This window comes from Paramisgurnus dabryanus, chromosome 19 (genome assembly GCF_030506205.2).
Source record: "Paramisgurnus dabryanus chromosome 19, PD_genome_1.1, whole genome shotgun sequence".
Lineage (NCBI taxonomy): Eukaryota > Metazoa > Chordata > Actinopteri > Cypriniformes > Cobitidae > Paramisgurnus > Paramisgurnus dabryanus.
The window spans coordinates 12,147,941-12,220,029 of NC_133355.1; the positions used below are offsets into that span (position 1 = coordinate 12,147,941).

The 72,089-nt window shown below is 36.2% G+C and overlaps 4 protein-coding genes and 1 long non-coding RNA gene across 11 annotated transcripts; 3 read left to right on the forward strand and 2 right to left on the reverse strand.

The window, feature by feature from the left end:
* Positions 1-2,998: 2,998 nt before the first annotated feature.
* Positions 2,999-4,204, reverse strand: npvf (neuropeptide VF precursor). The gene is made up of 3 exons (XM_065282266.1): positions 4,070-4,204; positions 3,539-3,897; positions 2,999-3,188 (listed from the first exon to the last, which is right to left on the reverse strand). Exons 1-3 carry the CDS (start codon positions 4,202-4,204, stop codon positions 3,104-3,106), a joined length of 579 nt encoding a protein of 192 aa, XP_065138338.1. The 3' UTR covers positions 2,999-3,103.
* Positions 4,205-29,979: 25,775 nt separating this feature from the next.
* Positions 29,980-37,449, forward strand: nfe2l3 (nfe2 like bZIP transcription factor 3). The gene is made up of 4 exons (XM_065289300.2): positions 29,980-30,999; positions 32,131-32,238; positions 32,674-32,760; positions 35,040-37,449. The coding sequence occupies exons 1-4, from the start codon at positions 30,490-30,492 to the stop codon at positions 36,246-36,248; spliced, it is 1,914 nt and encodes a 637-aa protein (XP_065145372.1). The 5' UTR covers positions 29,980-30,489; the 3' UTR covers positions 36,249-37,449.
* Positions 37,450-38,534: 1,085 nt separating this feature from the next.
* On the forward strand, positions 38,535-41,653 carry cbx3a (chromobox homolog 3a (HP1 gamma homolog, Drosophila)). Of its 4 annotated transcripts, none has more exons than XM_065289325.1 (5): positions 38,535-38,674; positions 39,877-40,016; positions 40,196-40,367; positions 40,699-40,793; positions 41,095-41,653. In XM_065289325.1, exons 2-5 carry the CDS (start codon positions 39,883-39,885, stop codon positions 41,219-41,221), a joined length of 528 nt encoding a protein of 175 aa, XP_065145397.1. In that variant the 5' UTR covers positions 38,535-38,674; positions 39,877-39,882; the 3' UTR covers positions 41,222-41,653. The 4 variants fall into 4 exon arrangements, with proteins under 4 accessions (XP_065145397.1, XP_065145380.1, XP_065145389.1 ...); XM_065289308.2 differs by having other exon boundaries at positions 38,538-38,768; XM_065289317.2 differs by lacking the exon at positions 38,535-38,674 and adding an exon at positions 38,844-39,175.
* Positions 41,654-44,838: 3,185 nt separating this feature from the next.
* On the forward strand, positions 44,839-50,968 carry snx10a (sorting nexin 10a). 4 transcript variants are annotated; one of them, XM_065289370.1, is made up of 8 exons: positions 44,839-44,990; positions 45,763-45,799; positions 46,526-46,612; positions 46,983-47,083; positions 47,225-47,323; positions 47,837-48,052; positions 50,060-50,082; positions 50,332-50,498. In XM_065289370.1, the coding sequence occupies exons 2-8, from the start codon at positions 45,776-45,778 to the stop codon at positions 50,361-50,363; spliced, it is 582 nt and encodes a 193-aa protein (XP_065145442.1). In that variant the 5' UTR covers positions 44,839-44,990; positions 45,763-45,775; the 3' UTR covers positions 50,364-50,498. The 4 variants fall into 4 exon arrangements, with proteins under 4 accessions (XP_065145442.1, XP_065145414.1, XP_065145433.1 ...); XM_065289342.1 differs by lacking the exon at positions 50,060-50,082 and having other exon boundaries at positions 50,332-50,968; XM_065289361.1 differs by lacking the exon at positions 50,060-50,082 and having other exon boundaries at positions 47,270-47,323; positions 50,332-50,968.
* Positions 50,969-52,742: 1,774 nt separating this feature from the next.
* Positions 52,743-53,427, reverse strand: LOC135772216 (uncharacterized). Its single transcript, XR_010543221.1, has 3 exons — positions 53,370-53,427; positions 52,878-53,066; positions 52,743-52,780 (listed from the first exon to the last, which is right to left on the reverse strand). It is a non-coding gene; the product is annotated as an uncharacterized lncRNA (long non-coding RNA).
* Between the last annotated feature and the right edge of the window lie 18,662 nt (positions 53,428-72,089).

Consider the following 72,089-nt stretch of genomic DNA (forward strand, 5'->3'; position numbering starts at 1 on the left):
CCCATCTCTTATGCAGTGCACACAAGTTTTTTTTCTAGCCCATAAGGCTCGGTCCAGTTTTTAAACCCAGCAGAGACTTGAAGGCAAGAAGAGCTCAAACATTAATATGTAATGCTTTTTGATCACATTACATTAGAACACTATTCATAAAACATCTGCTGCTAGGCTTTGTGTCCAGTGAAAGACAAATAATAATGAAAGTTTTTCTTTATTGCAAGGACCGCAGAAGATTAAAAAAATGTAATACATTCATCCTCCATTCACCTCACACTGCTATCATTTATGTATGTTGCTAGACAAATCTACTCTTTTGCATGTCGTCCCAGTGTTGCCCTAACAACAAAGGTTTTCACTTGTTGCCAACACCCTCTGACACTGAAAAGGGATTCCTCCCATGAGAGGAATGCACCAAACCACGGAGCTTTTAAAAGCGAGTCAAATAGACAGATTCACAAGGCACTGTATAGTGGTTGCTGTTTGGTATAAGTGAAGTTATGTCATGTTAGCTCTAGGAAAAGTCTCAAAGTCTGTCAGCACAGAGTAGTTTTTGTAAGCCTATGTTTACACTGTGTTAAGCTAGTGCAACATACAGAATATGTGTAAGGTGCTTTCTCTGGTACGGCTAAAATAAATCTATAGAAGCAGTCATTTCTGCAATGCATTTTTGCCTATTTGAATACTTCACATTATTTATTATTCTATTGTTGAAAAATTGTAAACCCTTAAATGTAGGCTTACTTCTCTAGTTAGAGAGCTTCTCAGGTTTAGATTAATCTTTCCCACATAAGACAGTAGACACATAAGACACATTAAACAGTCTGTAATCTGAAACTACACTACATATCTGAGCTAGACACATCTAAACCAGAGATGTTTTAACTAGAGTACTTCCTAACAAATCCGAGCAAATTTACTCTTCCGAAATGGCCCCACCTGCTGGTTGTTTCTCGGAATTGCACAAGCTATTGTGTGCAGCAGCCACAGGCGAGCATCATGCAAATTTGGAATTGACTTTGTATATAAATGTAGGCCACTATAAAACCAACTTGCTTATGTAAGGCATATGACGAATAATAATAATTAAAATAAAACACTGCACCTTTAGTGCTAGAACGTCCCAACAAAACATCTAAACAGTATAACACCTAAAGTGTTTAAAAGCCTAATAATGACATTTAATTAATTTAATTTAATTAAGTGGTTAAAATACATGGACAAACATAATAAATTGTAATTGTATTATTGCGCTACAGGGCTAAGTTTAAATAACACGTCTTTTTAAATTGCAGTTTAATAAGACTGATTGCATTTTAGATTAGATATTATTTATGTTGTAATAGATGAGCCACTGGTTCTTCTGTGGCTTTCAAAATATTCGCATTTAGCAAACTTTCAAAACGCATGCGGTGCATCAGCGACGTAGCGAAAGCACCCTGCTTTACATTTATGGAAAATAGTGGCATCTTATAAGCTTATAGTTATAAGTTGTAAAACAACACTTAATCAAAAAGAGAGGTTGTAAATATAAGAAAGGTTATACATATAAATAGTGTTATCCGTGTTAAATCTCTTAAAAATATGAACAAACCTTGAACAGGCGTTAAAGTAACCATGAATATCAACTGTGACTACCGAGACGACAGCGACATCTGGTGATGAGTTGGAGAATTGTTAGACGCAGAGTTATATTATGTGAAGAAACCTACTCTTTGTTAGCTGCTATATAAAAATATTTTACGTTCATGTGAACCTTTGTATTCTTTATCATGGATGCCTTTATAGTTAAAGTGCGTGTTTATAAAGAATTTGTATTTTTTTCTGTTATGATGGATGTTTAGGATGTGTTGCAGTATTTGTCAAATGCCTTGTTGCCCTTGTCACACAATCATTCGTTCATTAGCAACCCTAAAAGTCTAAGTTCATTGGTCAGCTGGTTGGCTCTCTTGTTTTTGGCCCTGGAGCAATTGTGTTAGGAAGCTACATATGTGTAATTTTCTTTGCTTTCATGGTGGTATAATAATTTGTTAGATTGTTAGAGGCACTCGCTGAATCACTTATACAGTTTCACATACATGGCTCCTAGACTTAGAAACGCTGACTCAACTAAAAATAACTTGCACTAATATATCTTAAAATATCCCAATGCTATTGATTTGTAGATACATACAAAGATACATACCTGTAATGTCTAAGGCATATATAAGATGCTGAAAATTCTTAATTTAACTAAGGCCTAGTCCTGGCTTTAGCTAAGCTTCGTCTATGAAACCAAGTCATAATGGGGTGGTTTCCCGGACAGAATTTATCCTAGTCCCAGATTAAAATGTACATTTGAGCTGTTTTAATTTCAAAACACCTTGCACTGATATATTAGTACTATTGTTTGGTTTCAAGATGCATACCAGTATTGTTTTTTGTAAAGTTTTTTGTAAACTATTTAAAGAGGACATTTAACAGAACTTTTTTAAGATGTCAAATAAATCTTTGCTGTCCCCAAAGTATGTTTATGAAATTCTTCTGAAATTTATTATATCATGTTAAAATGGCCACTTTGTAGGTGTGAGGAAAAATGTGCCGTTTTTGGGAGTGTCCTTTTAAATGCAAATGAGCTGATCACTGCACTAAATAGCAGTGCCGTGGTTGGATATTGCAGATTAAGGGGTATTATCCCCATTCTGACATCACAAGGGGAGCCAAATTTCAATTACCTATTTTTTCCACATGGTTGAAGAGAATGGTTTACCAAAACTAAGTTACTGGGTTGTTCTTTGTCACATTTTCTAGGTTGATAGAAGCACTGGGGACACAATAATAGCACTTAAACATGTAAAAATGTGAGATTTTCATGATATGTCCCCTTTAAATGTCCTAAATTAACTAAGGCCTAGTTCTGGATTAATCTAAACCCTGTCTGGGAAACCGCCCCAATGTAGTCACCAGCATAATTTATAGCATTTTGTATTAGTCAATAATCAGAATACACATCATCTTCATAATTTACTTTACTCGGACAATTTACAATCAAGCAAATACATATGCTAATACATAAAAATAATAGGAAGTAAATAAAAGAGGATAAACTGCTGTTATTTTGTATGCTGTTTTAGTCTAATGCAGTATATTCTGTGCTCTTTACAGTCTCCTCTGAGTCTTCTACTGTTTCAAACATGTAGTCATTGACTTGAGTCCTGCGAGAGAAATAAAGATAATAATCCATCTTTTTCCAAGTCCATATGCACTTCTATTGTCTATTGTGATTATTTAGCCAAGCATGGAAACACACAAAACAAACAAGAACATCAAGGACACTTTTTGTAATAGTAAATATTAAAGTTCTACAGTTATGTTAATCATTTCAATATTATTAATACAGAATAGGCCTATTAACAAAGTGTCCTGTAGGCTAATTACAGAATACGACGATTTATAGGCTACAGATCAATATAGGCTACTAAATATTAAAGTAGCCTATACCAGTCTTTATCATGTGGGACTTATTCGATTAATTTAATGAAACAGTTTGTTTCAAACCGTTTACCTGTCTTTTGGAGATGACAGTTCAGCTGTACGTGCGTTCACGGGGTCAATAGTAAATGTGTTCCGTCTCCCGAACCTTTGCGGCAATGTCGCTGAGGGTCCAGTGCTTGAGCGCGCACATATAGTGCACGAGCGGCCGAACCGCTGTGGCAGGTTAATGATGTTGGACTTGGGCGCCCGGTCACTTGAGCTCGCCTGGCCATCCCGCCCGAAGCGCATCGGCAGGGTCGCGTACTTATAAGATTGTGACACAATTGGGTGAAGTCGGACGATGGTGGGAGAGCTCACGCGACCACTGGTTGGGGCAACATTGAGAGTAAAGTCCTCTATATCCAGACTGCGTGGAATCTCTTGAGTATTCTTTAAAAACAAAAAAGCAGAAGTAGACAAAGTATATAAACTTTTAACTTGAATAAAACATGATAAAACATTGCTTAGATTGTAAGGCATGCACATCTTTGATACACCATAACTTCCCACCTACTAAGTAAAGGAAACATCTGAAAAGAGACCGTAAAGAGATTTGACTTACCCTTGGAAACTCTCCCCATGTAAATCTATGTGGACCACTGTTACTTGGAAGTGGCCATTTAAGAGCTGTAACCTCTCTCAGCATTAGACTGCTAAGGATGCCAAAGGCTAATGAAAAGAGAATGCAGTATGACATCTTACAATCTTTCACCAAAGTCCTCGCGCATCACAGGGTTTTTATACATCTAGACATGTGCTAATAAACATACCCACAATGACATTCCATATAGGCTGCTGCACTCACAGTATTTCATATTTAATATATTAACAAACAGAGCACCCACCTTTATTCATTCACTAATGAACTTCTTGAGTGTTTCGTAGCAACAGAAGGACACAACCACCTGACAAAGAATCCAATGTGCTTACCAATCATGCCTTTTCAGTTTCTTTACATTGTCTATGATATGACGATATGGAGATTATTTTTTAAAGTGGACTTCCTTACATATCAATAAAACATTTGCTTTTAGTATTGTAATGTTCAAAATAACATGTTAACTAATGTGAACAAACAGATCCTTACTGTTAAGTGATGGCAACGATTTTGGCCTAGCTGTGGTGGCTGATCTTTGAAGCTTCATTCACTCTAAAAAATGCTGGGATACTTTCAACGCAGCCTTGGGTCAAAAATGGACAAACCCAGCTATTGGGGTAATTTAAACCAGAAAAAGTGTATACTTGACCCAACAATGGGTTAAAGCAGAATTTGGGTTTGAAATTTTGTTTGGGTTTGTCCCTTTTTGACCCACAATGAAAATAACCCAGCATTTTTTTGAAATGTGTTGAAATATTGGTGTTTAAAGTCTTAAAGGTGCCATAGAATGTAAAGCTTTATTTACCTAGGCATAGATGAATAATATGAGGTCTCTACATGGTAATGACATGTCGTGACCCTGAAACGCGTTTGTTTCCTCATTCTTATGTATACTTTGTGCACGCAAAAAACAGGCAATCTCAACTTAACACCGACTGTGATTTAACAGACTGATCTCACGGAAAGTCGTGTTAGGGGTTGTCCACACCAAAACTTTTAAACGCGGCTGAAAACGCCGAATGCCAGCTGTTTTTCAGCCAGCTTTATTCAGCTTATCGCTTCGGTTGCTCTCATATGTCAGCTGTGAGACGGTTGGTTGCTGTGATACTTGTCCCGCCCCTCCTCAACGGTGATTGGACGGCTACGTGAGAACTGACATTGACGAGCGGAGCTTTTCATCCAAAGTTAAACTCTCGGCACTCAGTGCTGAGCGCGGAAAAACCTCCGGGCGGCGGTTTTCAGAGCGGAATAAAACCGCTAGCTGCTGGCTTATTTGAAAAACGTTGAGCTTCCATTGGAATCAATTGAAAACATGCCCTAGCCGCAGGCGTCAAAGCTTTGGTGTGTCCAGCACCTTATAGTCACGAAAAATTTGATTAATTTATTTATGTCCATGGCACGAAATTCAGCTTTGTTTCATGCCTTGAGCACGAATGTCTTTTTTGTGTCACTCACACAAATTTCTATAAATAGTTTTTTTGTGTCTGTGGCACAATTTTCTTTTTGCGTTTCATTTTATATATTGATTTTTCCCATTTTTTTTTCCATTGTCACGTGGGGTTGGGGTTGGAATCACTTTCTGTTACATTTTTAGGCATCCAAAAAAAAGAAAGTCGTGCCACAGACATGAAAAACTATAGAAATTCATGCTGAGTGATGCGTAAAAGACATTCGTGCTCAAGGCACAAAAAAGCTGAATTTCGTACCATGGACACAAGAAAATTAATAAAAGAGCAGAGCCAATCAGAGCCAAACATTATTATTCATGAGTCATGACACTTCCAAATAGGGCAAAAATAGACGATTTTATTCAAAGGACAAATCCTAGGGTTGTAAATAAACAAGTAAAACGTTTCTTTTTTTTGCATACGTTACAAATCTTCTTTGTAAATATCAAAGAACAATTTAACATATTATTCCAATGCATTCTTTGGCACCTTTAAACCAAAAAGAAATTATTATAATAACAACTTAATGTTTTTTCTTTATCTCATGACATTAAAAAACAACAGTAAACACACAGTACTGTCACATATGATTTTTTTCACTCTGTATAACTAATCCATAATGTGCAGTCACATGCTAAATAGTACACTTTTTAAAAATTAAAGTTCTTTGCTGTAAGTGCATTAGAAAAACCATCACATAAACTTTTAGTCAAAGGTTCCCTTTCTTTTACCTTTTCATAGTCTGTAGATTATTTTCAGCTTGCAAAAAAAACATTTTGTGCAACATAAAGATACTGTGGATGTTAAAGGTTCTTTATGGAACCGTGCAGAATGACACATAACATTTTCAAACCTTCACTTCAAATTAGCTGAAAAAGCATTCCATGCTACAATAGTTTAAATCAATTCATTGTGAAGCAAGACCCCAGTTACCACTCAAACATTCAGTTTGAAGTAAATGAGCACAGTATGACGTTTCCTCTAGTGAAAGATGTGTGACAAATGACTTAAATAAGATGTTGACATGCATAAAATATCTAAATGAAGTGCGCTGATTAACAGTCTGGTATTTTATTCCATCAAAGAGTATTTTTTAATTGCACTTGCATGCATAACATACCGTGGAGTGGGGATGGGCTGTTTATAATTCAGCAAAAAAATCTATATTAAACAAATCATTTATTAAAATGTATCTATAAAAAATAACATATCACAATTACAAAATATAATTCCAGAGTACTGTGTATGAAGTGTTATGGTTGCCAGCACATAAAATGAAATGTAAGATATTTACATAGCTTGTAATTGTTTGGCAGGTGTTCCTGGGTCAATTAAGCTATTTCACAAAATTGTCACTTTCCTATGTATATGCAAATCACAAACATTATCTAATGGTTTGTGTGAATTTTTAAATATATATATATATATATATATATATATATATATATAAAAGGTTTAAATGTATGTTTCATATTAGGCTTTTCCAAACTGGGGTTCGGAAAATAAGATGATTTAAAACAATTAATTATTAATTAAATGAAATCATAAAATGTAAATAAATAATTTTAGAATTAAAATATATAAATAAAACACATACTAACAAAAATATATATTTTATTTGTTTAATCCGCAGGTCATGTGATCATTACATAACACTAAAATATATCAGAAAACTTAAAACTCATGCAAAATGGACAGATACGGTTTATGTACAACCAATAAAATAAAATTAACAGACGAACTTCCATTAACAATTAATAATAACAATAACGATGTAAAATTTTACTGATAAAAACTTATTAAAACTTGGATAAAGAACAAATGTTTTGAGGTGAAACATGCAAATGTGTTATTTAATTATTTATGCATTTTGGCATATGCTTTTATCCAACTTATTAAAATATTTACCTAAAATCTCAGGGGGCACTTCAAGTAAATAATTTAAGTCAAGTGGGTTCGGCTAACAAAATAGTAAAAAAAACTATATAATAAGAAATGAATATGACACTTGACGCTGATATTTTGAAATTTAACCTTTTTAAGAATTGTAACTTCATATCTTTCCCACCAGGGGGCAGTAAAATATTAAAACACCAACGATGTCTCGAATTCTCATATAAAAATTTTAAGGTAAATTAAGTTCAAATGTTAACCTGAGGACATGAAAAAATAGTCAAATTATTCAAGCGTTCAGTTTATCTGTAATACTCCCACCTTTGGTGTCTGGACTCTTATTCAAATTTATTTACGTCCGACTCTTTGAAAAATGTATTATGTGAAACATACTGTTAACATTTGTAAGCCTTTTGTTTAGATACATTAATTTACAGTTAATTACAACCTCATCTTTTCACTATTGCAAAATTGCATTGCCTTTTAACCCTGTCAGCTCCAAATGATCAAACACATGAAACCCAACTACACACACTCAGACAAGAAGGGCAGACTTTAGGGTCATCCAATCTGATGTCTGTAGAAGTCAGCATGTTTCAACCAATCAGGAACTGAGCAGAAAGCTCTGGCGAAGGATCGGGATCCATTAAAATGACCCGTAATGACAGACAAGGGATGTGTTTAAGCATGCTACTATTTATGTACATACTTTATCTAACACGTGCATCTGTAGCTTTTAACTATTTTTAAATCTCACCAATGACAGAGTAGTACAATGGGAACATAAAATTAGAAAGGATGTCATAAAGAGAATGTGTATGGGGAATAGAGAGGAAGAGGCGGAGTAAAAGCACAGAAGAAGGCTCCGCCCCACACAGGGTCTTGAACTTTGATCTCTTGTGTCCTCTCTCTGCAGATATCTAAAATGTGGTTGGCGATGATGGGGTCGGAAGTGGGCATGATGGTCACTCAGAGAAAAGTGCAGTCAGTGTGGAGGGGTGAGTGACCTTTAACCTCTCTTCGAAACTATGACCCCTGCACTTAGCCTGAGGTGGAATGGCCCACGGTTTAAACTGGACCTCTAAATAGTCTCGTCAGCAGTCCTTCCTGTCTGTCTGTCTTAGCTCTTAAATCTCATTCAATAAAAATAATTTAAAATTAATTTATCATGATAACATTAAATGGGCATACACGCAAAATGACCAGGGTTAATTCAACTCTAACAGAGATAAAATCAACTCCAAAAATTTGCACATATTGTCCATATAATTAGCCATATGTGACCCACCATGGGAAATCCATACTAAAGTTTCATAATTTAATGATGAGATAATCTGAATCTTTAACATTGCATCATCAGTCAAGATGATTTTATGTAGAAAACGGTAAAATTACAAATATGCACTACAAAATTTTGTGGATTCGACTCCCACATACTGATAAAATACATTGAATACAATGTAAAACGCTTTGGATAAAAGTGTCTGCTAAATGCATGAATAAAAATGCTTTATTTTGGAGACAGCTGTTCATCCCTTTCTAAATTTTTTCGCATATTGTTTCTTTTCTTTTTATGGATCTCATAAACCATTACACCATCCAAGTGATTGTGTTTTTACAGTAACCTCAAGTAGGATGACCTCACTGCTCCCTAATTAGATCTCACAGTGGTTTTTGTTAGATTGGAGACACAAAGTAGCCATGAACTTGATGTGTAATTAAAGCCCACGTGGAGTGATGAGAGAGAGGACAGAAGAGACTTTGTGATGAAAGAAAAAATTGTGATGAAAGAAAAAGAATTTAAATGAAGCATTTGAGTGGATTTATTGTGTTTTCTGTTTTATTTGTTTCATTGAAATACATTTGGATCTTGGAGAACTGTACATAAGTAATGCATTTAAGCGCAGCTGATTTTATAAGTACTTTGAGATTCAGAATCTGCATGTTTTAATGTATATAAAGGTTTATTGTAGTAAAAATAAATAGTCAAATATTGAGTCCTGATGCTTTGAACTTTTAATTGCTTCATGGGTGTCAAGATTATCACTCTTTTTACAGCCATAACATACAAATAGGTCACAGTTTTTGCAAGTTTCTGCAAGCCACATACCTGAATGATGTGGATATATTATAAATATTTACAAAAGTTTCAATGAAGATAAAAAAGAAAAAGTGTGAATAGAAATAAATGATCGATACTTTCTTCCCTTCATACTATGTGAACCCCCCTCCTGAACACAAAGCAATCAGTGTTATTATTACATTTCATTTCTGACAGCCAGATTTTCCATCATCAACTATGTATATACAACATAAACCCACACGCAGACATCCATAGACTAGTACCTATGCTGACCTCTAAATCAAATCCCATGGATCCCTGTAGAGGAATGTGTTTGCTTGGGCTGTGCAGTCAACTGACTACAGCCTTTCCCCGCTGTGTGGAGTGATAACATCAAGGTGTTGAAAGGTACAATCTCAACTCTTGGCACCTGCCAAATGCTCCAGTGGAAACCGCTCAACTACTGTGTTGAAATTGATTGGGACTGAATGAAGACAGGGCACCGATTGAAAACACAACTGGGACAAAAACTTTAATGCTGATTGGCATTTCAGAGAAGCTCAAACAAATAAAACTCAGTGAAAGAAAACATTCCCTTGATTTTAATTATGTGGATGAATTGAATCTCTTCAAGCAACACCAGAATCAAACAATACGCAGATGCGAAAAGGGTGTGAACCGACCCGAGCCCCGTCTGTAAAAAAAAAACAGCCCGAGCCCGGCCCAAATGGGCTTAGCCTGTCGGGCCCCATCGGGCCCCAACGGGCTTGCAGGGCTCTAATATTTTCCCCATAAAATTGGGAGTTTTCCAAAGCCGGATTAAAATTGCTTGGGTTTCTTATGTCACAAACATTTAACCAATCATATCATGGATCATTAGTTCGAGCTATAGATCTGTATGGATGCCACAAAGACTCTGTCTTAAAATGATCACAGCACCGTTGCTTCAGCTCTGCTTCTGTGATGTTGCGTGATTGCTTTAATCTGCTAACATCAGTGCTAAAATTAATGTTGCAAACGCACAGTTCACGTGTGCATTTTAGCATACAATTTAGCATCTATTTACATATATATGAAGAATTTGGTTCCTAAAACGAGATAACTTAGTTTTTTTCATAAATCTTGTTTTTTGATTGTGCATTCCAGTTACAGTTTTTCTGATTTGCTAAAACACATTTTTTGAAACCATCACTCATTTTTTCAAAACCTTAAACACAAATCCCAATTTCAAACAAAATTTACAGAACCCCTGATTCTTCCAGCAAAATCAAACAATTCCTTCAAAACCATTTCACTTGTACTCAAGATCAAACTAAGCTTTCAAATCATACACACATAAGTCTATAATATAAAACAATACAAAGCATCCATTAGACACTACCTTAAAAAATGGAAAACACAACATCCAGTACATCTGCTTACAGAAAAATACATGTTTATTGTACATAACAACACACTTGACAAATGTTTTCGTGTTATGTTTTATATGCTCTATGTGTGGTTTTTATGTATTTACAGTTTTTCTGAATTGCTAAAACACTAAACCCCAATCTCTAAACCAAATTCATAGTGGATTGAACCCATTTGTCAAATCATGCACTCTTTTTGCAAAATTCTAAACACAAACTTCTCACTAAAACACACATTTCACACTGCACTGCACTTGTTTTATAAATGCTAAACACAGGCAGGCAAAAGTTGAACACAACTAAAACACCGTTATCATCGAGTAAACACAACAACTCAAAATTATACACACTTTTATCTAATGGTACTTTTTACCAATTGTGTGGATTGGAAACAGTCTGAGAGGCAGATGAAGAGTATGAGGAAGAAAAGGACACCAGAGACACTGTAATTGGCAAAATTTGCAGTTGGATTGCTGACTTTTTACAAAATACAAGTGCTGCTTACAGTAATATTGAAAACTTACTATTACTTGCAGTACTTACAGTAAAGTATTGACTATATTCACTGAACTAAACTTGTGATTACAGTAATATAGATTTTTAACAGTATTTGTCAATTGTGTTGTTATGTACAATAAACATGTATGTTTCTGTAAGCAGATCTCCTGGATGTTGTGTTTTACATTTTTTAAGGTAGTGTCTAATGGATGCTTAGTGTTTTATATTATAGACTTATGTGTGTATGATTTGAAAGCTTAGTTTGATTTTGAGTATAAGTGAAATGGTTTTGAAGGAATTGTTTGATTTTGCTAGAAGAGTCATGGGTTCTGTGAATTTTGTTTAAAATTGGGATTTGTGTTTAAGGTTTTGAGAAAATGAGTGATGGTTTCAAAAAATTTGTTTTAGCAATTCAGAAAAACTGTATATTTTTTATTGGCTATGTTCAGCACTATGGCCAACACCTGTTGAAATATAGTGCTATATAAATAAAATTAAACTAAACTAAACTAAAACTAAACAAAAACTGTTCAAAATCTCTATTACCGTAATCACAAGTTTAGTTCAGTGAATATAGTGAAAACTTTACTGTAAGTACTGCAAGTAGTAGTAAGTTTTCAATATTACTGTAAGCAGCACTTGTATTTTGTAAAAAGTCAGCAATCCAACTGCAAATTTTGCCAATTACAGTGTCTCTGGTGTCCTTTTCTTCCTCATACTCTTCATCTGCCTCTCAGACTGTTTCCAATTCACACAATTGGTAAAAAATACCATTAGATAAAAGTGTGTAGAATTTAGAGTTGTTGTGTTTACTCAATGATAACGGTGTTGTAGTTGTGTTTAACTTTTGCCTGCGTGTGTTTAGCATTTATAAAACAAGTGCATTGCAGTGTGAAATGTGTGTTTTAGTGAGAAGTTTGTGTTTAGAATTTTGCAAAAAGAGTGCATGATTTGACAAATGGGTTTAGGCCACAATGAATTTGGTTCAGAGATTGGGGTTTAGTGTTTTAGCAATTCAGAAAAACTGTAATATCAAACAAACTGCAGTTGGTTTGTTTTGATTTAAGCCATCATAACTTAAAACATACAGCTAAGTAGCAAAATAAAACACAATAAAAACATGATAACATAATAATAAACAAAACATAAAAAAGGACAACATTTTTTAAAACAGAGTTATCTAGTTTTGGAACCAAACTCTTCATATCTATAGCCCGAGGTGGTGCAAAAGAGTGGGTGCAGGACTAATTCGCATATTTAAATCTATCATGGGCTGAGCTGTGCAATTTAGTAGAGGCGGGGACAATTCGCATATTCATAGATCGGCTTACACTGAATGAGGCAAGGGTGTAGAATTACAATCAAGCTGTGAAGCATGAAGAAATGACTGTCGCAGGAAAACTTTTACCTGTGCTATTGTGATGCTCAACGACGAGTTTTAAGCTCATTTGCATTTAAAAGGATACACCTAAAACAGCACATTTTTACTCACACCTACAAAGTGGCAGTGTAAGTGGCAAAAATTATCTATGGGGTATTTTGAGCTAAAACTTCACATATGTACTCTGGGTACACCAAAGATTTATTTTACATTTTAAAAAAGTCATGTGAAATGTCACCTTTAAATTTTTGCATGGCCAATTTATTTCACATTTCATTGACATTTATGCGTTTAGCAGACGCTTTTATCCAAAAGTACTTCTGGTATTACAAGGTATTTTTATACAGTATGTGTATTCTCTGAACCCATAACTTTGTGCGCTTTTTTACCACTGAGCTAACCATGAGCAACTTATTTAGCTTATAAAATATGACCATTTTTATTTGTTCTCTGTGTCTCTTTCTTTTTATACGCAAATGAAACACAGAGGTACATAAACACAGAACATTTACTGTGCAAGCAGTTCACATAATAACACACTGGGGAGTGAGAATTTGTGTGTGTGTGTGTGTGTGTGTGTGTAAGTAGGAAATAAAACTAAATAAGAGACAGATAGAGAGAGAGAAAGTACGGGAGGGATTTAGTGGCTGACAGGTATGACTGATGATATGTTGGGTCTACAGGCTGAAACAGTAGATGGTATCAAGGAAACTCAAGATTAAACCAGTTAGAATTCACACATGCACACACACATTTTCCATTTACCGCCTTTGACCGCCGTACTTTAATGTTGACTGTATCTTATAACAAATCTGACACGTAAGACACCAAAGATTTACTTGCAAGGAGCTATAGAAGGGACCGTTCATTAAGGTGCTATTTCTTTACATGCCTATCACACAAGCACACACACATACAATTTCCCCATAGACCCGTTACAATTCTCACATTTTCTACTAATTGGTCATTTTGAACACTGATGTCGTTTTGCAAAGAATGAGGTCACAATGATTGGTCTCTGAGAGAGGCAGAGAGAGAGAGAGAGAGAGAGAGAGAGAGAAGAGAGAGAGAGAGAGAGAGAGAGAGAGAGAGAGAGAGAGAGAGAGAGAGAGAGAGAGAGAGAGAGAGAGAGAGAGAGAGAGAGAGAGAGAGAGAGAGAGAGAGAGAGAGAGCGAAAGAGAGAGAGAGAGAGAGAGAGAGAGAGAGAGAGAGAGAGAGAGAGAGAGAGAGAGAGAGAGAGAGAGAAAGAAAAAAAGAGAGAGAGTGATGGGAAAACACATAGCTGTTAATGTAATCCTGGGTTATCTAGTCTGATGTTTCCAGCTGTTTACATTTCTCTGGGTTAAGTATATACATATTTAAGACTGTTGTAGACATTAAAAATAGTTAGTTAAAAATACATTTCCAGGGTTAAATGAATAGTTCACCAAAATTTGAACATTTTCTTATAATTTAGTCACCCTCATGTCATCCCAGATGATTTACTTCAGTTGACCATGAATACATACATTTATATTAAAATGTTGTCTTCCCATGGGGAATTATACATACCTTCATCATTAAAGCAATCCACTGGGTAAATATCAGACTGATCTCATGGAAAGTCGTGTTGTAGTCACGCAAAATTGGATTAATTTATTAGTGTCCATGGTACGAAATTCAGCTTTTTTGTGCATTGAGCACGAATGTCTTTTTCATGTCAGTCGCATAAATTTCTATAAATAGTTTTGCGTGTCCGTGGCACAACTTTCTTTTTCATGTCATTTTATGTATTGTTTTCTCATTATTTTTTCCTATTTTTTTCTATTGTCGCTTGGGGTTGGGGTTAAGCCGAAAATATACTAGGGACGTCCGTGTATGGGCGTCGTCTGCATGACGTCATTTTTGCAGCCCAAGATTTGAGACCGCGCGGACAGTGCTGGTACAGTCCGCGTGCAACAGCGCATGCGTGTGAAAATATTTAGACAGGACACTCCACTATAAACAATTATAGACAGCATTTGCACACACACTATCGTTTTTCTTCTTTAACTTTTACTTCTTCCAAGAACAGACTGTGGAGCATGTTTGTTACCATAATGTTTGATTCCTGTTCTTTGTTGTCTTGTTGATTGTTCTAAACTGTGTTTGCAATGGTGGATCGGTTACTTTTCTTCACCTATCCTAATGTTTTAATGTACTGTAAATGTCACCAAATCAGTGCTGCCCTGATGCCCTGTTAGACTTATAATTTGAATAAGAAATCATTTGTATTGCGTAGTTTCAAACGGGGCCATCCACATTTACCCGCGGGGAGTATATTGGAAAGCGGCTTGCGCGCGCACGCATCCGCGGAAAAAAAGTATACCCCGGCCTTTAGAATCACTTTCTGTTAAATTTTTAGACATCCTAACCCAACCCCAACTGTAACCCCAGCTCCAGGCGAGAATGATTTAAAAATAGGGGAAAAAATGAGAAAACATCACATAACATGACACTAAAAAGAAAGTCGAGCTACGGACACGAAAAACTATTTATAGAAATTTGTGCGGATGACACAAAAAAGACATTCTCGCTCAAGGCACGAAGAAAGCTGAATTTTTTGCCATGTCCATGACATTTTTCATGACTATAACGCAACTTGCCGTGAGATCATGTTGGTTAATATACACTACTGTGCAAAGGTTTTAGGCCACGACCACCAGACCTGCATGTTGTTTTAGAAGTTTTATTGTCCATCCATATTTATTTTTCAATCTATTTTATTAAGATACAAACAGAAAATACAGGAAACATGTACAAAAAAATTCAGGACTAAATTTCTTCTTTAGGCATCTTCAGTGTTTAGTGTGACCTCTCTTGGCACTAAACACATCTTGAGCGTTTGAGAAGAATGAAATAAAAATACCAATTTCTTTAAAATTAGGATTTAATTTTATTTAGGTTTAAGAGATCCTGCAGTTTCCTGCTAGTGCTCAAGTGGAAGGGGAGTTTACCCTAAAAACTTGCACATCAGTTTACATTTATATACAGTTTTTAATACTACATACACATTTCCTGTATTTTCTGAATGTATTCTATTAAAAAGATTGAACAAAAAAAAAAACAATTATATATGATCACTATAACATTGCAAAAACAACAAATCTAATTGTGTCATGGTGGCCGTAGACTTTTGCACAATAACATATCTTATGAAGTGAAGCAATCCGTTTGTAATATAATGATTATTATTTTGAGAATATTTAGCAAACAAAATACAGTATCAATGGAAACAAAGATCAGCGTGATCAATTCAAATATGGCGGCACATCGATAACTTCCAATCTTATTGGTTCATATAAACATGCATATGACAACTAGTCATTAAAAATTAGAGTTATTTGTTTGTATTTTACTGATGAAAGGAAATCATGAGGGCTTGAGATAAATTATAAGGCAATTTACATTTTTGGGTGAACCTTTTCTTTTGGGTGAACTATACACAAAACATCCCTTGACCTCTGTGTTTTTTGCTTGTATAATCAGAGCTCTTTTGCTACCTCAATGACAAATACTGTGACGTCTATCTGCATTTTTCCCAAAGTTCTCATTTCCAGAATGTTTGCGGTTGGTCTTTGAGAAAGACCACCTGAAGGCAAACACAAAGACACACATACGCATTATCTAACCACATCAGTCTTTCTCCTTCATCACGCCCGCTTTTCTCTCGCCCTCTTTCTGTTTCTCGTTCTCTCTCTCGCCCATGATGAAAGACAGACTGACGCGTTTTCCTGCTTTCAACAAATCTAATGTTCGAGCTGTCAGCTATGGAAACGCTCACACTCCACTTGCTCTCACACACACAAAAGTATATGCTTAGGTGAACAGGCACCATTTTGAATTAGACAAGTACAGGCACACACATCATAGATTCGAACACGCCTTGATTTTATTTATGCTTTACAGAAAAACACACACATTCAGACACATGCCCATCAAGAAGTTACAGATTGACAAATGTTTATATCTGAGTGTGCATTTAAATATGTAATAAATGTAAGTAGTTTTTTTGTTTGCATTTTAGCTACAGTTACATTTAATATCATTTATTACTTTTATTTTATTTAAATTAACATTTTTAGTTTAGTTTTAATATATTTTCAATATTGTTTTAGCTTTTGTAATAAATCACGACAGATTATTCAGTCTGTGCAGACATGTGATGTCATTAAGGCCAACAATTTATTTAAAAATATGTTTACATTTTTATGTATTAAAATAGTCTAACTTTGTGTTTATATATTTTTAAAAAAAACTCTTGAAAAATCTTTTATGGTGCTAAATGTTACATTTTCATTTACACTGTAAACAAAGATTTGTTGATTTAACTTAAAAACGTAAGTTACATGGTTGCCTTAACATTTTGTGTTTATTGACCTTAAAAGTATTAGTTGACCCCAAAAAAAGGTTTGCAAAACAGTAATATATTTAAGTTGAATTAACTCAAAATTTGAAGGCAACCAGGTAACTTACTTTTTTTAAGTTGAATCAACTTTATTTACATTGTGGGTGTTTTGGATAAAAGCACCTGGTAAATGAATAAATATAATTTTTTTATTTGGTATATTTTTCATTTATTATTTATAATTTATTAACCAAATATCCTTGTTGTGCTGCCAGTGGAAGTTTGCTTCTCATAGTTGTGTATCTCCTCAGGTTGTTTTTTGATCCGACACTTTTCTAATGTTTTTACTTTGGTGTCACATGCATTGTGTACAGTCATTTATAGAAGTGGAAACTTCTGGGAAAACACAGACAGACCACAACAAGGTATCATTATTTCTCAATGTCACTTTTCCAATGACAACATGTGTGTGAATGTGTTTCTGTGCATGTGTACCAGGGGGAAACTGCCGTCTGAATCCCAAAACCCCATGGTCTCATTTTAACTAGGACCGGCTGACACGTACCAGCTTAAGTGTGACTGCTTATTTCCTGTCCTGCTTTGAACGCATATGCATGTATAGTGACTGAAAACGGCAGCTCTCCTTCTTTAACATGGCAGCTATCAGCAGGAGGGTTATGAGCGAAATCAATTGGAGTTGTTGCTAATTGAGTCCACCAACAAAACATACACAGGGACCTCAACACAAAATGAAACTTTCACCTGGGAACTATCAAACCTAAACTCAGGGGGTGTACTATAACTAATGGCTTCCAGACTCACAGTGTATGTATAATAAATGGTCGCATTCTGTCAGGCATTTCTTTGGCAGCCCCTCTTAAGGACCCTAGTTTCCGTACAGCCCACGTTGCCAATAAAAACGTTCAAACTTTATTGGAGAACAAATCCCTCTTTTTATCTTTTTGAAAGAAATTAAAGTCAAATAAAGTACAATCTGATGCAAAACCAAAGAGAAAGAAAGACTACAGCGAGTGATGTCATGGCTCATTTTGTTGTCGCTCTCAGTCACTGGAGCCCAAAAGCTACGGTTTGATCTTCATCATCTTCGTTCATTTTTTATTTCCATATTGATGACAAAACCGCTTAGTGTGAAATTGAAGTGCGAGAATGTACGATCGACACACAAATGTTCACCCTCGAATTGCGCGCATCTGAGTGTGCGTACCTGCACGGGTGGTAGCAAATGTTGGATGGAGATTGTGCGAGCCAGCGGGAAGCCTTCTGGGTAATTTAAACATTCTACAAGTCTAAAATGGTCTGTCAGAAAATTAAAGTGAGGGGGTTGGCTTGAAGTAGACCAAAAGAAGGTAGAGCTACAAGAAAGGAGTTCTGGTTCTTTTCAACAATTTACGTTGTGAGCATAAACTTAAAGATGAAGGTGATTTCATTTAGCTTGGATAATGTTGGGGTATTTTGGATGTGAAATGAATCCTCATTTTCTTGTCATTCCACGTTTTCATTATAGACAATAAACTTTGAGACACAGATAATGTCGGTGAATCATTGTTTCAGGCTTTGAATCTGCGTATGCTTTTATACTTTACATTTCCTCCATCAAATGAATCGGTCTCCTCAAATGGAAGAAATGAAGCTTGGCATTGGCGTCATGGTAACCAGGGCCTACAGTTGTTGCCGAGGTAATGTGCTCTGCCCCCCTTTGCCAGATGGATGATGTTGATAAATGCTGGGATTTAGAATGGCAAAAGCTTGGGAAGTTTCGGAATCAAAGAGATTTTCGGTTTCTCAATGCCTCCAGAGGAAGACTGCCAATGTTCTTGTGCTTGTTTCATCGCAAACAGATCTTCTGTCTAAATCTAGGTCTTGAAGCAACACAGCCGAATATATTGATGGTGGATGTAGTTGATCCGTATCTGGGTTTTTAAATCTAAACATTGTTTTCTTCTGTATATTAGTATACACGGTATGTTTATGCATGCGCATGATTATTTATGATTATTACTTTGTATGTGTAACCCAGCCCACATAGTTTAAGCTTGATCAGATCTCCGTGTGTATTCTTTTTGTACTTGATTTGGGATTTGTTTTGCAAATGTATGGGTGTGTGTGCATGTGTGTGTATTGGCCTCTCTGATTGCTGTTTGTTTTATTTGCTGTGCTCCTTTAATCAGTGCTGAGGTCCCTGCTCCCAGCGGAAGGAAACCCCATCAGACAAGCCCAGTCTGCCGAGAAATAACAAAACCATTCGACTGAATCTGTGGCTGCGCTGAGTTATGAGAACATCATATTTTAGTCTGTTAACCTATGTTGCTTTTGTTAGAGCTTAATGTTTTCATTACACTGACAGAAAAAGTACAAAGCTGTCATGGATGCTATCCTTTAAAAAGGTCTTAATATGTACCATTTAAGCACAGATATGCAACTTTGAGGTACTAATATGCACCCTTTAGGTATAAAAGTTTACACTTTTAAATCCATTGACAACCAAGGACCAAATCTGGGGGATTGTCACGAAATCCAGATTTAGAAGGTGTCCAGCATCAGAATTTTTAAAAAGCCCTTGAAGCCAATTTTTTTCACTATAAAATTAAGGTCTGAACTTACTATAACCATTATTTTTAGATGATTTAAAAAATATTTTGTATAGAATTATTTACATTTTTTAGATTATCATTATCAAAAATTATCATTACCGCAACATGATATTACATTAAATATATGCATTTACAAACTCATGTTTCGGTAATGAGAACTAAAAAGTTGTGTAGGTACTATGACAAACAAAATTTCAAAAAAATAAAAGAACAGAAAAAACAAGAACTGCTTACCTTGCAGCCATCTTGAGTGTCACAGTCAATTATGTCCCTTCCAACTATTTTTTTTTAAATGTTAGTTCCTTGAGGGCTTAAACAATGATTGAAAATTGTTGCGGAGGATGATAAAATTGGTCTTGGACACATTTATATTCCTTATTATTGTCTCTATATTTATGAATGATCACCAAATACCACATGTTTCTTTACTGCAAATGTTTATAGTATAACATGCACTGAAGCTTTTTATTTTTTAGATTTTTGAATTATAAATATTTTCATGTCCAAGAACCTAAATTCAGTCATGGACACGTTGCGGTAATGAAAATGTTCCCCCTAAATGTGGAAAAAACAACAAAATTGGTATGTATGATATCATTTGAAACCATATGCAAAATAGTACATGAAGAAATGTTTGTAACTTTTGATACTCTTACTTTGCATTTACTTTTTTATCAAAATGTTTCATGACACCTCATAAGTCCAATTTTGCAAGAATCACCCAGATATGTTTGTGCACTGTTAGAAAAAAAATGTTAAAATTTGTATCCCAGCTGTCACTAGGGCAGTACCCTTTAAAAAGGTCCTAATATGTACCATTAGGCACAGACATGTATTTACATGTTTTTTTCTGATAGTGTGTGCACCATGTTACTTGTGTGACCCGTGTATTTGTGTTTATTCCTTATTGCGCATAATCACTCCCACCTGCAAGATCAAGATAGACTGAGGGCAGAGAGGGTGAGTGGGTGAAATCACTCTTGTCACATCAAATGAAGTTGCTCATGACTCCCACTTTCTCCAGATGTATGGAGCAGATGAATGGTAAGAGATTCACTGAGTGCATCGAGAGGTCAGATCATCAGTCAGCTCACAAGCTGCTCTGTACTTTGTGTACAGTGAGTATCTGTATTTGATTAGATAGCTGCCAGCCTTATCAAACTCACCTCATCGGTGTGTGTGTGGGGTGGTTACGGTTGGGTTACTTAGGCTATCTTGGTAACCGATTGTAGTCTTGCATGTTAGCAAGTAAAGTAATTCAAAATAATAATAATAATAATACAGCAAAAATAGATTTTTAGGTTAATTTAAATAAAACAATCAAAGTTTAGAGTATTTCCCTTTATTTAGTTTGTTCTCTGTGCTAGTGACAGGAAGTGAGACTATTTTGGCACATAAGAGATCTGTGGTCTGTTATCTGCTTTTGAAGATTATCGCTTGCACACAAATTTACCACAATTATATCAATTAAACTTATTTAAAGTCCATTAGTGCAGTTACATGTTTTAACAAGCAACGCACCCCATCCCATTCAACTATGTCTATGCTAGAATAGATATCATTGTCCATTATAGATACATACATGTACGCACATGCCATTGTACACCTTTAAGCCATTCAAATGTGAACAGGCGTTTTGTGCTACACGGTATGTGAGTTTTGGACTGACTGATGTTTTTCTACAAACCACAGAGCTGTACATCAACCTCTCACCCGAACGGCCGGTCAACCGTTTCACCCTAATCTCTCACTGTTGCTCTGATATTTTCTCTGACTTTTTTATCATCAAAGTGACTATTATATATTCTAACATATCTCTGTCATCAGCAGAAAATAGTCGTGTTTTTCTTTGAGTAATGAGCAATTAAGTCTTATTTTAATCTTTTATGCGAGTGTTATCACAGCGTGAGTCGTATTTATGTTTCCATGCATATTTCTGCCAAAGTAAAGACAGTAGTAAGACTTTCCTTTTGATTTTTATTATTGCATTTCTAAAAGAAAGCCTGAAATAAAAAGCCCAATAGCTCAGATGTTTTTTTCTCAAGAAACAAGACATACCATCATGGACCCCCGAATTATATTTTCATTTATGTGTGACCTTGATGTAAATCCATGACTTTAATGTTTTGCATCTGTTTTAAATTAGTCTGAGGTTTTTTTAACAAAGAGAATAAAACATTCAAATCGTCACGCAAGAGGTCAGTGCCTCGGTTTTGATACGGAAATACTGGAGGATGACAGCCACTGATTGGTAGTTTGGAATAAACAGTTTGGTTGTGTTTGTTGGTGGTGAATAGAAATTGGTGGTGTTTGTTATAGACGGTTTCAACATAAAAATCTAAACACAACTTCCGGTAGACTTTCACATAGAGTCAATAACAGCAGTCATTTTACAGTAGTTTATTTCTGACAACACGAGAATAAATCACAAGTAAATTACCTTGTTCATATAACATAACTAACAGTGCCAGCCGAGCCTCTTGGGGGCCCTAAGCAGAATTTGTTTGGGGGCCCCTCCCACCAATTTTTTTTATAAAAAAATAAACAAATTACAAACATTTATAAAAAGAACAAAGTTGCACATTAATAAGGTCTAAAATTAGCATTTTAGGTTCAGAAATCAAATTAAATGAATCATAACACGTCTTTATTGTATGAATTCAATATAATTAATATTTTTAGAGCTACAGCAGTGATTTTTTCTTTGTCTTGGATTATTTGATTTACATTAATGACACAGACTTAAGTAGGTTAATTGAGGAAACTGTCTCTTTAAGAGAAGCACGGAGCTGTTTCTGCCTAATCTATACATAAACAAATGTTTTTATTGGAAAAAGAGTACTGTGGAGATCATTTTGTTTGTATGTGCCCTGTCAAGAACAGAAAGATGTTATGTTGGCTTGCTTTCTGAAATGCGTCTCTCCATGTATGCACAACCGAGTGCACTTAAGTGTGCGCACACACACACAGACGGAGGAGGAATTTCAAACGGCGCAGCATAAAACGTTACATTGTTTTTCAGTGCTTTATTCCTCAAATGTATGTTAATGGACTACAGTATGACACACAGTAGCGTAACTCTCCCTAAAGTTTAAACATCAAGTGTTCTGATCTCTGAAAGCTGAGCTGGACCGGACACATCCAAACACATGTGCGTCCAGAAACCTGCTCACTTTAGCACCTTTTTGCGGGTTAAAGTGTTTATAATCACTTGAAATGTTAACATTTGCAAGCTTTTGAAACACGTGCAAATGAAAAACTTTCCCTATTAATTCGCGAATCGCATGCGAGCCGAACCGTGGGTTCGGTCACGGATCAACTTCGATCTGTCACACGTGCTGCTGCACAAATTAAACATACTGTAAATAATCATGCAAAAATAGCTTTATCTTGCTCTTTTTCTTCCTCCTCTGTCCTTTTCTTCTTTCTCTTTTCAGCACCAGAGGTATACATAATTTTTTTTGACCTGGCTCCTCATTTATTACAGTGACGCGCACTTGCGCGAATTGTCAGTTCACGCGAGGTGTCTATATTGGGCATGACTCAAACGCTAGCACTGCAGACACACAGCAGTTGTCTGTAAATCAGAAATTTTCTTGTCTTGAATTATTTATTTATTTATTCATATTCATTCATTTTTCATTTAAATTACTTGTTTAAGTTATTAAGTTTAACTGCAACGACGCGCATAGGTCTGATGAAACGTCTATACAGTGGTTGGAAAGAATGATGACAAATGTTATCTCTTTATCTCAGTTGTCTCGCCTAGTCAGCTGTGGGATAAAAAAGACTTTTGCTTAATATTTTACTTCTGAGAGAAGGGCCTTTGTAACCTTGTGTATGTCTTAAACGTCTAGCTCAGTCTGGCTAAAGTTTGTAATCAAATAATTGAAAAATGATTTGGATATGAGCTCAAACAGTTATCATCCATTTACACCAAGATGAAATTATCTGACCTGTGCTATTTATATACATTTAGCTAAACTTTCTTAAGGTAGACTACTTGTGTCTAATTTCATTCCTTTAAAAACATAAACCATAATTGAGAATTCAATTAGGTCTAAAAGACATATGAAAGAGCAATAAAGCAATTCCCTCTCTCTTTCTCCTCTCTCTCTCTCTCTCTCTCTCTCTCTCTCTCTCTCTCTCACTCTCTCTCACTCTCTCTCTCTTTCTCTCTCAGTTGTCAGATACGTGTGGTTGAAATAGGCTCTGTTTTGATAGCAAGGTAGCGAACGAAAAAAGAGAGAGATGAGTGGTGTCGGGTGACTAGACTAGTAAATATATGTGAGTGCCTAAACCTTTTAGCACCAGAAACCCTAAACCACTAACATCATCCAGACACAGATGCCATACTGGCCACAGACTTTGGGAGTTTAAAGGTTAATATTATATATATTAGAGCATACAGTATGTGTAGGAAAGTATGCATTGTCTTAGCAGTGCGAAAGGTGTAGGTGAATGTGCTTTAAGTCGCTTTGCTATGTCAAATGCATGAACGTAAATACAAATGCACAAGTGAAAAAGCAATGTTTTCTTTTATTTTGTAGCTGGATAACGCACGGGCCTTCACAAGCATTAGAAACGAAAGCTTGAGAGTGAGAAAAATGCACAGGTATATGGACAGAAAGCAGTACACCCTGGAAACACATTTAAATCATCAAGTTAGGGTTGATGAATCATCAAGAGGTTGAGGGACAGCGAGATTAAACTACTTGATGAGAGGTTAGTTTCTCGGTCAATCAGCAATCCTAAAACAGGGGAAGGACTGTGAACCCCCATTGGTGTCACTCAGTCGTCAATCTAAGTGTCAGGCGAACCACAGGGGCCCGTGTCGCCGGGCGGAACCTGTCTTTCAGCCACTCAGCAGCTGCTAGGATATCACGACAAGAACCGAAACACAGCCCAGCTGCCTCGACCCTTTTCTTTTCCTTTCACACAAGCCTACACACACAAATCTGCCCTAACAATCTCACACAATCAAAAAATAAACATGCTCACACAGACACACCCATCATTTTACGTAAGCACAGACAGACTCACTGTTTCCACATATACACAACTATAAACAAATATTTACTCTATTTCATCTATTCACATTTCATTTAAAAGACCTATTTATTTCGTAACCCAAGGCATACATTTCACTTTAGTATCTTAATCTAGCTGATTTGCCTATTAATGTATTTTATACTCTATCGTGCAGACAAACACATTTGCATGATTGCAAAAAAACAAATCTTGTGGTTGCGAGGGATGGGATCCACTGATCCATATCACAATGCCAACAGACACGTGACAGATAGGTTTAAAAAACGAAATGAATCCTTTTAAAATGTGTGATAGGCATTGTTTCTATAATTAAATAATTATATATGTTGTTTGTAAAAATAAAAGAGAAAAAGAAGCCATATGGGTCTTTTAGATGAATATTGGAGTCATGGGTGGCTGAATAGTATGTGTGTGTGTGTGTGTGTGGGAACAAGAGGCCTCCTTTCCAGCTGCTGTCCTTACTTTTCTTCCTTTATTTGGCTCTCTTTTGTGGTTCTTCCTTTTCTTTTTTATCCTCCTCGTGGGTTCTAATGCAGACTGCTAGTCTCTGAAAGGCTGCTCTCAATGAACCTCAAAGTGAGAAAGAGGCTGAGAGGATAAAGAGATTGAGATGTCGATTCAGCGTGTGCATGCACATAATGACTAAACATGTTTCTGCTGTCTGTTAAATCCAAATTATATTCATTTAGCAGGTGAAAGCAGAGATTTCTGAAAATTTAAAAAAACACTTGCCAAGTGTGATCAATAACCCTATTTCTTGTTTAATATATCAGATAAATAAAAAAATTATTTGACCCATTAACATGTGTTTGGTAAACTTTATAACACCCAATAGTAAATTAAATATATTTTATGATTATGTATGATGTTGCTAGCATTGTGAACTACCAATTGTCCTCCAAATTTAAATTTGCTGAAATAAACACAAATGATTAATTACACTATTAATGATGGGACACTGTATGTAAATGGTGACCAACTGCAAGATGCATATGGTTACACAGCATCTGTTTATTCTCATGTGTGGGTAGCACTCCTGACAGCAACCTGATGATGGCTTTCCAAAAAACTCATTTTATTAAAACTTGATTTTAGGTAGAGAGTGTGTAAAGGTTTTCAGCAGGGTGCATATGTGCAACAGCCCAGGATCAACATGGCAGTCATTAAAAAGCTAAGCCAAAAACACGCATTTCCTTGTAAGAGCGTTTGAAAAATAACAGGGCTGACACGACTGGTGCTGGACTCGCCGACATTTGAGAAGGCTAGAATCCTGTGTGTCTGATGGAGCTGGTCTATGTTTCTAAACATTAGCACATCTCAGACTCCACCCCTATCCGTAAAACATCTGTCAGTCATTACTGCACCATCCCCCAACCCCTGGGCAAGGATTCGAGAAACAACTATTGACCTCTGACCCCAAGCATAGTGCTCCACTTAATGTTATCCCCTTATTTCCCCACACATTCACGATGCCTTTGTCTTCCTCTCTGAGTTGTATTTCCTCTTCAATTTAATATTGAGTTAGGACAATGTGTATGTTTTTTAAACATTGACACAAGTTGAAGTAATATTTTTTTCACTCGTGTAAATGTTTCTGTCCTTAATTCTCGTGTCCCATTGGTAGTGTTATATCTTATCATTTTTTATTCACATCTTACACTCATTGACCTAGTGTGAGTATATTGTTCTCAGAGTCTTTCAGCGATTATTTCTGACTCTGTCTGGTCTTCCTAAAATCAATAGCAGACACATTAGTGTTTTGAGAGGGGGAGGAAAACAGGTAATCCTCTATCGATCAAGAGTCAGACACACTTTAAATGCTTACAGACTCTTCCACACGTGCAAACTCTTTTTCTCACCATCACACAGATCTTTTCGGTAATGATAATGCACTTCATAGTTTTATTTAACTCATTAAAACCAATAAATCTGTTCATAGTGAGCACAAGTTTGGGATACATTTTTATTTTAAAATCATAATACCCCCCCCCCCCCAAAAAATACATTTGAAAAAAAAGCTCTTGGTGGAGAGGTATGTGCAAACTCAAGGTTTAGACGTTTTCTGCATTTAAATATCAATCATATTAGGTTTTTTTCACAATTCTAGTTTTTTTCCACTGCAAAGCATCCCAAAAAAAGCCCACCCAACCGAATCCACAGTTTACCGGCAGATACATTTGGAGCAGCGTGTGGGATCTGGTTGGTAGCGACACCTTGTGGCACTTTAAATTAGCCATTGAAAATACATGGAGCTGTAGAAAAATTTCAGACAATACAATTAAAAACAATTTAATTATCTATCTGTCTGTGTGTCTTCTTTTGGAAAGACAAAACATTTTCTGTAAAATGTTGCTTTAGCAAAGGTGCTTTTTATAAAAGGGAGCCTCGAGAAGTTTCATGATGTGACCATATGGATGTGACCACGGCGCGGCGCTAAAGAGTTAATATTCGTCCGAATATTTTCAAGATTTTTGCCATTGGCTGTTTTGGGAGACTACGTAACTATCAGCAGACAAATGAAATTCTCGTAATTAACAGCGCATCTGTGATTGGGTCTGGTTGAAGTGTCAATCAAAGTGCAAAATAAGCCAAGAAACATTTGTCGGTCAGTTGAACTTGAGCAACCTAACTGAAAACAACTCAGCGCTCTCACACACACGGCACTGATTTAGATCTAGATCGAGACCGAAACAGTTCTACATTTACATTATATTACATAATAATTAAATCGACAAAAATATGATTATCATTATTATAAACAGCAATAATAATAATAATAATAATAATAATAATAATAATAATAATAATAATAATAATAATATAACAACAACAGCAATATTAATATTAATATTAATAATAATAATTGATTTTATTGCATTTTATTTATTAGTAATTTAATTTACAGCAGCATTTTTGCTTTTTATAATTATTTTGCTGTTATTATATTTATTGTAAGTTTTACAATCACTATTTGGTATTGCCAACTTTGTTGTAACATTTCTGGAAAACATTTTGGAAAATTGCTTAAAATAATTTTACAAATGATTATAAAATTGTAAATCACTGTGTGACAAAACATAATTGTTTAGCCCTAAAGTTACTCACAAAAGCACATTTATCTGACTTAATATATTTAGCCTAAATGTGTATCTATAAAACAATATTTATTTATACATATTTTAAATATAGATAAAAATATATAATATGGAAACATTTATATTGATACATAAATTGTTTGAACATTACCATATAAAAAAAAAACTTCACAAATTACTTTACAAATACGCACAGTACAATATTAGAAATATGAAATCTTATTAAATTAAATAGTTAACACAAAACAGAGATAAAAAATATTTTAAATGAGACAGAACTTAATAAATATTCGTGTATTTTGCAGTATTGTTAAAATAAATATGATTTTTTTTACGTAGTTAGTGTTTAATAGGCCTATTGGTGCTTTCTTTTAGTATCTTCTCATTTAGCCAGTAGATGTAATTCTTCTTACAGCCGGAAGCCCAGTGAAAACTGCTTCCTTTTGGCCTTCTTACTTATCTGCCATCCCATACAACCTTGCGGAAGCACTGCATGCTTGTGCGCATGTCCATGACACCTCTCTCTCTCTCTCTCTCTCTCTCTCTCTCTCTCTCTCTCTCTCTCTCTCTCTCTCTCTCTCTCTCTCTCTCTCTCTCTCTCTCTCTCTCTCTCTCTCTCTCTCTCTCTCTCTCTCTCTCTCTCTCTCTCTCTCTCCAATTGGTTATTTTCTCCAAATGCTTACAAATAATTCAGTTGTACAGAATTTAAGATTATGGATTACTTTAATATTTATATAGTTATATTTATAAGTTATAGATAAGTTATAGCTAAGTTATAGATATTTATTAACTTTTTAAAAAAGTTTTTTCCTTCAAATTAAATGTTACCTGGCAATTGTGTAACAATTAAAAGTTAAGAAATTAAAATATACTTTAAGCTTTGGAAAGTCTTTGATTTCCACACCTTTGATGTTTTGTATGTACCACCAATAAGAAAGTGTTAAACTAAGTTTAAAGAATGTAAAAGACTTTCAAATGTCACATTATTAGTATTGGTATTAGTATTACTCGTTTTTATTTAAATTATGTTCATTCAAATGAAACTTTACCAAATATTTTATGTTCACAGTTATTGTGCTGTTTCATCAATACTTAAAACTTCAGTCTTTTATCGCTTTGTAATTATCATTTTCAGTGCAGTTCAAAATAACAATTCAAAATGCTTGTGGTTTCATTTCTAACACTTTATGTAATTCCTTTTTTTAACAGTAGAGGGCAGAGGAGGTTAAAATACAGCTTGAATATGCAGCCCAGTACTGCATTTCTCTGAGCAATTCATAAAACAGCTTGAATTCCATGCAAAAAGCTTATGACAACTTTATTTTAGTTATTTCTTTCTATAAATTATAATATCTTAATTTGGCAAAATTATGACAGGCCTGTATTGGTAAATGCACCAGATTGAAGACATTTTAGAGCAGTTTCTCGGACAAGGTTTAGATTACTCCAGAACTAAGCCTTAGTTATATTAGGACATTTAAGTCGTTTTTACAAGCAAACCTTACAAAAACATTACTAGTGTGCATCTTAAGACAAAATGGCACTGATATATGTTTAGACATGTCAATATAGCATTTTAGTCTGGGCCTAGGTTAAGACCGCCACTAAAATGTTTATAATGTTTTATATAGGCAGATTTTATGGATGGGCATTTTTTAATAATAGTGTACACTAATATAAGGCTTTTTATTCAAGCATCTATTATTCAAGCATCTATCTATCTATCTATCTATCTATCTATCTATCTATCTATCTATCTATCTATCTATCTATCTATCTATCTATCTATCTATCTATCTATCTATCTATCTATCTATCTATCCATCCATCCATCCATCCATCCATCCATCCATTCGGACAGACCGCCAAACATACATACACACAGGACTTCACTAGCCTTGACATCTACATTAAGGTTAGTGGGTCAAACACTAGAGGGTGTAACAGGATGTTTCGTCAGAACTGCGCCAAACACTAGTTATCCTTTTTAACGAATGTATATTGTCCAAAATAGACTTCAATATATGCACAGCAACAATTCCACGATACCGAAAATTAAACTTAATCGTTTGTACTATTAGGGCCAGATCAAAAAGGTTTAAACGAAGACGGTATATTATGCTTTATTGTGATTGGCTCTTAAAATGAATGACAGCTAAAATGGACCAATCAGAGATTGTTGCGAAGGTAATTCCGTCGCATGTGAGTGGGATTTTATGAAATATGCAAATCCGAGCTGTTTTTCCTTTCCGCTGGTGAGAGGTTCGGTTCAGGATAATAAGGGAGTTTTGCTGCTTTAATAAGGTAAAAAAGTTGGATACCCGGGTGTTCGTAAGGTACACAGTGGATAAGAGTAAAGCGTTGTATGTTTTGATGATGGCATTGCGTCAGTAAATCGCTATAGGCCAGGAAGTTATGAAAAGCCGGTAGTGTATTAGTTTCGCCGGTCGGGGCTGCTCTCTTTGTTTGACACGGAGAGTAGTCAGCGCGTGCTCTTTTGTTTAGGGTTTTGTCTTTGTTTAACTGCAAACGGACGATTCTTGTTTCCATTCGGGCCTGTTTTGAAACATGCATCACATGAAGAAATATTTCACAGAGGGACTGATTCAGTTTACAATTCTGCTGAGTTTGATAGGAGTTCGCGTGGATGTCGACACCTATTTGAACGGTTACTTCTCGCCGTTAATAGAGACGGACGGCGGGCCGAGTTCGGCTTTCATACAGACACCATTTCACCACTATCGGGATACAGCAGAGGGGCATCAGGTGCATCCTAAATGTCCCGAGCTTGACTATTTTTTCGCTAGCCGCAGGCTGCTGAATGAAGTGCGTGCGCTCGGCTCCCCGGCCCGCTTCCCCACGCGTGTCAGTGCGTGGCTGGTGCACCTGGTACCTGATGATAACTCTGATGTCGATGAGCAAGACGACCTGGACTCTGGTAACGACGAGGTAAATACCGAAAATATCAGAGAAGTAGAAAATGACCATGGGATTGGAGAGGCATTCGCACTTTCATTATCTCAGGATACTCATACTACACCAGGGCCTTGCCGTGCAGCAGCAGAACTTTCTAAAGAGGTAACAATACAGTTCATATTACACACACAAACACATATATTTTACAGTTTTATGTTGCATTCTTGTCATTTTGGCAGTCAAGTAGATATATATGAAGATTTTTGAGGTAGCTAGTTTCATAGTAGTAGGTTTTTTGCATGAGTAAAGTCGAAAGCGAAACAGAGTAACTGATCTAGCAGTTGGCATGGCTAGCTGCTAAATGTTACAGAGTAATTTAATATAGTTGCTAGCAAATGTACGTTGCTTTGGTTGTTTCAGACGCACAGTATTGCTCCAAAATACCTATGAGCATGTTTAATGTCAATTTTCTGTATATTTATGAGTGGTTATGTGATGTCTGTTGTGAGCTTATCTGTCCACCTGTTATTTGGATGGTCGGTCACCATGGCTACCAGACGTACAGGTGTTTGTCAAGTCTGTAAGGCAAACTTAGAATTAGCAATTTGTCAAGACACACCTGTGTTGCTAAACCATTTTAGGGACTTTTTTCCTTTTAAAAGATTGTTCTTGTGTAATAGACTGTCAGAAAGGGGTGTGGCAAACTTATTTTAGGTTCAGGCCAAACCTGCTCATTGAAACGTTCGTTGCTTGTATATTCAAGTCGTAACAGAGCTCATATTTATTTTTCAGTTCTTCAGGTAGTAGCATGGAGCCTATGACTCGAGTAAAAATTTGGTGCATAAATAATTTGCTAACTGAAACAACTGTATTCCAGAGTTAAAGTAAACAAGTTTTCTAGATTTTTTTCTTAACTTCAAAGCAGTGGTTCTCAAACTGTGGTTGGGGGATGGATGTGGCAGATGGTGCCAGGGAGGTCCCCAGTTTTATGACATTTTGTAAAATACATTTATCATAAATTCTGTGTAATTAAACCTCAGAAATAAACACCTACTAACCAAATGGCACTACATTGTATCATTGTGTTTAATTCAAAGTTTAAGTTTGAGATTTGTTTTGCGCGAAGGGATGCACCCTACAGAAGTGGAGTACGCACCAAAAGTTTAAAATCCACTGCTTTAATGAATTACTCTTTAATGCAATTAACATCATTAACATTAAAACATTTGTGAATTATAATTTGGCATTAAAAAAGTCATTTTAAACCTTTTTGACATGCCACTTTCTCTGCAGGATGCTTTATTAAACCAAGAGGACGATGTGAAAGATGAAGAAGGGCAAGAGGAAACCAGCCCTGCTTTGCTAAACCAGCTAACTCAGAGCTCTGCATTAGAGCCAGAGGTAAACAAACACTAAATTTTAAACAAGAATAGTGTGTTTATCAGAAGGATGTCAAATAATTTGGTTATTAATTAAGTTAACCAAAATTCTCCAAAATGTTCATCTTGTTCATATTCTACTAAATTGTATTCCCTTCATTCCTGTGAGAAAACCTTTTTTTTCTGTTAATACTTTCAAAAAAGTTTTTAATCAGATTAATCCAAAACATAGTTCTACGATTTTTAGATTAAATTAATTTTAAACATCTTTTCTAATCTTATGTTATATAACTAGACTTTATTCTCGCCATGAATATAGCCTTAGAAACTGGCATGGCGTTTAAATGAAAGAAAGAAAGAAAGAAGGAAAGAATTAAGTAACCAGATGTATGTGTTCTTAGTATAGTATTCATAATATTATATGTATGTTAAGTTGTATTGCTTGTGTTCTTGTCAGGATCTACTGAGTAGCAGTAGTCTTCCTCCACCTCTTTCTGGACTAGAGCTCCCTCCACAGTGGCAGGACTTCCTCTCTGATTTTGATGTAAGTTGGTTTTATGAATAGAATGATGCTTCGTCTTCCTTTCAGGGTAACATTCAGGATAACTATAACAATAAGTTACGATGACGACTGTATTAGCATTCACAACAATATTACGTTCTGTTTATAATGGGAGGTACTGCGGTTATGTTTACAGGCAAGGAAATGGATGTAGACATGTTACTGCTCAATGTTTTGTAAAGAAGCTAACACAGATACAGACAAATATAAATACTTTACCTTATCTCAGAGGGTAAACCCAACTGTTTTTTCGGATAACTGTTCTTTTAAGAATTTTTATTTGTTAAACATCAATAGGTTTTTCTGCACCTTGATGTGAGCTTTTCTGCAATGCCATCTGTTATTTAAAAGCTCAAGCTGTTAGAACTTTCTTTTAATTTAACCGAACAATGAAAAACTAAACATTAGTTCTTCATTCTGCTGCAAGAATCTTAACTAATACCAGAAAACAGGATCAGGTAATGCCTGCATTAATATCTCTTCATTGGTTACCTGTAAAACACAGAATACAATACAAGGTGTTAATGTTTGTTTATAAAGCATTGCACAATCAGGCTCCTGGCTATATAAGGGACATGTTCATTTCCTACCAGCCTCAACGTCTTTTGCGCTCTTCTCAGACTATGCTCCTAAAGTCCAATTTATAGTCATGCATAAGGTCTACTACGCCATAGGTTATCCGTAGCCTCTGCGTAGCCTGATGTGCACCTTGCCAAATTTTTAACAGTGCATCAGTTCTGCGCAGACTGCAAGCACTGTGATTGGTCTACTAGAACCTGCGTCATGGGTATTTCCGTTTGTGACGGTTAGAACAAAGATGGGCCAAGTTGAGGAGTGATTTAACTGAAACTGCAACAAAAGTCACTGTTAATTTACTTCCATCACTGCTGGTCTTCTCAAAACATACACAACAAGCTGCTGATTCTTCTTCGTTTGGGGGTTAAACTGGCCAAGCTAATTTTTCATTGACGGGTGCTGCTACTTTGGTTACATGCGTGGATGCTGCCTATCAGCAGTCTGCATTTGTGTTTGCACTTTGACGCGGATGACGATGCAGAAGTATATATGAAAGCCGTCGCAGCTACGCCACAGGACGTGCGCACACCTATAATGAGCTGTTAGGCGTACTACGGTCTCTGCTGAGCTCTGGAACATGCTTCCACTCTCTATAAAATCCTCAGGAAGCATGGAGGTTTTAAAAAAAAGACTTGAAATCCTACTTATTTTATTAAAGGGATAGGTCGGCCAAAAATGATATTAAACCTATGATGTACTCACCCCCAAGCTGTCCGAGATGCATATGTCCATCGTTTTTCAGACGACACACATTTTCAGATATTTTAGAAAATGATCTTTCAGTTAATTAAATGTGAAGTTATGGGATCCACGTCCTTCAAGTCCAAAAAATGTGCATCCATCCTTCACAAATAAATCCAAATGGCTCCAGGATGATAAACAAAGGTCTTCTGAGGGTAATACTTGCGGTGTTGTTGTAGAAATATCCATATTTAAAACTTTATAATCGAAAATAACTACCTTCCATTAACACCGCCATCTTAGACTCCTCTGTATTCAGGACAGAGTATTAGCGTAGTGTATGCACTTTTCTTAGTGACGTGTGACAAATTCGGAGGGTGGGGGCACAGAGCAGCAGCAGAGAAACCTCTGTAAGCTGCGTAAAACTCTCGTCTTGAATGCGGACGCGACTAAGATGGCGGCATTACCGGAAGTGAGTTATTTTCGTTTATAAAGTTTTAAAAGTGGATATTTCTAGAACAAAACTGCACGGATTACCCTCAGAAGGCCCTTGTTTATCACCATGGAGCCATTTGGATTTATTTTGTGAAGGATAGATGCACATTTTTTGGACTTGAAGGACATGGACCCCATAACTTTACATTTGATTAACTGAAAGATCTAAAACATTTTCTAAAATAACTGAAAATGTGTTTGTCTAAATGATGGACATATGCATTTCAGACGGCTCCAGGGTGAGTAAATCTTGGGTTTAATAGAATTTTTGGCCGAACTATCCCTTTAAGCTATTGGTGTTTGACTAGGTTGGAGAAGTGTGAAGGATTGGGTATATGTTTTCTTGATGTTGTTATTGAATGTTTTCCATGTGTTTTATTATTATTTGTAACTATGGACAGCACTTTGGTCCATTTTTTTAATGGTTTTGAAATTGCTTTTTTTGAGTTTTTTTGATTTTGAGTATTCCCCTCGAAATAATTATTTCTTATATACTTTTTAACCCACAGCATTTTGACTCTATGGACTCCCAACACATATCAGATTTAGATGCAGACCTTCATAATCCCATCAGCTATGATGTAAGCCTTCAAGATGCCATGGTACCAAGTACAGATTCCACCACCTGCAGGCCCACATTAAGCAGAGCACCCCTCTTCCGTCTTGAATCTACCAATTCTTCCCACTCAGACCAACCTCAAAGTTCATCAGGCGCACCTCCTTCTTCACTCTTTCCTATGTTGGGTAACAGCTCTCGCAACGAAACCTCCCCATCACAGATGGGAGGTTATCTGGATGAGGCTGTTTTTGAGCATATAAATATGCTAGATTTAGGAAATCTTGGTACAGTTGATCCTCAGATTTTGGATCGCATGCAGGGTGAAACAGATGCTCCATGGATGGAAGATTCTGATTCTGGTTTGTCTTTAGAAAACAGTTCAAGGAGCGCTGCATCCCCTTCAACATCATCTGATTCATTTTGCGAAGAAGAGGGCGGAGCTACAGGTTATAGCAGCGAGGTGGAGTCCCTCTCTTCCAAAGGAGCAGCATGTGCTGCTGCTTACCGTGATTGGTCACCACTGAACCTTAATGACCACATTTGGCATGACCACACCTACTCAGTCCCACAGGCTCAAAATTCCACATCTTGCTGGGTGCCACCTATCAAAACGATCAAACAGGAAGTTAAGAGTGAAGATGAGTCTGAACCAGAAGAGATGAGTCGTGATGAACGGCGGGTGCAGGCTTTGGGTCTTCCATTTTCAGCCTTTCAGATCATCAACATGCCTGTAGAGGACTTTCTGGAGCTGTTGGACAGACAGGATCTGTCAGTATCAGAAGTGACCTTCTTGCGGGACGTACGCAGAAGAGGCAAAAACAAGCTTGCGGCGCAGAACTGCCGCAAGAGGAAGTTGGATGCCATCCTGGGCCTGCAGGGTGAAGTTGAGGGCCTTGCAGCGCAGCGAGATGCTCTTTTGCGCCAAAGAGCCCACACAGCCAAGGCACTCTCCGCCGCAGCAGAACGCTTCGAAGCGCTCTCGCGGACCGTGTTGAACCATCTTCAGGATGAATGTGGACAGCCTCTTAGCGCTGAGAACTACACACTACACTGCACTGCTAACGGACGGGTAATGGTTCAGCCTCGCACTAGCACCACATCAAGGACGACAGTTACAAGTGGCAAGACAGCTAAGAGAAAGAAGGACAAAAAACATTAGGAGACTATTTTGAGTATGTGTGTTCCTGATGCGTGTGTTTACATATTTTTTGCTGATGGTCGGTTTCTATCCTTGAGAAAATATGTTTTGGGGCTCTTGTCTGCTTTTCCAAGTTGTATTCATAACTCAAGTGGAGGACAGAAAAAGACTTTAACAAATACTACATTTACACCATGGGCGTAGCCACATTCACTTGCGGGAGGAAAGGTAATGAAAACACTGGACGTTATATGAATGTGTATAAAGTATTTCTAAAGAGGACATTTGATAAGAAAAAGAATATTTCTTTTTTTTTTAATTTAATGTAAATGGAAAATTACTAAGTAAAGAATGTTTCCGGATAAATGCAGTTGGTTACTGGATGACCATGCTTAAAAGTTTCATTTGTATTGCTAATACTTGCAGGATAGAGGTTAACATGAAGAGGCCAACTGGTTCAACGATAATCCTAATATAGACAACTTGATCCAAAGATGAACATCATTTACCCAACCTCATTTTCTATCAAACCTGTATGATTTGTTAGGAGGCGAAAATATCATACACTTTTCAAAGATTCTCCCATTGTAATTACATGATTGATTAAATAAACAACAGAAAGATCACTTTGGGTAATCTAACCCTTTCAAGTGAAATGTAATCCTTAGTCATTTTTGAAACTGTGACCTACCTTTAATTTCAAATGAGTGGTTTGATTGTTCCGCACCCCCAAACATTTAAATGCCACTGAAATTATTAAACTGTTCCCATTCATTATATTACTGTCACTTGGATAGCAAGAACAATTCTGTTATGCTTGGGTGGCCTTAATTGCCTTTTTGATGAAATTCAGTGAAATTACAAGATTAAATAGCATTTTCTTTATTATTTTGGTAAGTTTGGTCTACCTCATGGAACAGCAATATGGTTTGAAAAGGCAAATACTTTATTACTTTAATGAGCAATTAGTTTGTGATTTATAAAACAAAGTTATACTGGACATATGTGAATATCTTGTTATTGGCAGAATGGATTAATTTTGTGTTTGAGAGTTTTGCTTTTCTTTCTATTTTATTCTGTTGATCTATTTTGTGTGTGTTTTTTTATATATATTATGTGTGTGTGCGTTTTGTTTGGTTGGAACACTTACCTTTAATTTTAAAAAGGGATGTTTATAATTTGGTTCTTTTTTATCTTTTACAATAAATAAGAGGAAAATTTATTTTTGTTTACATTGTACATTTACCAAATGCTTTTGTCTAAAGTGACTTGTGAAGAGCATGAGGGGAGCATGTTACGTTTGGTTCCTAGTTCATAATACACATTTCCTTCAAAAGCTTAAATGAAATGCCGTGTTTGAAGTTTCAAGCTACAGCATGTATTCGATTTTTGCTGATTTAAATTTAATTTAAATGTATCACTTTAATATGCACATGCTTTGTTTTATCAAAACTATTTCCAGTAAGGTGTGTCAAATTATATTGTTACTCCACAATTATTTTACGATAAATTACCAGGAATTTAACAGCCTTAGCGCAAATGCACAAATTTAAATCGGATAAACGTCCTGACAATACTCAGTTTGGCAGCACCAAGACTTCTAAGCAGTTTACAACTACAAACTCTTACGAGTGGTTTCCCAGACAGGGAGTATCTTAAGCCAGGACTATGCCTTAGTTTAATTAGGAAATATAAATAGTTATAACAAACATGCCTTACTAAAAACATGACTTGTGTGCATTTAGAGGCAAAACAAAGGGTACTGATGTTTTTTAGGATGTGTCTGTGCAAGCTGTTTTTAGTTTGGACAGCTATGACGTTTATTTTAACGTCTAATCCCTGTCCGGGAAACCGCCCCTTAATGTTTGTCTTAAAAACAATGTCTATATTTTACGTTATAACGCATGTTGAATATAATAATGTTACTATATTTCCCGTGTATGACCCCCAAAGAAAATGAATGACATAAAACAACCTTCAATTTAGAATATCAATTCAACTAAAACATTCAATTATAAAGTATATCTCTGTTGGTTGATAGCTGTTAGCCTTTTTGTTTCCTAAGTTTGATTACACAAAATGAATGATATATTGATATATTCATAAAATGTCATAAAACTTTGGTCCCCTGTTTAAGAATAACTGGTATATTTGCACAAATAGCAAAGATTTACACGTTGTACATCACAGTTTCTCCATCGATTGCACAAAACAATAAAGCACAAAGCAGTAAAGCACGTGGGGGAGGTCTTTATGTGAAGTTGGCCGGCCGGTCACGTGTCTGTATAAAACCGGCTACGTATTTCCGGCACGTAGCTTCCGTTCTTGTTCTAGTTAGCGAAGCAACGTGAAAGTGTGCATTGCTGTGTCACGTTGTTCCGTGTCTCTCCAAAGTGTAACTTTAAGCTAACTTGTCACACTTTACCGGATCCAGAAACGCGTTAAAGGTGTGGATCGAAAATATTCGACTAAAGAATATTATCATCACCAGGCGTGTCCAGCGCCACTTGACGAGTGATGATTTCGAGCCAAAGACTCCGGGTGGAGTATTATCTATAATACTAATTATGCAGTGTCTTTGCTACAAATAAAATAGCAGAATTTTTATTTTGAGAGATTGTTCGTTATAAAACTAAGAAGATATCACATTCGACTAAATTATGATGTGTAAAATATTTAACATATACGAACGATTATGTTTTAAAAAAACCTGTTGGACCGCGTTGTGAAAATTTCATTGGACACACGTGGTCACGCAGAGGCGTGGCTTTACGTGATCACGTTAGATTCGGGTTGGCCTTCGTCGAGCCTCATTTTTCATTGATTTAAAGAGTACGAAGAAAGCAAAAGTTTGCATTCGGCTTGCGTGAGTTGTATTTTAGCTGTATTTTGTTTTGTGGTGCGCGTGAGGAGCGTCTATCTCGTGTTTTCTCCTTGTCCATTGTGTGGTGAGTTTTCCCGCGCATGTGATTCTCATGCTGCAACAATTTCCATTGTAGTTTGCGGTTGCAATGCTGCAGCATTGTTCGTTGCAGTATGCATTATTGTGCACGTTCGATGTACTTTTCATTTGAATTTTGTTTGAGGGATGTGTGTAGTTTTGTGGGATGTTATACAAGTTCGTATACTTTGTGTAGGCGTGTTCGTTTACTAGCTAGCGGGCTAACTATCTCAAACGTACGTTTATGTATGCAAACGTCTTCAATTTAACGTTATAAGTTAGGCAAGCAACAGTTATGTGAACCAGTGCGCATTTAACTCGTAAAATGCGCTAATTAAACATTTCAACGTAGAAAACGAACCAGAAATGATAAATTGCTCTCAGGCCCTTGGCCTGTTCATGCTTGCATGCGTAGTTAGCACGTTACCGCATTAGCAAACACGCTAGATACGCTACAAAACCATTCATTTCGATGTTAATCCTTCTGCAAAAACTATATAATTGTGTTGCGAACTAACGTTTCGATGAATGCAAAACGTTTTCATTTATAAGTAGAATGTGCTAATAAGTCGAGTAATAAATGAGAGCTCTTCTTTATTTAAAGCATTTTCTGATTCTAACGGAAGTATTCTCTCAATGCACTATGCGTGCTCGTGCTCTTCACCTACCAGGTTTTTGATGGATGTATCAATCTTTTGTACATTGTAGGCCGACATGGGTAAGAAGCAAGCAAACAAATCTAAGAAAGATGTTCCAGAGCCTGAAGAGTTTGTGGTGGAGAAAGTGATTGACCAGCGAGTGGTCAATGGGAAAGTTGAGTTTTTCCTTAAGTGGAAAGGCTTTACAGAGTGAGTACAGTTATGATGTAATGTTTTTATTATCATTTTCCACAGGTGTAATTTATTTAGAAATTACTGTGATGTGAAACTGAAAAGCGCTATACAAATAAATGTTAATTGAATTAATGCTTATTAGTTCTGTTCCGGTGTGAGCAATACATATAACCTGCCCATAATACTTTCTTTAGGGCCGATAACACCTGGGAGCCTGAAGAGAATTTGGACTGCCCTGAACTGATTGCAGCCTTTCTAGAATCTCAGAAAGGGGTGGTCGAGAACCCAGACTCCAATAAAAGAAAAGCCTCCACTGGCTCTGAACCAGAAACAGAAGAGAGTAAGGCCAAGAAAAAGAAGGAAATGGTAAGCTTGTGGGTTTTGTTTACCAATTGTGACCCTGCTTTTAAAATCCTGGTTAATTCTCATAATCCAATCATAAGATTAGGAGATCAATTTTTTTAATCTTTGGAATGGCCTTACTCAGTCAATATTAAATATCAATAGTATATTGTCATAAAATGTTCTTTACATTATGTAGGATGATTTTATATAGATAACAGTAAATCGCAAAGAAGGATTGTATTTTTACATACTGGGTCACAATTGATCTGTTCTTCATATGAGCACACCTGATTTTTCTTTGAGGGTGATGTAGCATATTTCTCTTTAAAAATTTTTTACTTTGTTTCTCCAGCCTGAAAAGCCAAGAGGGTTTGCAAGAAACCTGGACCCGGAGAGGATCATTGGTGCGACTGACAGCAGTGGGGAGCTCATGTTCCTGATGAAGTGGTGAGAAACTTGTGTAGTTTGCTAATGCGTGACTTAATAATAATACAATCCTGATTTTACATGCTTTTGTAGCATCTTCAGATCATTCAAAGACACTGTAGGGGGCAGTATATGCACATTCAATGTCTTTTCAAAAAGCGGCTTCACATGTAAAACATTTACCCTCCCTTAAGCACACTGGAAATACTCTTTAAATAGCTAGGCTGGAGCTTGGCTAAGCTAATATTTATTTTACAAGAGCATCCCGTTTTCCATATGTGACTTTTTTTGTTAAAGAAAGAAATGTTTTTTTGTTACACAGGAAGGACTCTGATGAGGCAGACCTGGTGCCTGCGCGAGAGGCCAACACTCGGTGTCCACAAATAGTTATCGCCTTTTATGAGGAAAGATTGACTTGGCATTCTTGTCCAGAGGATGAGCAACAATAGCATCCCACATCTTGCTAAACGCTGTCTTCCACTTGTACATTGTGTTCTCTTCTTTTGTTAAACTGATAGTGGAGGATAGTTTTAAATATTAAATGCTCTGGATGCTATGTGCATGACTGTTGAGCCAGTGAAACGATCTAGAAGGTTGGGTGATGAATGTGTTTTTAAATTTTAAATAGTTTGCTTAGACTCTTCATTTGGACTGTCATCAGTGCTGTCTTACAATGCCCTGATTTGTTTGCCTTCATCTTGATTGTAATCATATAGAGAGACATGAAACTTATCTCATGTTTTCATAGTTTCATTAGATGGGCATTTATAGTTTTTCTACCACATATTTGTTTACGTTAATGTTGGAATAGTGTCTCTTGCTGTAAATGTTTGTGTAAATATTTCTTTTAGTATAATAAAGGTTTATATGCCTGCTTTTAATCTGTTTGCACCATCAATGTGTACTGTGTGTTTTGAAGAAATGAGCAACAGCCACATGGTTACAAAGCTGTTTATTTCTGCTCTAAAACATCTTGTGCCTTAAGTTCCAAAGGTCAAGGCTTTCATTTTCATATCGAGCAGCCTTTCAACATAGCAACTTGTTAACATTTTAAGTTGCGATGCAATAATGGACTTTGTTTAAAACAGTATATATATATATATACACTAGTCAACATTTGAAGTGGATCAAAACCTTTCCTAAAAGTTGTCTTAAAACCAATACCCAATATCCGTTCTTGTCTTAGGACAACTTGGATGAAAGTTTTTGATCCACTTCAAATGTTGACTAGTGTGTATATATATGATATAAAAATAACCCTGCTTGATAAAGTCATGGGAAAGGGATAAAACTACAAGTTTGAGCAATCCCACAATTATCAGATGATGTAACGCAAACGTTCGCTCATCTCAGACTGAATCTCTTAATTATGGTTTGAAAACAAAGATTGACCTTTGTTTATTCCTTATTAATGGATGATAAAAATAACAAAACATTTCTTTTATGTCACAATACATTTGTTTGTAGGCAGGGTCTTTGTTCTGCATTTGGTTTTCTTGTTCCTGTATTGCTGTCTTCATGAAAATTGGGAGAATTTACCAGAAAGCTGTTGTGGGCAAGTTGGAGAATGTTTCGTATGTTTGCCTTCAATGTGGGTTTGATGTTTCTTGTTTTATCAGTTGGACAGCTATTTTACAACCAGTGCCCATTATACAAAAACACTTTAATCAGATCTTTAATTTTTTTATCATTTATATAGGCTATTTTGTCCTTGGTTTTTAATTATTTGGAAGTTAATGAACTGGTAGTCAGATTAAAATATATGCATTTAGGTTTGTTCATCTCAGTTGTGTTTCACTTTGAGCTCACAAACACAACAACGTGACAAATTATGTCATTGCATTGCTGTAGATAGTGCGTGGTTTCTTTCCCCATCAGGGTCAGAGTTTGAGTGCATTTACTTTATCAGCTGTGGGTTTAAGTAAACAATGTTTGGAAAATAATGATTTTTACCTTTTGCTTGACCATTTTACCATTACTTTTTTGTAATGTCATCCTGAAATCATAAAAATGTCTGACTTCAAGTCTTTAACTTGAACATAATCTTTACAGTCATAATAAATGGCTTATGTGTGTGAATGTACAGCTACAGGTTGCTCACAGACTTAACATATCCTGTTATATAACAACAAGCCTGAACTCCCCACAATGTCAGTCTTGTTTTTCCCACTATGAACAATGATGTGTATATCCTGTTCGTGTGAGGAATATTTCTTGCTTAATTATTGTTTCTTTGACACATATCCTCTGTGGCACAATCAATTATCTGTAGGCCTACATCCTTATTGATGTTGATCACATTGCTATCTGAATTATGTTACTATTTTTCATGTGTGGTTTGGAGACGTGACCTCCGAGACAGGCAGACACATAGTATAGTATTGACGAGTTGAAGTCCAGCTTCCCACCCTACTGGACCTTTGAGTAAATGATCAATAAAAAGAAACTTGTTTGAGGATTTTAGAGACCAGAGTTAAGAATGTTAAATTACACAAATATTAGCCAACCCTAAATGCTTCATTATTTAAATTATAAAAATGGGGAAACTGATTATGAAGTGGTCAAACGTATCAAGTTTGAACTTAAGAATCCCCAAGCCAGTTACACAACTATTTTATGTAAATCTAGATTCAGACATTTCTGTGGCCACACATCCGTCACTTCCTTTATGAGCATTTAAGCCATATTCTGATGCAACTTGGTTATCATTTTCCAGTAAGAAAAGTACACCATGGCACAAAGAAATGAGTAGCATTCAAGAAACAACTTAATGGGTGTAGTGTACATTTGTTAATGGGTTATTTAAAATCCAATATAATTGGTATATATTTTTTAAACTATTGAGTTGCTATGTATTGATACCCAGAAACAAACAAAGCTTGAAAGAAATGTCAGCAAGTGAACCAGAGACTTTTGTAGAGCAGGAGAGCAATCAGTTCTTACCAGAGAAGAAGAATGTTGAAAGACAGCCAACCACATCAACAAATAATGGAGGACCAAGACAAAGATCAACAAAACAGAAGGTAAAAGTTAAACAAAGCCTATTTGTATGTACTTTTAATAAGAATGCATGGTTGCAAGTAAGATGCCTGAATAAAAAATAAATAGCAAAACATTTGTTGTGAGGTGGTAGGGTATACTCTCAAGAAAAAATGGTCCAAAAGTAGTCACTGATCAATTCGGTTTTAATGCCTTTGGAAAATGGTTCAACAAACATCCATTTTTGATTACATTTTCTAGAATTTGTATATTGATTGACACATCTGAAATGAGAGGAAGTTTAATATCTCTGTGACTGATAGCAGTCAGAAAAGTCAATACTTGTGGCATTTGGTACCAGCCTTAATGTGCCACAGTAGAGGAGAGAGATATAAAAATATTTGTGTGGCACAGGCCGCACCTTGTGATGTCTGTCATGTATCTTGCCAAAGGTAGTTTACCAGTTCATTAAGACTGCCAGCAAGGAAAACTTGTTTTCCTTTACACAGTAAATAACAACTCTCATTGGTCCTTTGAAACTCTTGGCAGTATTGCCTGTATCGACTTATCACAGTATTGGTGTAAAACATTGGCCCTATAAAAAGTGATAGTTGGATTAACTTGAAAAGTTGTTTAAATTGCTAACACGTTAAAATGTGATTTTATTTTCACATAAAATATTTTTTTACAGGTGTTATAAATTGAAGTAAATGTAAAAAGTTTTTTGTTCACCTTAAAATTTTCAGTTAATTTTTTGTTACCAATTGAAGTACTTTGATTAAGTATATCCAACTTTCACTTTTTACAGTGTAGATACTAAAGTTGTACCAAAATATCAAGCGACATGACGAAGAATTAAATAGGCTACAGGTCAACACGCCTGTAGTTTTGTCACCAAAATAATATAACACTTGTGTATTTGTGCTTGAAGGATTGTGTTGTACAAATTAAATCTGAATGTAAGTTGTACAAAAATAATAAAGTCCCCTTTGATAAAATTACATGATAATCAAAGCCACTATTGGCAAATAAACGGACAATAGGCAATTCGGACCCGCGCATGCGCAAATCAAAGGCTGAGCGTCAAGGAAAAACGCTTACATGTCGCATCTAGCACGTGAACATATCCATGACCGCAAGTTGCCACATTTTAAATCACAACAGTGGCAGGCTCACCTGGAGTGCGGTATCAGTCTCTTTGCTTTTGTATAGCCTAATACACCAAGACTAAGCGGAAAGGTGAGCACAGAAAACTATTATATATTTAAATAGATAAGGTGAATTAGCTGTAATAAACGTAAACAAAACGTACAGCTGTCCAAATGTATCATTGCAATCAATGTTTCTAAGTTGTGTGAATGTTGGTGCCTAACTAATTTCTCTAAAAGAAGAAACAAACAGAAAACGCGTTTCATTTTGTTAAAACATTGTGGCATTGGTTGCCACATTTATTTTAATCAATATAACTACAAAATGTACTAAATAAACTAAAAACGTATCTAAATTCTGTAAATGTACTATTATTTATTCACCAAAGTTTAATTTACCTAAATAAAATGTAACCTTTTTCTAACCAAAGTAACACATCCTGAAAAACATGTCAGGATGAAAACTTGCAAGCAATAAATCATAGTAGTTCAGTTCATTGTGCACATGGTAACTGTAATTTATTTACTGAATAATTAGCTTTGGATTCCCAGTCAGTCAGGGTAATTAAGTTATTTTTCAAAGTGAGTTAGTTGTATCATTGAGAGCATGTTGTTTGTATGGACCAAAGCAGATGGGACCCCTGTTTTACAAAGTCTAAATTTAAAGGTTCAGCTGTTTGAGAAATATTTCTAATTTCTAATATGTCTTATCAAATGTTTGGTTTTCTTCCCCTTGACAAGCACTGTCATGACTGGACAGATTTTGTTTATTAGAGCAATACTTCCTTGAATTTGTTTATTTCTGTTAGAGAATTGAACTAATAAGATACAATTTTGACACATAGTATCTCTCTCTTTTCCAGTCAGGTGTCTGAGATGGACAGGCTCAGTTCTGTGAAGGTTAGTGTCTTACTCTTTAGTGTTACTTGTGTGAAAGTTTGTTTCGTGTCTCTTGTGTGTCAAAGACAAAGCATTAATGAGTTAATTTACCCATAAAATTGTGTTGTCATTTAAACACTTGTGTTGATCTCAACCCATGTGATTCATTGATGTCTGTGAAGAAGCCCAAGCAGAATGATAAAACAAATATATACAGGTCACTATCATTCAACATAACTTTTGGGTTCCATATAAATCATACAGGCTTGGACATCACAAGGGTAAATAAATAATAATGGATATCATGCATTTCTACAAATAGAGCACAATGCTATCTTTATTTTTATGTCAATTTTTATTGCATGAGGGTATTTGCCTGGAGTTTCTAAAGAGGAAACTTAAACACTTGCTGTGGTACATTTGTACTTTTTTTTTGTACAAAGTATCTGCAATACAGAAATTTCCCATTTCCACAATAAACACAACAGTGATATTTTACTTGTGGTTTAAATAATGCCTATCATATTTTTTTAAATCAAATGTGGTATTGCCTAGGAGTAGCCAAATGGCAAGGAGAATAGTAGATAGTTTGAAACTTGTAAAAGGTGACTGGTTTTGAAAAATAAAACAAAAAATGTAACACAGAAGAAAGTACAACATACTTTCTGCTGAGTCATTTCAGCCGAACTGATTATAAACTTCACCAATCATAAACATTTAAACTGACAGTTTGTTTGCTTATTGCAGGAATTTATAAATGTTTGGGTGCGTGATCCTCAGCTACACAAGGAAGATTTTTGGCACACGTATATTGACTACGAGATCTGTCTTTATGTGAGTGCAGTGCAAACTCTAAATGATTGTGTGCATTTTAGGATTATTTCTAATCAGAAAACTGTATTTTGCTGATGGATGTTTGGATGCCTGCATGTTAATATTTTTCTATCATCACATCACGCATGCAGTGACATGTTAGTTTTCATTCATAAATCTGCTTTAAAAATTAAAAATACATTTTACTAATGTGTGCAAAAATAGTTTAAGAAAGATCACATAGAAATTTGTTCTGTTTCATGAATGGGATTTTTTTTTGTGCTGTAAATGTAACATTTTTAGAGCAGCGTGGCTGAAGTCGGATCCTCTTTCACTGTTAAACTATAATTCATATAGGAGGGCATGCGTTTTATTATACTCTTGTTTGCAGACCAATAGCATGTGTTTCCAGAGGAAGACCTCTGTTGTAAGAAGGAGGTACAGTGAGTTTGTGTGGCTGCGTCAGAGACTACAGGACAATGCTTTGCTCATGTAAGTACTTTAATGTGAAGAACATATAATATATTGTCTTTGAGAGTTCTTTTTTTGCTTGGTTTTGCTCATCTCTGCATGTCTTTGCATTATTCTGATTTTTGTTTTAAAATATTGCTTAAATTTTATCTGTATCTATAGAGAGCTGCCTAAACTTCCTCATGGAAACCCTTTCTTCAATTTTAGTAATGAGTTCCAGGTGGGTCAACGGATGAAGGGGCTACAGCAGTTTCTCCAGAAGTGAGTTGCTTCGGTCACACTTTCTTTTCTTTTTTTGTTTCTATCTATTTCTGATTATCCTGTTTTAAAATAGATTTTTTTTTCTTTTTTTTAATCACACATTTGACGTTTCATGTTTTCAGTGTTTTAATATTAATGAATGATGAATCATTTAATAATAAATCATTCTGGCTGTCATACTCATCTCAAATTTGACATGAAGGGAATGCAGTAATTTTGCCCTCTAGTGGTGGTTGAGACACATACCCTATAAACTGTCAAATGGGGATGAGAGAAAAATCTTTATTGGAACTCACCACAATACATTTAAGTTTCTGCTAACCAAACAGTGATAGTTTTTCCAAACACTAATTAATGTAAAATTACATTTTCTATACTAACTATAGCTATAAAATGGAAATTGAAAATTAAGATCAGCACTGTATGACTTTTAACATATAAAATTTCTCAATTAAGCATTTTCCAAAAATCGATTTGGAGGTTTTTTTTAGTTTATTGTCTTTGTGTTCCTAGAGTTTTAGAGACGCCCTTACTGTTATCAGACAGTCGACTGCATCTGTTTTTGCAGTCACAGCTAAAAATTGCAAAAATAGATGCATGTGCGCAGGGCCAGACGCACTACACTGTAGCACAGGCAATACATCGATGTCCCTGTGATGTTCGTTTCCCCATCGAAGAGCAGCATCGTGAAGAAGACAGCAAAACCTTCTGGGACTCAGACTGTGACAGGTGTGTGTCTTTCTTTCATGCATTCAGTGCCTATTACTAAATGAAATTCAACTAAACTGATAAAAGCAGAGTATAGGAAGTTAAATCAATACCATGCTTTCTATGGGGTGGTTTCCCAGACAGTGCGTAAGTCTAGTCCCTGACTTAAATGAATGTTTGAGCTGAAATCAAAAATATCTTAAAGAGCACCTATTGTCCGATTCACGTTTTTAAGTTTCCTTTGATGTGTAAGTTTGTTTTAGTTTATTTTAAAGGTGACATAGAATGATTGAACAGAGTATTTATCCTTGTTCTGTGATGTGACATGTAGACAAATTTTTTTTGTTTGGGTCTGTAATGCCTTAGAAGCTTCCTAAAAACCTCTCTCAGATAGCTCTATTAGGGTGGGGGATTTTAAACAAGTGGTTTTGCACCTATTTGGCTCCCCCTACTGGCTTAACTTGCAATCTCATTACTGATTGGCTGACTTTGCTGCCACTCAAAAAATGTAGCCAATTATTTTAAAGTGGAGGGGCAGTTAGATGCCTGTGATGTCATAAGCATCAGTTTTCAGATTGGGCTGTTTTCTGGCTGAAATTTCTAAAAGAATTTCTATGAGACTGAGATGTTTAGCATGTTTAGCACTTTTTATGTTTGTGAATGTGGGTAGACTACCATTATTCAACAAATACAAGGTAAAAAATTTTTTTCATTCTCTGTCCCCTTTAATGATATGCAAAAGATACATACCCCAAAGTAAACGATGACGCGAGTTATCGTTTCCAACGTAAATCTCTTTTCTTGGACTACAACACAAACACGGATTGTAGGCAACAGTTTACTTCCTTGGATTGGTGATGTAGACAAGACCGACATTATCATAATTCCTCCCGCTTTGACTGTAAGTTAACTCCTGTTAGCATTGCATTGTGACCGAATCTTTAAAACTTGGTAAGGAGCATTACATTTCCAGCTGACGTCAGAGGTATTCAGGCCAATCACAACGTACAATTTAGCTGGCCAATCAGGGACACATTGCTTTTCAGATTGATTAGTTTTGTACAAAATCAATGGGTTTGAGGAAAACAGTGTATCTGGAGCTAAAAAAACCACGCAAGCACATTGTATTATACCAAATACACAAAATAACGTTGTTTTAGCAATTAAATAGATGCTCTTTATAACATATCAGTGCCAGTGTTTTGTCTCAATATGCACATAAGTAAGGTTTTTGTAAGGTATGTTTATAAAAACTACTTAAATGTCCTAATATAACTAAAGCCTGGGATACACTGCAGGATTTTTGCAATTTTATAACATCATTACACTGTGCAAAATGGATCGTTTAAACTTTGGTACGAATAGCCTGCAGACTGTACGATGATGACACCTATTGAATTGGAGGCTTTGACGGCTGCGTCATATGTTAGCGCAACGTCACCCGCAAGCGCTAGTGATAAACAAATACCGGTACGCAGGTCGTTGCAGCAAACGCACTGTGCGTTGATCATGCTGAATTTCTGACACTGTCAGAAAACTATCGTAGGCCATCTTTGGACGCAAGACCGGGAAAACAGACGTCTTTGAACCTCTCACACTGTATGACATAGGACCACAGATGAAGAACCATGATCAAAGAAATCGTGCCGATTGTTTCACAATGGCAGTTTTTCGTCTGGGACAGCCAAAAATCTTGCAGTGTCTCCGGGGCTTAAGGCCTACTACTGGATTCATCTAAACTATTAAACTAGTCCCAGACTAAAATAAATGTAAGAGCTGTTCAAACTGAAAAAAACTTGCACTGACATATCTTTAAATACATCAGTGCCCTTTGTTTTGCCTCAAAATGCACACAAGTCATGTTTTTAGTAAAGCATGTTTGTTAAAACTAGTTATATTTCATCAGAAAACTAAGACCTAGTCCTGACTTTAGATAATCCCTGTTCGGGGGAACCACCCCTATATGTTTTATAATTAATTGTAATCTTTTTTAACTTATGTCTTTACTAATATGTATTTACTGTAAAGCTGCTTTGCAACTATGGAAAATGGTAAGAAGTGCTACATAATAAGGACATTTCAACTTGAAACTTATTTGCTTTAGGCTATTTTGCATATTATGTGTCATTAATATAAAAAGTAAAGTTTGCATGATATATGCAATAAAGAAACGAGTCATGTTGGTGTGAGTTCAAATAATGATAATACAGTTCAAATATTGATAATACATTTAATATTTGTATACAAAAGTAAGGTGGTATTATCTAATTGATCTTTTTTTGCGATCTGTTTCTTTATAGTACAACGTCCTCTGGTTTGGGTCATAGTGTAGGACCTTCCACACCTGTTGACAAAGACTCCACTCATGATAGCCTTGACCATGAATTCCAAGCTGCAGTATCCGAGGCAGAGTTCTTTAACAGCCTGTCTACATCTCTGATCAATCCGCATCATGTTCTCCTGTGACATGCAGATGTGTATAATACTGACAAAGTGCCCCAGATGCTGCTCGCAGTGTCCAAAGTTATATTTGGATGCATGATAATGTAAAAGATTTCTTGTTTTGGCTATTGTTTTATATCATGTTTGTCGAGTTTTTCTTTTTTTAAAGAAAATGTATTTATATTTCTATTGTGAAAGTGAGTTCAGGTGTGAAAGGGATCATTTACATCATGTATTGTTCTACATTGATACTGGAATGTGCCTGACAAAGAAGCCTTTTTAACACAGCTTCTGTATTTTTTTTTTTGTACATGCTTTTGTTTAACAGATTTTAAAAGAGTATTAGTAACATGGCATTGCATCAAGACTTTAAGTGTTTCTTAAAATTATTTAGTATTTTTATAAGTTAGTACTGCTAGAAGAATTGAAGTCTGTAAATGTGTTAGGATAATATTATGTTTTTTTAAAAAGGACATTTTTATTGTATATGCAGTCATAAATGAATAAATGCTTTATTTTTTGAAAATCTGAGCCTCTTTGCTGTGAATAACTGCACTGTAAAAAAATTAGCTGCCTTAAATTTTTTTGTTTAATCAAGTCATTTTAACTTACTATTATTTATCTTGAGATGACTTACTTTAACTATTTTTTATAAGTTAAAGTATGTCAACTTTATTTTAGAAGTTGTAGCAAGTCATCTCTTGTCAAGATAAAGTTGAAGTGACTTATAAATCTGAGTTGATTGAACAAAATTAGAGATAGGGTTATGGTTTTTTACAGTGTGGAAATGTACCTGTGTGGATAGCAGACATGGGGACTTATGACTTGGTGACTTGGACTCGAGTCGACTTGAGTTGTTATTTTTGTGACTTGACTTGACAAAAAATAAAATACTTGAGACTTGACTCGGACTTGGAAGTTAAAGACTCGGGACTTGACTTGACTTGAGACACAATGACTTGAGTGTTAATCACATCATGTTTTCAGTATGAATATAAAATATATAAACTATTTAAAAAAATAAAGTTGACCCAGTTGGAGCGCAGGCTGAGAATGGCGTTGTCATGACTGAATCACGACACTATCATCAGTCATGCCCTCTCGTACCTTACGCACACCACACACCACAGAACAGATATCAACATGTCAGCCGGAGGGGTACCGAGGGTCATAGCTTAAGCTTCAACAAGATGGCAAAAGACGAACAGTCTGTTTCAAGACATGCAACATTAAAATCACGGGCATCCAGACGACAACCTCCAATTTCGTCTGTCATTTGAAGAGCCATTCTGCCCAGTAAGTGCTTGTCAATTTGTTAGTATCTGGTTAGTTAGTTGGTAGTTAGCTAATGTAATAATAGCTAAAGTAGCCATTAACTCTCATCATACCGTGTAAGGGACAAATGTAGGCAAAATAAATTTTTTTTTTTTACTTCCCTTGATCTGAGCGGTACGAGACTTGGCTACTTTTTCCAAGTTTGCCACCTGAACACACACACACACACACAGAGAGAAAAATGACTGGATTCTACAATGTTAGGGCCGGTTCACATATCACGTCTTTTCCTCAAGTTCGTTATTTCAAATGTAGACGCACGAACGGAAGAGATTACAATTTTGTTTAATTCCATGATGTATTTTACTAAACATGATTATTTCTTTATATTCTATATATCTTTATTAAGATCAAATTCTGCAGGTAAAATTACAATAATAAGGTGACTTGACTTGGACTTGACTTGACCTACTACAGGACTTGACTTGACATAGACTGTGACTTACTTGAGACTTGAAGGTTCAGACTTGAGACTTACTTGAGACTTGCACATGTGTGACTTGGTCCCATCTCTGGTGGATAGTGCATAATGAATTAATAGCATCCTACACATCCTAAAGCAATGGTTTTTAAAATGGGGGCCGCAAGATTTTGAAATACATTAATTTATCATGAATTCTGTGTAATTAAACCTAAAAAATAAGGCTACTAACCAAAAGCACTACTTTTTTGTATAATTTAATGTTTTTTTATTAAAATGTTGAGTTTTAGAACAGTTATTTGTCACAAATTTTCTTTGGGGGCCGCAAAGGAATGCACCATACACAAGGGGGGCCACACGCTGAAAAAGTTTGGGAACCACTGTCCTAAAGCACTGAATAAGGGGAGTTTGCATAGAAATATCAATTAATAAAACACACACACACACACACAAAGTTAGTGTATAAATAAAAGCATAATTTTATGTTATTATATAACTCAAAAGATAAGTTAAATCCTGTGCAGGGTTTCAATGGAAATCCCAAAAATTGGCTGCAAGAATAAAGGGATTGGGGAAATAAAAAATCTGGAAAAAGCCATATTTAAATTTCTGCCCACTCAGAGGTCAAGGATAGATGTTGTACTTCACCTGGCCGCAAAGTCTCTCTTTTCCTCCGTCTACACGCAACAGCATTTTTTCAGCATCTAATCGTTGTTTTAACGGAGAGATTAAGTTCTCAATGAATGAGGGATGAAGTTTGTGACAGAAGTGTTTCGCTGAAGCCGGTGGTCTGATTGGGGCTACGTTCGATCCGTGTAGGCGTAGATTCATCAGCGTCTAGAAGCAACCGATAAACACTTGCAGTATTGTCATTCACATCACCAGACTCAAAAAACCTCACCAATCTCTGCCACTACCACTCACCGTCACTGTAGTGACCAGTAAACCCATAAGCCATTTTGTTGCAATAAATCACACATTATAGATAAACAAATACAAACCTTACTCATCCAGGCGGTTTGATTATAAACCAAATCATTCTAAAATGAATCAACCTCTTTAACATGGTTTTGCATAAATGCTACCTTATTGGTAGAACTAAAAGTCACATTAAGAAATAAAACAAAAAGCCACCTCTACCTTTAAGTCATGGGTCACTAATCAGAAGCACTTAGGCAGAGCAGGGGTTGCTGTGGTGATGGTGGAAGGGGGAGAGATGGTCATTTATCACTGGCTGTTTCATAGTGAGGCTGAAAGGAAAAGACAGCGCGGAGTCTGCAGACAAACGACCAACAATAAAGAGAATTAATCAGCACTGATTACCTGACTCCCCACAGCCGATAATGGAGGCTTGGAGAAACAAAGAGAGAGAGAGAGACACATCAGAGAGCAAGCAAGAATGGGTCACAACAAAATTAGCAAGACATCTGTTCGCTCTAAATGGACTCTCTCGACAAACATGACATGTAATCTTTTCTGCCTCGCTGTTTTATATTTCATAAACATAAATGCTATATCCCTGAACATTGCTTCGAGTTCTTGGCTGACATTGCCCTGGAGTCCGTCAATACAGTGATCAGAACTCAGCACAGGCTGATGGATTAAACGACTGAACGAATTGGATTCTTCTTGCTCTGCAACGCCAGCTAATCATTCCCCACATACAGCAATAAAATGCACCTCCAGCACGGTCATATGCTCATATTCTACATTCGCCTCACCCATCACTGTCACATGTGATTTTGAAATTCGAGATGACAAGGGTTAGCCATTTATACTTGCTGTCTGGAATGCTAACGATCAAGGGAACGGGGAGCGAGTGAAAAATCAGCCAAATCTGCCCTCTTATACCCAATATCAGAAACTACAGTCTATTTGCTGACAAACATTTGATTAAAATCTAATGCTCTAATTATGAGATTAGGATCATCAAAGTCAGTCAGCAATTCAGATGCCTTATTTTCTTAAATGTCACTTTAGTCTTTTGCTGCAAAACCCTTAGTATATCCTACAAAAATATCTACTTCTAAAAAAAGTCTTTAGTCACTCTTCACTGTTCTTTTTGGATAAAGGTAAAAGGCTCAAAAATGGAAAAATTTGGACTCTTGCAGCTCGACAAAAAAAATCTGATGTACACACGCGGTCTTTCGTGCAGTTTTTACACTGTAAAAAAACTGCAGCATTTTTGTCATTTTTATGCTACTTTAACTTAAAAAAACTTGTTTTTATATGTTATGTCAACTATTCACAGGTCAAAACTTAAAATCTTATGTGGAATTGACTTGCAACACCAAGTTGTTTTAATTTGATGCTACATTTGTTTTTTACAGTGTATACATGCGCTTAGAGGACTTGCTGAATGCTGAAAGATTGTTGAGGATTTTGCAAAAAAACTTTGTTTCGGATTAAGCAGATTTGAAGTAAAAGTACATGATAAACATATAATATGGCACGTATTATACAAGAACATATTTAGTTTTTGACGGAGGTGGTGTTTACTGGCTATTGCATCTGTGCTCCTTGTATCAAGGTTATATGAGTGTTCTGTATTTACATTATGTAGAATGATTGTACACTGTAAAAATATATTTTTATGTTACTTTAACTTAACAAATGCCAACTTATCACAGGTCAAAACTTAAAGAGCACCTATTTCATTGCTGAATAACAACGTATTTGGTATAATACAATGTGTTCGCGTGGTTAAAAAACATTATTTTCCACATACCGTACATTTTTGTAGCTCCAGAATTCACTCTCTTCCTGAAACACTGATTGGCCAGCAAATCTGTACATTGTGATTGGCCTGAAGACCTCTGACGTCAGCTGGAAATGTGACGCTCATTACCATGTTTGAAAGATTCGGTCACAATGCAATGCTACAGGAGTTAATTTACAGTCTGAGTCTGAAGCAGGAGGAATTATGATAATGTCGGTCTTGTCTACATCACCAATCACAGGAAGTAGACTGTTGTCCACAATCTGTGTGTTTGTTGTAGTCCAAGAAAAAAGATAACTCGTGTCATCCTTTACTTTGGGTTTTGTACCCATTGCATATCGTTAACATGTACTAATACACACCTGTGCAACCAAAGGAAATGTAAAATCATGAATCAGACCATTGGTGCTCTTTAAAATAGAAGATTGACTTGACTTAATTTGTTTTAAAGGGGACATATCACGAAAATCTGACTTTTTCCATGTTTAAGTGCTATAATTGGGTCCCCAGTATAGAAAATGTGAAAAAGATCAACCCAGTAACTTAGTTTTGGTAAACCATTCTCTGAGACCATGTGAAAAATAGGTAATTGAAATTTGGCTCCCCCTGTGATGTCAGAAGGGGATAATACCACCCCTTAATCTGCACTATCCAACCACGGCTTTGCAATTTAGTGCAGAGATCAGCTCATTTGCATTTAAAAGGAAACACCCAAAAATGGCACATTTTTGCTCACACCTACAAAGTTTCAATTTTAACATGCTATTATAAATTATCTATATGGTATTTTGAGCTAAAACTTCACTTGCACACTCTGGGGACACCAAAGACTTATTTGACATCTTAAAAAAGTCTTGTGAAATGTCCCCTTTAACATCATGCTGCATTTTGTTTTACAGTGAGGACACATTAAATCACAAAAAATACTTTAGCTGGGTTTTTTACAGAGCTAGTCCCTAAAAGCATTTATTCCGAAGCTCGTACTGTGTTTTAGTGCTTTATTTGTATTGTGTCACATTTTAAGGTTATATCAACCCACAACCTGTCATGTAAATCATTAGCAGAGATGCTTTGAAACACAGCACACGGCGGCCACTCCAAAGCCAAGGGTATTATCTCAAACATCCCATAAAGGTTTCCTTGAGCTCATTGGTTGAACCGCCATAACCGGTTTAAATGAACACCACTTAATGGACCCTGATGGTTGTACCTAATCCGAACCCAGTTGCTACTGATCAACTGGAGAGAAGAAACAGATGGATTACTTTGTGTATGTGTGTGCGTACTCACACGTGTGTTATATTGTGCAGTAATTGCTATGTTTCTCTGGTTTATTGGCTCTTAACCTTGGGCTGACAGATACTGAGCAGGTGGGGTTTCTGTTGCTATGGTAACCTTGCTGCTTTAGGGAGTGTGCTGGCATGTTGGATATATATTCCATTGCAGCCTGTGCAAAATCACCTATAAAATAAAAAGAGAAATAGTGGGTGAGATAGAAAGAGAGAAACCTTTCCCTTTCAAGGATTTAGATGTATTGTGGTTTGCTTCAGGGCTGGATTGCTTCAAATTTTAAGGGTAGGACGGAATAACAACCATGAGTTACTTTGGTAAACATTTTGATTGCTCTTTCGTCTTAAACTATATTTGACTTGATGCTCATTAAAGACGATACACATAGTATAAAAGCCCCATTTTGGCATGCATAATCCCTCACGCTACATGTAACAGAGCACTCGATAAATATAAGTGTATTTAGAGCGTCTTTCATTGTGATTAGTTAATGATCTAACAAAGTGACTTGTAACGGATGTTAGTCGTACATAGAAAGTATTAATAAAACGGAGCGTGATGCAGCTGCAAGGCAGCCAAAATAATCGCATTTCTTATTTGATAATGAAAGACGGAAGATGGGAGAGGGATACAAACAGATATGAAGACAGAGGAAGAGCAAATGTGCATTACTGGCTGAATGACTAATGGGGAGAGAGACCGCAGAAGGGAAGGCGAGGGAGACCATCTGTTCTCCTCTCTCCTTGTGTTACCCCCTTTACCTAATAACTAACCTCCTCGCTTCAGTTCAGATTCACGGCAACATAAACATGCTGAAACAAAGCCAATGAAATTAGATTAGGTAAGGGCAAGTCCGTGGTGAATATCAAGCTAAACGAAGTCACAAAGCATCACTGACTTGGGAAGTGTATTATATGGATCGATTTGACAGGTGCCATTCAGACCTTGTTCAGATTTTCAAACAATTTTGTATTTGAGAACTGAAAAACAGATACAGACAGACAGAGAAATATGAAAGGAAGGTATGGACCATCTTGTTACTGAAAAGCTGAAATTCAGACTGCCTCTCAGAGACCTTATTAAATTCTCCAATTAGTGTGGAAGACATAAATAACTGCTTCCAATTTCAATGTGTCACTCAAGGGCAGGATCCAGCTCCAGGGAAACAAAACAATTTAAATTACGTTCCTCTCGCTTTGTGTCCGGCCTCTCTTTAAAAGCCATAATTACACTGCCATTCTTAAGCTCATCCTCACAACGATACATCACCTCCTGTGACCCTGGTGATAAACGCCCTTCTCAAGACAAATGTGAGCAAAAAAACGCCGCTGTCCAATTTTTTGCAAGTACTCTCTATCTCTCTCTCTTTATATATACAGTATATCTCACACTCTTCCTCTATCTCCCATCCCTCTCTTTCTCTCTCTCTTTTGCTCTCTCTTCACCTCTCTGTGACAGTATTTCACCGCAAGCTTCTAAGCCTCCATCTATAATTCACGCGTCCCTCGACTCGGTTGCTGTCGGTAAAAATAGGAAATCCATCACAGAGACAAATGGCCGTTAAATGAAGCCCCGCGCAGCAGATAGGCAAAGCGGCAGATGAGTTTTAATTGTCTCTGTGTGCTCATATGAAATCAGTTCATGACCGTAGCGATATGACTGTGGGCCTTTGGCGGTTGCGGGGGCATATTTTCAAGGGCTACACAGTGTCGGCAAATAATTAAAAAGCTTTTAATATCAGCATATGAAATGGCAGCAGCAGCCTGTGGTTACTGGAGCTCCTTTGTGACCCAGAACCGATTTTCACTCCAGTCTGATATAAAAATGTGTTAATAACAAGACGGGAGCACTTTTTGTTTATGAACGACAGTTCATAAATTAACAGAACAGATTTCGTTAGACACTTTAAAGTAGTTTCTATAAGCTTTTAACACCCTCCAAAGTGCCTTGAGATTTTTTCGAAGCGTTAATGCAATTTGCCCTAAAACAGGAAGTTAAGGTGGAACATACTCATTGGGGCCTCCCCCTTTTACAGTCAATAACATTTAGTTCACCTCACAGGTTGGAATCTGATGAGATGTGTGAAGTCCTAAAAACCAGTTATTTTAGAATGCTTTTATCTTCTAATGATGACAGACTTTTTAGGTGAACCATCCAATGCGCATTATTCAGCCGCCATGTTGATTCCAAAACGAGGCTGTGAGGGACGAATATCCAGAGCATAGACTATAAAAAAAGATGGACGACACCCATTCGCTCTCTTTCATTGGTGAAAAGTGAAGCCGCCAGTGGCCCGATACAGCGCTGACATCTTGGGTCTTGAGTCTGCGCTGTAGCGATTTCGGGACTAGTCCTGCGCAGTAGCGATTTCGGGACCAGTCCTGCGCAGTAGCGATTTCGGGACCAGTCCTGCGCAGTAGCGATTTCGGGACCAGTCCTGCGCAGTAGCGATTTCGGGACCAGTCCTGCGCAGTAGCGATTTCGGGACCAGTCCTGCGCAGTAGTGAGCAGGAAGTAAAGAAACTAAATCAGTTTCCCGTCCTCGCTCTCACAGAATGAATTTTCACAGGATAAAGAACATCAGAAATCATGGATTGTTAAAAAAAGGGACTTATGACCTAATTTTGAGATAAGAGCAGCGCAATGTGTATAAAAAATATATTTTGATATTAGCCTGTTGGCTAACCACTAATTCTTATGTTTTAAGCATTGTAAGCAACACTATATAGTCCTATAACTAAGTACATAAATCCATAAATACGTTAAAAACTTTCTTCCGATAAATTTTTTAAGCACATTGACCGGAATCAACAGAAGCAAGATTCATTTCTAACTAAATAACTTTAGTAAGTTACTATGCACCGATACCAGTATCGTTATCAGGCCCGAAACCAAGCTCATGTACTTGTACTCGTAAAAATGTGACGTATATGAGACTTTATGACAAATTTGATTGTCTTGTTGTCTGTGATTTCTTTAGCACTTTGACAGCTTTGTGACAGGCAGGTACAAATTACATGCATTACGTCCTTGGTTTTGCCATTTAGAGGTTATTGGACACTGTGAAATTTTGGCTTTGCAAATTTGTGATGATAAAAATAAAGATGATGATATGTTAGTCTCATTGTGTTGTTCTTAGAAAATTGCCACATGAAAAAAACAGCACAACAAACATCGGTATCGAAGAGTACCAAGGAAAAAATATCGTTACTAGTACTCGATCCTTAAAAAGTGGTATCAGTGCATCCCTATAAGTTACACAACTTTTGGGTTCATATGGGGTTTTACATCTAACAATACTTGCACATTGAACTATCACGTAAATAGTTGTTACCAAATTAATAACAAGTAAACATAACAGAGAAAATACATGGTACATACGCTCATGTTTTATACAAACTGGAGATATAAAAATTAAAAATATTGTATTGTTGCACTATACTGGTGTTTTTAAAAAAGTAAACATCCTACAATATTAGAAATGAGCAATTAGCCATCAGGCTAATATCCAAAACAGATATTATGTACACAATGCGCTATACTCAACTAAAAAAAGGGCATAAAGGGAAATTTGATGGCTTTGCATACATACATTTAAATAAAAATGTACAATATTTTTAGACTTTGCAAAAACTAGGGTGGCCATTCGTGCCAGTTCCGCCGGACACGTCCCGAACATGTTTTCGGGTTCGTTCTCCGGAAGTCGCGTTGCTCGACCCCATACGTCATCAAGGTTTAATATTTCGGTTTAATTTAAAAAAGCAACCGTTACATTTCAAGGTAACAATGAAACTACAATGATTGTATGTCTTAAAAAATAAATAAATCTTAATTTTCTAATGGATTTTAACTAAAATGTGAGAACCTCGATGACGTATATGCGGTCGAGCAACGCGACTTCCGGAGAACGAACCCGAAAACGTGTTCGGGACGTGTCCGGCGGAACTGGCACGAATGGCCACCCTAGCAAAAACATGCCATAATTTGATGGCTGAATGACCAGCATCCTGGTACAAAACAATAAGTTTAATGCACACGCTCTGGACGTCTATCCCTCACAGCCTCGTTTTGGAAACAAAATGGCTGCAGGCCGAATAAGGTGCTTTAAGGCTAACAAATTCACACTAAAAGCAAAAAACCTTTTTTGATTGACTAACTTTGATTTTATTGGGACTTTTAAAGGTGCCAGTCATGCAACGTTAGGAATTACCTGCTAGAAGTAAAAGTAGGCTATTGTAATTGTAGGTTGGTACCCAAAAAGATATTAGAAGCAATTTCTTTAAATATGCAATCACAATGTGAACTGATTCAGGTGAAATATGTAGTGAATGGAAATATTTTCATATAAAGGATAGATTTGTTTATATAAACAAATTGGTTCTTCATCAAGGTGCCCTTAATGTGTTGGTATATTACATACAGTAAGGTGAGAGGTAATGCTCTCACATGTGTAAATGTGCTATGCACCAAGCAAAATGCATACACACACACACATATTAAAATGAAAAGTGTGAAAAGTGTTGTGGTGCAGCACTCAATCATGCAGTGGGGGTTGAACCACTCCCGGTCAGACCTACCCTGGAGAGACACAGATTCAGGGATGAAACATGATTCAAGCATTAGCAGTTTGTATGCCAGATAACACAGCACATGAGGCCCTATTGACCAATTACACAAGACATGATTCAGAGAGTCAGAAGACTGAAATACAGTGATGTTCCAATAATACCAAACCATCTAGCACCCAAACAAGCTGTTTCTACCCTGCTTTTTAAATTTGTCAAATAAAATATCCATCCAATCGAACCATTTTTCATGCGAAGGAAAAATTAGCATGCATACATTTTAATAAAAATTTACACTATTTTTAGACTGTGCAAAAACATGCCATAATTGTTGTATCGTTGACACATCGATCAACTATGTTGCTTAATTTGGACGAGAGCTTTGATGTGCAGATTCTGTGTGTGCGCGCGAGTGCTCATGAATGCATTATTCATAGGTCAGTTTAAATAGGAATTTTAGGCTGTACAGCAGCCTTTTAAATCCCCCATCAGTCTGTCATCCTCTGATTCACGATTGCACTTCATCTCCTACCTAAGAAGAAAAAGGAAAAAAGATGGGAACAAAAGAAAGAGAGGGAGAGAGCTCTTTTTGTCTGTCAAGCTGACAGGCTGCAGATTCTTTGGCAACTCTGTAACATCTTTCTCTGCCAGTCAGGAGGAAATGAGCTGCCATGTAGCCTGTCCACCATCTATCACTTATGCACTTAAATATGTGCATGGGCACACCCCTGCGCACACACACAACAAGCTGTCTGTGTTTTTTCGTAACAATATGTTTGTATTTTGTTGTTGTTGATTACACCTTTTCAGTTTTCTCAAGTGACAGAGCGATAGAGATGAAGTGATAGACAGGAGATTCATATAAACAGGTGAAATTCACAAATAACACACAATCACAACCAGTACATTTATTTAGATGATTGCAAAAAAATGAAATGAATGGTAATGTAAATTAATATTATCCAAAGTAAAATGGTATGTTGTTAGCCCCAAACAGAAACCATAATGTAGAGAAACAAAGCAATAATGGATCCTTAACAAATACAGCTCAGTGATAACAGTCTATCTGAATGGCTCAGTGGGTAGCACACACAGCAAAAAAGTCATCGGTTCGAGCCTTGGCTAGCTGTTCAGTGTGGAGTTTGCATGACATGCACACATTCAAAACAAAAATGGTGCTAAATAGCACTAAAAGTGGTTCACTGGCTCAAAATCATATAGGGGAACCATTTTAGTGCTTAACATTACCGATGTAGCACCTGTAAGTGGTGCTATAATCATGCTTTAGCACCACTTATGGTTTTACAGAGGTAGGTGCTCTGTAGCACTAAAAATGGTTCCCCTATGATTACGAGCTTTAAGTACTTTTTAGCACTATTTTTTTGGAGTGCATGAGGTTAAGTCAATTGGAGATGCCAAATCCTATAACTTGCCCGGATAAACTTGTGTATAGATTAACCAGTTCTCTGCATGACTATTGATGCCGGAATGGTGTTATAAAGTTAAATACATCAAAGTGTAGCCATAGATAAAAAGCAAGTTGCTTCACTCCGCTGCCATATTTGCAACGCCCCCAGGTCTTGTTAGAATAATACAAAGTCCCTCTTCCAGAGGATTCTGATTACTGATTGACTTTTTTTAAGTGGGGGCGTGACTACAGCGGCCATTCTGAACGTTGCGATCCCCCCAATTCATATCAAAGTGATGCATCTTGTTAATATTAAATATCTTTGGGTTAAGACAAAAGCACACCTTTAATGTAAGTTTAGAACTGTAAGAGAGAAACTTTTGCAAAAACGAAAAACAAAAATGATTCAATCCAAAACGCTAAAATGCAAGTGATGCTGCATGGGAAAAGGACAGTTATGGATAATGTGTGGCAAAATCTCATTTTAGACCCACACACACACACTTAATTACTGCTTTAAAGATATGTGTATAACTGTAAAAATATTCTTTAGTCATGGCGGATTTGTTTAGTGTTTCAGTGTATACTGCCTTAATCTGTATAGTGATTGGTTATTGCATATTTTTAAATGCTTTGGCAATATTGCATTTATCACAAGCATGCGAGAGAGAGAGAGAGAGAGAGAAGGGGGAGGAGAGTTAACATAGCTTATTACTTGCTTCCCCTGCTGTTGTAGAAATAATTACAATGTGCTCTTCTGTAGCTCATTATCATAATACATTTACAATGAGTGTGCAATGTCATTCAGAGGGCAACTGCTTACACAAGAGGCAGTTTGCAGGCTTAAAATTGCCCCGTCAGCATATGGAAAACTCCCCCAATAGATGGCAGAGCTGTAGTGGTGCAGTATTAACATCTTACATGCTGAAATTGCTTTCTCTTTCAGCCACATAAAACACAGTAGAGAAGAGAGTGAAGCAGATAAAGGAGAGAGACAGACATCTTGAAAGCTGAGAGTGACAGAGAGATAAACCCCAAGAGAAACGAATGAAGAATGAGTGATGGAGAGAAAAGACAGAAAGAGAAGGAAGAGGACAGAACACAGGAAGGAGACCCCTGACCAAAAGGGCTCCAGGAAGTCTGATGCCCCCAAAGCGGTTGGTGTTATACAGACACACACATTTGTTTTTTTATCATGGTGGGGACTTTACATAAACTATTAGCATTTTTACAGTTAAATGTGTTCTGCCTTCTACCTTTACACATTAACCTTATCCGTTCTAAAACCTCCAAAGTCATTATTCTTGACATTAATGTCTGTTACGCTTTTTGTGGGATTATTAGCTGGTCTTTTAAGTTGTCCTATGCAGTAGTTTATGCAGGCCAAGGTATCCTTTTTTTAAAAGAATGAATAGATTTAGCTCACCTCTAGGTACAACCTTTAAAAAGGTAAACCCACACACACATGCAAACATTTACAAAGACATACACTTGCAAAATCATGGCAATATGTGCCCAGTTCCTTTTTATATCTAGTTGGTGTGTGTGTGTGTGTGTGTGTGTGTGTGTTTATGTGTGTGTCGAGCCGATAAAGCGTCAGCTGTCAAAATGATGGAGTGTCTGTCAGACAGGATGTGAGCAGCGAATGAGTTCAGTGCTGCTGTCTGCATCATTGACTTACATCCTCCAGTCATTCAAAGATACACAGTCAAACTGAGATCCTCATAACAGAGTCAAAAACATGCCAGATTTCACATTCAGCTGCACAGGATAGGCTACTCGTGCCATACCGAATCACATCCTGCAGTCATTTTGTTGACATTACTTTAGCATTAAATTATTTAAGAAGAAATTAGACCAATACATTTTTAATTATTTGAATATCATGATTCCTAGAAGTGTAAAGCAAATGAGAATTTCATTCATCCTTTGAGATTCATGATGCAGAAGAGCCACAGGGTTTTACGGTTTATACTGGTTAATACTAGTTCTTGCTAATACTAAAAGCTTATAATGCTCTTGTAGCTCACTTGGTAGAACATGGCATAAGCAACGCAAAGGTCATGGGGTTAATTCCCAGACATACTGATAATAAATATGTAGTTTTCTTTTTGGATAAAAACATGTGCCAAATACATAAATGCACACCTATCATGACATAACTCATTCTGTTTAGCTTATCTGGGCCACAAGGAGGCATTGTTAAGCATGTCCTTAATGTATGAGTACTAAGATCGTTACAAGGTAGTCCCCTGTCAAAATGCTGACAGATTTTTGGTCGCAGACAAAATCCAAGATAAGATCTCTAGTGCCACCTAATGGACAAAAGACTAAGAAGGGTGCATCCCTGACGACAATTACGAAAATGAACCATGTTTTTGTAGTAACTATGGTTTAAGTATTGTATTGTAGCCATGTTGCTTTTTTATTTTTAACTGAGTAAAATCATTTTTTTACGGGATGTCAAAATGCAACATTTATGCACTCACCTTATATGCGTTTAGTTTTCACCTTATCCGAAGTGTTAACATTTGTTATAATCAATAAAATATTAGTGCAGCTCACGAGGATCATTAACAACCACTCAAACTCGTGTTATTTTATGAAGACACTATAGCCCACCATAGGCCTCCGTAACATGTTTAAAATAAACTTATAAGGGCAACAAGACAGAAAAACGGACAAACAAATATTTGCTAACAAAGAATTTCTATTGAAATTTTGTCATAAAAATATATCTACATCACTGTGAGCTCTAGCGATTGGTAGTTCTCCTGTTTTTTACCACTAGGTGTCATACTACAACATTTAAAGAAGGTTGTCAAACAAAGCTGTGCAGTGAACAGAAAGGTTGGGGGCGCGCTGCGCGCTGCCAGGTGAAGAGTTCAATGCGCGTCTGTGAGTGTGATGATGCGCGACCTCACATCAAACTATAATTCAATTTGCCAAGAGGTAGTAAATGCACGGTGTATTGCGAGCATCTAAATAAGGCTCTTAAAATGAGGCATGCCAATAAACGAATGATTCGATCGCGGAGCTATTACAAACACTTAACCTTATAGACGGAATATGACTCGTTCATTCATTTTAGTATTTCACAACGCGAGATACATTAACGCTTCAAAATGTGTAATGAGAACGTGTCATTTATCTCGTGTTTTTAATTTAAGGTAATGGGAAATATATGATATTTGTTGAGATTGTATTTTATTCCACTAACCCTCGAAGTGCAAATGTAATAGGCTGTTTTAAAGCAAATGCTGTTTTTTTTTGTGAAAGCCATAACCGAAATATCGTTGAGATATCAACCACATTAAAGGGCTGTAAAACAACTCTCAAAGAACTTGATTTTTATTGTTAGAGTTTATGTTAGACTATTTTTTAACAAATGACTACAGTAATTTATCTCAATAATGTTAATAAAATAATAATTTATTCTAAATATTAGATCAAATATATATAGTTATATTGTGTGGTTGTCACGTGAAGAGGATGTGGGCGGGAAAGAACGGAATGACATCACTCAAGGTCAACGTTCCATGCATGCTGGGAAAAGGGGAAGCGGTTGTGGAGATGCTAGATGATAAAGGAAGATGTGTTAAAAGGGGTGAGACAAAATAAAATTAATAAATACATTTACGATTTCATTTTATACACTTCAATACAAACATATTTAATGTGGTGTGAACTACCAATCTTCACGTTGTTTAAAACACTGACTATGAAAATAGTCTTGCAAGTAGCCAATAATTCCTGTTAATTGCTGTAATTACGAAGTGAAGACACTTTGATTAAATGACTGCAACACCAGCTGCTCTAAACTAGTAGTGTGAGAGCATATGGCCATGTGATTTCTCTGGTGGGTTTGTGTGTGCGCGCACTGTGTTGACTTTAAACTTGTATTGGGCTATTATCATGAAATACACGCTGTTATTTCACCAATATGTAATTTATGTACAAGTTTACAGCAAATTAAGGATGCATGTGCACATGTGTCAATCACAGCTACATATGAATACACGCTAAACCTGCTTACACATACTAAACCTGTCATTTCTGTCAAGTCAGACGCTTCCTTTCTTACACGTTCACAGACGTCGATATGGGAATAACATACGTGACTTGTGTCAAGCTTACAAGAAAGGTCTTATGCCTTTGCCCTGGAAGAGTTTGCCAAATACTTTAACAAGATTTTAGACACGCATAGTCACACATTCACAAAGACAAAGGTGGGTGGACTGATAAACGCCGTGATATGGTTAGAATGCAGACAGCATTTTCCTTTCAATGCACAGACATCCTGTTTAATTCACCCCCTTATTCTGCTGTTCCCATTTTCTTTCCATTCACACTCTAAATGAGCATATAAAGAAAACTAATCGGGAGGATTTGCGTTGATTTGAGTTAACTTGTAACCTTTTTCTGTCTTGCTAAAATGATTTCTGGGCAAAATATCATTTAAAATGTCTCCATGGGTTTCCGAGCATCTGGCTTTCAAGTTTACATATGGAAAATGGATTGATTAAGGTTAAAACTCAGATTAAAGGGAAAGTTCACCCTAAAATGATGTCATCATTAATTTACCCTCATGCTGTTCCAAACACGGCAGACTTTCTTTATCTGGAATACAGAAGGAATAGTTAGGCAGAGTGTTAGATAGCCTCTGTCCTCATTTACAAAAAAAAAGGAAATGTAAATGATTAGTGAGTGAGGAAGTTCCTAATGTTCTGCCTTCTGTGTTCCATGGAAGACACATTGTCAAATATGAGTTCGAAGAGTAAATGTTGACAGAATTTTAAATTTGAGGTGAATTTTCACTTTTTTAAATTATTGTTAGTTTTATGCTCCCTGCTTCTCTCCGTATTTCTCCTTTTATCTGTAGATCTTTCCATAAAGTTCACTTCATTTTAATTAAAGTGACTCATATTCATTGTTGACAAGTTTCTTAATGGTATGCACCGTGAAGATGTTTGAGCTGGGCCAACATTTGTGCTGCGTATCTGAGGATCGATGAGTGGTCTTAAATTTATCTGATTTTCCACTGGCCGGACGGGGGACAGGTCGATGGGATGCTGCCTGTGTCAAGTTGACCTTTTCAGGGCATTGGCGGCCGTCCGTCCCCTGGGCTCACCTCCTGTTACCGTGTCATACGCTGAGTGACACCGGTCTGTTGCACTCAAACACAAAGTACGAGTGGACGTCTATATTGTGCTGTCGTGGCAGTGACAGAGATTGGCTGCAGTATTTGTGAGCTGTCCTTTGCATCTGACACTTTCCCGATGAATGCCAGCTAATTAATGCAGCTAAATCTCCTCTGTGCAAAAATGAAAGCTAATTGAGTCATTATCCGCTAATTCAGGCCAGGATTGCTTGTGTAAATTGGCTTACTTTGTAAAGCCTTCTCCTAACAAACCCATCTCTCTCTATGCTCCATGTCCCGCTTTCCTTTTTGTACCTTAACCTTAATATACCTTTCAAATGGCTTATTTTCATCTTGAATTTAAACATATGTGACCTTGCATGTGAAATCCAGGCTAAACTCTCATAATCTAATTTTAGATTAGGGGCATTAAGTTTGATTTCTTTCATTGATTTCATTTTAATGTTGATTTTTAATATTACCATAGATGAATGGATAGATAGATAAGATAGATGCAATGTAACGAGACAGACAGACTGACAGATACGAGTAAGAACATTTATATAAGAACATTTTATGTCATTTTGCAATGTAACAAGACAGACAGACAAATAGGCGGATAGATGGATGGATGGATGGATATGAAGAACATTTATATGGGGAAATTATTATTTTGCAATCTAACAATATAATTAATGACTTAATTATTCACCGGCTAATGTCTGAACCGCTGCATCATTCATTATGTAGCTCAATGGTTTGTTTATAAATCGATATGGACTTTTCCGGAAGGACAGTCACACTGTCATCATCATGATTAATTAAGATATTTCCTGCATAGCTAATGCATCCATGGCCATCACCATGACAACTGTTGAGCACCTCAAACTTGTGTGTATGTGTGTGTGCAATTTAGTCAAGTTGGCAATAAACAACTCTAGCTGCGTTTTTCACTTGGTTGTGGTTTCTAGTGGGACTGAACGTAATGAGCTTTCCTTCTCTGTAAGTCTTGCAGAAATAAAACCACATTTCTCTTCCCCTGTGGTTTCTAACAAGAGTGAACACAGTAATTTGTCTTTCTTTTGTGGTTTGAATGAGGTACATATGAGACTAACATTTGACACCCACTCTGACCCTACAGCTGTAACAGGCAATGAAAAGTCCAAAACTAACCACTTTCATTTGCCATTTTTCAGGGACTGGATCTTAAAGCTCTTTGCTCTCTGAATTACTAATACATGGTTTAAAAAAAAATAGTCAAAGTATGTACCCCAGCTGTCACTGGGCATTACCCTTTAAAAATTTACTAATATGTATAAGATACCTACATTTATAATATGTAATATATGTATTTGAGATACTGAAGTAATATGAACTCTTAATGTGGAAAGCTGAACGTTTTGAAAGGATACCGCTGCATTGACAGCTGGTATAGCCTACATATTTTGATTATTTTTTTATAGTGCACTGATTAAGCATTCATGTTATTCTGCAGTAAAGTTTAGTGCTAATGTGCAGATTTACAGTAAGAATAATAATAATAAGCATTTAAATGATGCACAGTTTTATTTACATTGATACAAAATTGGGTTAGATATGCCGTAAAAATAGATATATATCAAAACAACAACCTATTCATAAAAAAATCTGAAAATAAATTTTAAGTACAAGTTTATTCTTTGTTATCTGCAAGTAGATTCTCTCTGGGAATTAAAGCCACTGAATCCTGTTTGAACTGCTCCTGCTGGTGATAAATGGGTGTGGCTGTGACCTGGTTTTCCTGGTGGTCTCCAAATGGCTGATTTTAAGATATGCTTTAAAATGGCTCAATAATGATACTGAAATATTGGTTCATGTTTTTGGATGGCCACACATGAACAGAAGGAAAAATGAAAGAGACAGAATTAAAAAAGTGGTTCATTACGTTTCAAAACGTTTGTTCACACATCTGGCCATACCGAGATAAACATTACATTTATGATAGTATTTATAAAAGCTATAAATTGTCAAGTTAATGTTTCTCATATTTACATTAAATAGCTGAAGGAGTAGTTGAATTAAAGTTATTAATGCAGCTATACTACTAGTTTATCTGAGAGAAACTTTTTAAAGCCTAGTGTGATAATATTTATTTTTATAATAAAACACTAACATTTACACAGTGATGTATTAACAGAATCCTACAATCATAGAGTGGATATTCTAACTTTTGTGACATTGTTCATATTAGCCCTTTAATCTTTGTAATGCGAGATGACCTTATGGTCTCAGTACCATTGAATGTCAAATAAATCCCTGGTTAAGTAGTTTAAGTGTCCTCTGTCTGAGATAAATGGGCTTACTGGACTTGGATGGTATGATATATGAGAGACCTCACTGGAATAGTGTAAGACGGATAGTAACAGCCCAGTAAAAATCACAAGAAATTGTTGATTTCGACTATCTAATCACACTATTTCTTGCTGAAAACCATCCTGTCAGTTTATAATTCCAGGACTTTTTTTTCATCTTTATAGATAATGTAGAATAATTGAGACTTTGAATAACAATAGAAACCATTCAGCTCCACATAGACACTCATGACAAGCTGTAAGTCTGTCAAATTTTCTTTCGTGTGATTCAATCTCTGGAGGGAACAAACCTGTCAGAGATGAAATATAATCTCTTAATGTTTTCTGCATCCATACTAACTAATGCAACACACAAAATGATAACAATAAATGGAAAGTTTCCCCCTCTGAAATGGCTTTTTAAGAACTTGGAACAAAATCTGATCGTATTTTCTTTCCAAAACTTTATTTTACCATAAAAATGAAAATACAGCAAACATAAAACAGATTTTTAAATTGATTTGCAGTTGCCTCCACAGAAATGTAATTTAGTGTTTACAATCAATATTACTTTCACACTACAGCTCTAAGATTTAAAATGCATTGTTATTACATAAACATACACCATTGGAGATCACATAATTCCAGTTACTTAAAGTTACATTTTCACTAAAGACAACAAACATAAGATTAAAGTTTTGGCAATTTGAGTAAGTCCTTAATCTCATTCATTGTCAAATATATACAAGAGCCTTACATTATGAAGTGTTTTACCCTAAACAATAATTCTGGATATTTCCTGAAAGCAAAAACATTGCGCTGTGATAATATGGTAAGCCTTTTATTGCTGGTTTCCTACAATTGCATTGGCAAATGACAGGTTAATGTTATATAAATACTTGAGATGTCAGCTCCAGTAATCTTTTTGAGTTTAGCTACTAAACCTGTCTGGATTAAAGTATCTGCCAAATGATTAAATGTTACTGCTGGGGTTCAAGGGCCCCAGTCTTTGAAATGTTTAGTCATGACAACAAGAAGACATTTTCACCGTGTGCGTGTTTTCTCTGTGTAATGTTTCCTGTTGAACAAGATGGCTATTAGTTAATCAGCTAATTAGCACCCCTGGGTTTAATTAGGGCAACAGAACACACACTTGCACACTTGCTAATACACACTCACTCACACTAGCTGCTCTGTTAGACTGCTCATTAATTACTTCACTGTTCATTAGTGACAGAGCCCCAGGCCTTTATTAGAGAACTAGATACACAACGCATAAACAAGAAGTATGGCTGTGGTCACACACATACACACACACTCAATTTCACCCACAGTCTCACTCTTGGCCATTCCTTTGTGCATTTACGTTTACAATTATGCATTTGGCAGACGCTTTTATCCAAAAATGCATTACAAGGTAAATATGTTTTTTCAGCTGTGTGTTTCTTGGGTTAAACCATTGACCTTATGTGCTGCTAATGCAATGCTCTACACACAAAGCTATATAGAAGCACTGTGCTGAATGTCATAGGTTTTAAAGTGCTTTGGCTCCATGCACCTTCTTTACTAAATTGACAAGTGGATCCATTGATTTGCTTTAGACAGCTTTCCTTGAATGATTATGTATATTTAAGCATAGGCCTACCAAACTTTGTGACTAAATGCAACACTGATTAAAAACACAGTTGCGTTATATACTGTATGTAAAATATTGGCAACACTTCCCTTTAGACATACCTACAAGGAACATTGCACCTATGTCTGCTAACTCTCAGTATTAGTAGACTGTCTGCTTAATATCTCCTAACACTTTATTGTGCTTAGCATTCACATAAAGAGGATCATCCCACATTGTCAGAAAGAAAAAGTACAAAACATTTTCTGTCGTTGAGGTGGTACCCTCAAAGGGTACAACACATTGAAATGTTATTAGGACCTATTGTGTACCTTAAAGGGGGGGTTAAATGGTATTTCAAGCATTCTGACTTATTAACACAGCTATAGAGTTGTTTCCTCATGCTAAACGTAGGCAAAGTGTCAAAAAAGCAGTTGGGCGTGTTACAGAGTATTTCTGTGCCGAATGCACTTCGCCAGGGTTCGTACAAGTTTCAGAAAGTTTTTTTTTCGATTACAGGTCCAGCTGACGTTTCAGGGGTTTTCTATACGTATCACTTCTTTGTATGGGCATTTCCCCTGGAAAACCGCGTCCACTCGTCAATCAGCGGGAGACGCTAGAACTTGCAAACATCTTATCACGCGACACAGCTTTGTTTAATTTCAAAACTCAACAATGGCACGAAAGAAGAAATGCGTTTTTGGATGTAAGGAAAAGAAAGACAGCCTTATGAAAACAATAGATATAGTTTATTATCCGAGGTAGCAGCGGAGTTTTGCTTATGTGTTTGATG

Coding starts and splice junctions, on each gene's coding strand:
- npvf (XM_065282266.1), bottom strand. CDS start 4,204: ATGTCATACTGCATTCTCTTTTCATTAGCCTTTGGCATCCTTAGCAGT. Junction 3,898..4,069: donor CATGGGGAGAGTTTCCAAGG/GTAAGTCAAATC, acceptor TTGTTTTTAAAG/AATACTCAAGAGATTCCACG. Junction 3,189..3,538: donor CTGTCATCTCCAAAAGACAG/GTAAACGGTTTG, acceptor TTTCTCTCGCAG/GACTCAAGTCAATGACTACA.
- cbx3a (XM_065289308.2), top strand. CDS start 38,745: ATGATTTCGAGCCAAAGACTCCGG. Junction 40,017..40,195: donor AAGTGGAAAGGCTTTACAGA/GTGAGTACAGTT, acceptor TACTTTCTTTAG/GGCCGATAACACCTGGGAGC. Junction 40,794..41,094: donor CTCATGTTCCTGATGAAGTG/GTGAGAAACTTG, acceptor TTTGTTACACAG/GAAGGACTCTGATGAGGCAG.
- snx10a (XM_065289342.1), top strand. CDS start 45,776: ATGGACAGGCTCAGTTCTGTGAAG. Junction 45,800..46,525: donor ACAGGCTCAGTTCTGTGAAG/GTTAGTGTCTTA, acceptor TGCTTATTGCAG/GAATTTATAAATGTTTGGGT. Junction 48,053..50,331: donor TGGGACTCAGACTGTGACAG/GTGTGTGTCTTT, acceptor GTTTCTTTATAG/TACAACGTCCTCTGGTTTGG.
- nfe2l3 (XM_065289300.2), top strand. CDS start 30,490: ATGCATCACATGAAGAAATATTTCACAGAGGGACTGATTCAGTTTACA. Junction 31,000..32,130: donor CAGCAGAACTTTCTAAAGAG/GTAACAATACAG, acceptor CTTTCTCTGCAG/GATGCTTTATTAAACCAAGA. Junction 32,761..35,039: donor ACTTCCTCTCTGATTTTGAT/GTAAGTTGGTTT, acceptor TTTAACCCACAG/CATTTTGACTCTATGGACTC.